Raw genomic sequence first — 72,089 nt, 5'->3', positions numbered from 1 at the left:
CCATTCCACTATTTTTTCCTAGTGAGTTCAGAGCAGCGTTTATACCAGGATATAAGAGTATCGGTTTTTGTTAAGTTACAGCTTTCTTGGAGAGTCTGAATATCTAATGTGGGATGTTGTGATGGTCAATTTTAATCTCTCACTCTCTCTTCCTTCATGTATATGTGTGTATACATATATACATATACACACATACATACATACTATGGATTCTATTTATCTGGGGAATCCTGACTAATATGTGAGGGAAAAAGACAGAGGAAATGGTAGGCTCCACACTAGAACTTTAGTAACTTCATAAGTTTTAATTTTTTAAATACTGTAGTTACATTTCATATTAAAACACATATAGTCACTATTGTCTGATTGTCTTTTCCTAGAACCTATAGCTAGGAAAAATTGTATATTAGGTCTGGAAAGGACTGAGACAATCTATCAACCCATTTTTTCCTGAATGAACGCAGTCAACTGGATAAGGTTCTATAGATCTCCCAACTTTCTAACTATTTGCTCTCATATTCCCTGACACGTAAACCCTGACATTATTGGCAAAACTAAAACATGGCAGAGTTTGACTTTGAAGACTTTAAAAAGTGCTTTGAAGGGTCACTATTTATCAGCTTATTTGCTGACTTATCTTGGCTTTGGTAGAAGAGATATTTAACTGCTGAAGCACATAGCTGAGTCAATTGAAATTTACGATATTCTCACAGGTCACCTTTAATATAATTAAACTGGAGTTAATTATACATATATTTTATTCTACAGGTAATAAAGAAAAATAAAGTAGGTATTCCATTCGCTACACTTGTAAGCTATTTTTCACTTCAAAATACTATATGTACACCACACTTAAAGCTTCCATTGCATTCAGGCATAGATAGGCAACTGTCCAAAAATCTAGAATGAGTGTGACAGAAGCCACTTCATTTCATTATTATTAGTGTCTTCACTTCTTGAACAAAGTTAATCTCTCCACTTAATCTACATGTAACCTAACCTTAAGAGAAAACATATTTCAGGAAGGAAAAATATTATCACGCCTCTTTAGATAACATTAAATTGCCATAGCAATGACTATTCTCCTTTGTACCTACCTATGTTTTCTGAAACTAAATTAAGTCCTTATCTGAGTGTAATATTTTCAGAAAACTGTCACTTCTGGTTCTTTCTTCAAACAACAAAACAAAAGTTGTTATGGTTGCTTTTAATTTTCACTCACTCCTGTCTGGTTTTCTAAAATCACTTCAAAATTCTTCAAATTGCTGCTCCTGTACAACATTTACTTAAGAGATTATAATAAAGGTTCCCTCTTCTGCCTGACTCTTAGTCTTGGACATTATTTCTTTGGTTACTCTTTTCACTCAATAATTCAAAGTATGATCCACAATGATTTTGCTACAATCATTAAAATATTTGTGTCTGTATGTTCATTTTAGCAAAGAAAACTCTTGCCTTTCATTTTGGAGTTTGGCCTCATTTTATTACCATATTTTAAGGTTAAAATAATCATCAATAACATAAATTTGGTGACTGATTAAATTGAAGTACTAACAGCAAGGGTAGATGTAGTGTCCAGGAGACTTTTTTTTTTTTTTTGCTGTATGCGGGCCTCTCACTGTTGTGGCCTCTCCCGTTGCGGAGCACAGGCTCCGGACGCGCAGGCCCAGCGGGCATGGCTCACGGGCCCAGCCGCTCGGCGGCATGTGGGATCTTCCCAAACCGGGCATGAACCCGTGTCCCCTTCATCGGCAGGCAGACTCTCAACCACTGCGCCACCAGGGAAGCCCTATCCTCATTTCTTTAGCATGTGCTCTCAAGTAACTGTCAGATAATCAAGGTCTCTAGTAATATTGTCTTCAAGGGGCTGAGAACTTAAGATTAGTTACATTTAATATTTTAATATTTTAAATATTTTGGTCCCAATTTACCCTGTACACAGGGATAGTTTATAATTCTTGTAAAAGTGGTTAGTTGTGAGACAGAATAGTTTAGCACGTAAGAGTATGAGTTTTGAAGTCAGTTAGAACTGGATTCAAGGAACTATTCCTGTGCCTTAGTTCTTTCCTTTATAAAATTTAAATAATAATTCACTACAAATAGGTATATTTTGAGCATTAAATAAGATAATTCATGTAAAGTGTTCAAAGTGGTGTTCACTATCAGCTATTATTAAGTATACAGTTAAGTAATTATTCTAATCTGATTTATATATTAGGAAGCACTCCAATCTATTTCACTATAGAACTTGAAGAAGAACACATCTGTATTAAAAACATTCTATTTATGATTCTAAAAGATAGAAACAAATCTATCAGACAGGAGTAGACTAATTGATTTGCTCTAACTTTTCTTCTAGATATTTTAGTTTGGAGTAATGTAAGTTCAGTTCAATATCTGTTTGAAAGAGCTCATTCCTTTCTGTAAAAAAAATGATTAGATAAAAAAAAAAGGAAAAAAAAAAAGATGACAGGAGAGAAGAAGTAAGAAAAGAAAGAAGGAAGGAAGAAAGGAAGAAGGGAGAGATGGAGTGAGGGAGGAGGAAAGAAGGAAGGAGGGAAGGAAGCAAGGGAAGAAGGGAGGAAGGAAAGGGGAGAGGAAAAAAAGGGAAAAGAAAGGAAAATTATATGCCTAGATGTCAACTGAAAATCAATAAAAAAACCTCATTTTGGATCACTTCCTTCTTTTATTTTCTTCCATCTGTGTCTCTGGCTGTTCCTTTATAGACTCCTCAAGATTCAAATCTATTCCTTAGGTTCTTCTCTTTATATATTCTCTTGGGCATTTTTTTCACATCAATTGCTTCAATTGCTATCTATATGCAGATGACTCCAATACTTAACAGTTTCAGCCCAACTATCTCCTTTGACTTTGTGATCTGTTGATTCAATTTTCTATTTGAGAATTTCAGTTTGAGTGTCTCAAAGGCAAATCTAACCTGCCCAAACTAAATTCAGAGATATCCTATCTTCTTATCCCCTAAAATGGATCATTTTCCAATATGTAGTGTTTAAATAAACATCAGCTCTACAATCAAAAAAGTGTAAAGTTATCAGTGATGACGTATCTTGCTTATCACCCAGTTTGTTTTTCATTTATAAGATCAGTTATTTTCCATTAAATATGCTTCAATTGTAAATACTTCTTTCCATGTTCAACACCACTGTTCTTAACAAACTATCTTTGTCTCTTGCCTTGACAATTGAAATCAACTTCCAGTTGGCTGGTCACATTACTTTTAGCACTCAAGCCAGAGTGACCTTTAAAAATTCAGATGTGACCATTTCACATCTCAGTGTCAATATTTTTAATGAATAACAATAGAATAAAGTTGTTCTACTTTAAAGTAGTCTGTGCAACCCAGGATAGTCTGGCCTCTTATTTCTAAGAAACAGAAAACACTCTAGCCAAAAGAAAGTATTAAAATATCTTGGATAACTCACAATTTTCTGGAAAGACAGAGAACTACTAAGATGCTATACAACCAGGAATGGTGACCAAAATCACACCACAGAATGGGTTCCGTGAAGATAATTTTGCTGCTGATACTGAGCATAAAGACCTTGCCTCTTGACAAAGGATATCATTGACACTGATCATGAGACACTGGTTCCCAAACTGCCCCTGAAAACTGAATATAGTTGCTGCTGTTCCCACCACTTTTCAATTGGAAAGAAGTCTGTGAGGTTACTAATTTTTCCTGCTCTGGCTTGTTTCTAACTACCAGCGATGAACACGGACTGGTATAGCCTAACCCATAGACTTGTACTCTAGCTTTCAGAGAATAGGAAAAGTGAGTATATGAAAATTTGAACTTTGGGAGAGTGTTGAGATTGTTTGACAAGAAAAATTGAAAAGTCCCCAGTGAATTATCCTCCTCTTCCTCTAATTATACAACAATAATTTCTCCTTTCCACCCTCTGTCAATATCTCCTAGTCCCTTTCACATTCTATGCCCCTTATTGCCACAAACACTTTACAATTTAAAATCTCCATTCTCTGGGTACCTTACCTTCCCATTCTATATTCAGATAACTTAATTGACCCTTCAGAGCCAATCTCAGTCATCACTAACTCAAAGCAAAGATCTCCTGAGTTAGTTAAAGACCCCTCTTTTATACTCTCAGAGATATAGTTTCTCTTAAAGTATTTATCACTGCTGCAGTTTCACATTTGTTTTTGTGATGTTTCATTAATACCATACATTTCATTATATTAGGAAACATGATTGTTTTTGCACAAAATTGGGTATCTCTAGAATGGACTATGTTTTCTGGCACAGAAAGGATGCTTAATAAATATTTTTAATGAATTAGAGATAAATGAAAGATAAAGGAAGTGATCCAAAAGTAATTTATAAGTACTTAATTATAGTGTTGTCATATGTGTTAGTTTTCTAGAGCTGTTATAACAAGTTACTATAAACTGGGTGGCTTAAGACAACAGAAATTTATCCTTTCACAGTTCTTGGGGCCAGAAGTCCAAAATCAAGGTATCAGTAGGAATAGTTTTCTAGAGGTTCTAAGGAAGAACATGTTCCATGCCTCTCTCCTCGTTTCTGGTGGCTGCCAGCAATCATTGGCATTCCTTGGCTTGTACACTCTATCACTCCAATATCTGCCTCCATCTTTATATGACTGTCTTGCATGCCTCTATATCTCAAATTACCCTCTCCTTTCTCTTATATGGTTAGGGAATTGGACTTATGGTGCACCTTAAATCCAAGGTGATCTTATCCCAAGATCCTTAACTTAATTATATATGCAAAGATTTTATGTCTAAATAAGGTCACATTTATAAGTACTAGGGATTAGGAATTGGACATATATATCTTTTCAGGTAACACTAATCATCCAACTACAATCTACCCTCTGTCTCACAATAATTAATGTTCATCCTATATGTAAAATAAATTCACCCAACCCAACATCCCTATGAGTCTTTTCCATTCCAGCATCAACCTGAATTTCAAAATTTTATCTAAATATCTTCAACTCAAGAATTCCCAAATGCCATCATCTAAATCAGGGATTTGAGTTTCCAGGTGTATTTCATCCTGGAGCAAAATTCCTTTCCATTTGTGGACAGGTGAATTTCATACTCAGACCTTACCAAAATCACTCTTAAGATCCTTATTTCCACCAATAGTGTCTTCAAAGCAATCTAAACTTTTTCTATTACATTCCTCAAAATTCCTCTAGCCTCTCTATATTGTCTAATTTCAATAGACAATTGAAATTGTTGGCAGGGTTGGTTCTTTCTGAAGGCTTTAAGGGAAAAATCCATTTTATGCCTCTCCCATCCTTGGTGTGCCTTGGCTTGTACAAGCATCACTCAAATCTCTGTCTCCTTCTTCTGTGTGCCTCTTTGCCTCAAATGTTCTCTTTTCTCTTATAAGAACACTTGTCATTGGATTTAGGGCCCACCTTACATCCAGGTTGATCTCATCTTGAAATCCTTAACTTAATTATATCTACAAAGATCCTATTTCCAAATAAGGTCACATTCACTACATCAGATAATGCTTGCAAATGTATATGATTTTTTGGAAATATATATATAAATAAATATATATGTATATAACTATATGTATGCACACATACTTAGTGTGTGTGTATATATATATATATATATATAACTTTTCCAATAAAAAATTTATTTCACATCTTAGTATTTCTAAATTTAAATATCTCTTCTGATGGATGTGTATAGTTAATTCAATCAGATTTATTTTTTCACTATTTTCTGTTATTAAAATATATTGATCATTTCCTTGAATCAGGAAATATGATACTTTAAATAATCTTGACTTATTGGTTTGGGAACAAAAATCAACAAGAAGAGAATTTCCAGATATGCTATCAATTGTATGTGTGTATGTGGCGTAGGTGTTTGTGTATAGGGGTGTTTGTACAGAAGTGGCTTTTAAAAATCGACTGATCATTTTTAGAATGAGACGCAATTTGTTTAGGGCAGTTTACCTGAAAAATATCCAAAGATATACATTGGTCGCAACTTAGTGGCCAACAGTATAAAAAATTTGTCCAGAAAAAGCCTTGCATTTTTACAACTTTCCACCTAAAGGACCAGATAATTCCATGCTTTTTTCAGTCAGTTCACTTCTGAATCACTGTATTTAACACAGAACATCATGTCTTATGATTGACATTGACAAAACAGGGCATGTGCAGAGAGATTGATTAATGCCTTTGAGGAGGGCAAGAATAGTTCAAAGAATTGACGGTTATAGCTTGGAAAAGAGAAGACTAATAGAAGACATCAAATTACATTTGAAAACTTGAAACAATTCCAGGGAATTGGAGTGATAATAATAGGTTTTCTATGCAGGGCCAGAGAACAGAACTAATGAATATAGCATTATTTTATATTGTTGTTATTATTATTTAAGTTTATTAGCATAAATTTATCACTGTTCTGTATTTCAGAAATCAAGATAGGCATGGTTGTTTTCTTTGCTTTAGGTCTCATGAGGCATACGTGAACTCTTACCTGGAGTCTCTGGAAGACCATCCACTTCCAGCCTCCTTCAGTTTGTTGTCAGAATTCACTCCCATACATTTTAGGACTGAAGTCCTTGTTTCCTTACTAGTTTTCAACTGCATGTTCTTCTCAGCTTCTAGAGGCCTCCTGCACCTGTGGCCCCTATATCTGCAAAGCCAACAGTGTCAGCCTGAGTCCTTCAAGTCTCTCTAACCTTTACTTGTGCCATATATCTCTTGCCTCCAACTGGAGACAATTCTCTGTTTTTAAAACCTCAGGTTAATAGAGTGGATCCACCCTAATAATTCACAGTAACCTACCCATATCAAAATCTTCGCCTTTATTCACATCTGCAAAGTCCGTTTTGGCATGTGACATAGCATATTCAGAGGTTCCAAGATTTAGAATGTAGGTACTTTTGCAGGATCATTTTGCTGCCACAACTACAAATACGAGTTTCAGAAAAACAGCTTTTGGTTCAATAAGAAGAACTGTCAATAAAAAATTCTGCCCAACACTGGGATTCTGTTTACCTTAAGGCACTCTCCTTATTATAAGTGTTCAAGAACAAGTTGAATGTCTCAAATGTTTAGACTTTGAGAAATAAATATTGCCATATGAAGGTCCACTACAAGGCTTTTAGCTCAATTCTGCAATATATATGATTAAGAAATTATTAAAGTCCATTTGGATAATTACTACCTGGACTCATTTTTTTGTTTGAAAATCTGACATTTAGCAAAATGTATGTTTTCTGCATTGTCCCTTGCATTTGTTTCCATGCTTCTGTTATACTTACTAAAGAGATTTAAAAAAATGTTATTAGTCTTCTAATAATAGGCCTGGATGCAAAGGTGGGTGGGAACCCAAGGAGTTCTCCCAACCTGATTTACCTTCACTCTGAACATAACTTTAAAACTTAAATTAGGCTGTTCAAACATTAAAAAAAAAAAAAATGAAGACTTGAAATTTTGCCATGAATTTAGTTTTTATCTCAACTTTCAGACCTTTAAACTATTTTACCTAAGCTTTGTTTTGCATTACATGGTTTCAGAAGAATAAACAGAAGAAAAATTATCCAAATTAAGGCCAGACTCATAATCACATACTGTTTATAACATTGCACATTATTTCTTAAAATTACACAAATAAATCTGTAGATGAACTTCTAACATTTCTATTGTCAATACACAGATTAAAAAATACATTATTGACACTGGCAATAATTATTCTGGGAAAGAAAGTGATAACCTTTAAAATGTCAAGCTGTTAAAACTTTTCAAATTTGGAAAACATACTATTTGTGAGGTCCTGTCAAAAATATTTAACTAATAAGAGCTCTACTTGAATGTGCTGGCAGTAGGTTGACAAGCTCTAAGTCAGAGCAGGATCAAGGCAGCTTAGAACTTTGTAGCAATTATCTATGTAAGTCATATAATGGTCTTCTAAATGTCATGTTTGCAGTAAGAATGGGAAGATATGCCTTAATGAGATACAGGCTGCCTGTCTTTGAGGACTCCAAATTGTGACTGCCATTAATAAGTGGTGGCAGATTACTAGGATATATCACCAAACCAGAATTATGAAAATTTTAGAGATTCTGCAGTGGACTTTCAAAATACCTTTATCTTCAAACAGCAAGGGTTTTTGCCCAGCATGTAAATTGCTTGGTGCTGGATCATATGTAGTTATCCTTTTTATTTATTTATTTTTCTTCATTTTTGGAAAGGATTTTGATGTTGCACAAGTCAATGAACAGCTGAACTGAAATGAACACAAACTGTCACTTCAAGGATCCATCTCCATGGCAAATAATGAAGCTGGAATAAAAAAGGAAACAAAAACATATTTCCTGTCAGTCTACTGTCAGGGTGTTTATCTTTTTCTTTAAGCAAAGTACACAGATAATAGCAGGGGAAACAGATTTTCACTTATAATGTTGTTTAATAAAGGATTTGGGTGAGCTGAAGATATTTTCTGTTTATCTGTCAGGTAATTCCAAAATAAAGTTCTTTCATGATTCTAAAGAAGTCAGAAAACCTTTTCTTCAAATTGTCCTATTCAGAACAAAAGGTAAATAAGCTAAATATATATAGGAAAAAATAAGCTAAATGAATAAAATCAACTTGAAAGAAATAAAAGATCCTAACTTGTGCTTTTCTTCACTTGTGTTTTTAGGCCAGATATGGCTGATGTAAATTGAATGCAAACTTGTGTTTTTTGACGTAAGATATCTTTTTATCGTTTAACTAGCTTCAAAACTGGTAATGACATAAATGAGACCACATGATTTATGTAAATATTCTTGTCATGCTGAATGAAAAATCACGACAGAAGATCACCTAGCCTTAGAGATATTTGCACCAAAATGAATTATTCAAATTATCCCACTTGGAGCCCTCTATTCATTTATAAAATATTTTTCTAGTCTAAGGGTCTAAGGGTACAAATTATAAGCAGGAAAACAAATGAGGTAACACAATTTAGGTAGTAGAGGTGTTTTCCTTGTAATTTACAGCCAGGTTCATTGTAGCAGCCAGAGTACCCTTCTTAGGATGCATTCTTACAGAGAGCAAGGACCCTTTATGCCAGTTTGCAGACACAGATACTGAGTTCTGTTGCAATTCCTCCATCTGCAGACATTTGGCTCTTGCACTGTATGCTTAATATTCTCTTTCTTTATTTCCTCAGTATATATTGAGCTCCAAAATGTGTTACTTTTAATTCCAATTATTGTCATTATTGAATGTGAAAAGTAAACATTTTTGTTACAGTCTCTCAATTTCTTTGTCCATTTCTTTACACAGCCCTACCTTTCCTTTCCCATTACTTCTTCAGTTTCTATCAAGATGTGACATTGCTATCTGATTACCCCTCCTGGTCTTCTACAATTTGCCCTAATTTTAGTTTTAAATCACAAGGGAAATAAGGTTCACTTCTCTGTATTCAAATATTATGTGACTAATGTACATTAATACTTGGTGTAAACTTATTCCTGGAAAACTTTCTTAAGAATGTCCCAGAAATGGTTTGCAAATGATATGAATATCTTTGGAGACTTCAGGAGAAATATAGACTATATAATTTATACCTTTAGTTCTGAGTTGAATTAGTATTGTGTTTACACCCATAAACACTTAGTTTTCTAAGGAGCAGACTCTCATTGAAATGGTAGTTTAGAAATAAACTATAGGAGTCTGTATAATAATCATAATTGTTATTTTTATCAAGTCAGAATCTTCAAATGGTTTTCTTTTAATTAAATTTTTTTGTTATTCTGGAAAAAAAACATTTTTTTCCATCCATTACATTAAAATAAAATTTCATAAGTATGTAATTTGAGATCTTGATCTCTTTAATCAGAATAGTGCCTCTATTGTCTCTTAAAAAAAAAATAGAAACAGCTCTACCAACTCAACTCTCTAGTCTGAAGGACCTTAGGAAATAAGGATTACTCTAATTGGATGCAGAGAATAGATAAATCTAATCAAATACTTGATAGCTGCTTGTAAGACATTTTTAATGGGGAAATGCACACATTTTGAGGGTCATATTGCACACTTAGAAGCTCTGAGAAGTCCTATAGTAAAAACAAAAAGCAAAACCAAAATAAAACATACATTAAGACTTTCTCAAACTTATTTGATCATGAGCCTTCTGCACATTATTTTTCATAAAATTATTGACACCTCACAAAACTCTCATAAAATAAAACAAAGTCCCAAGTTCTTGGGTCAGAGTACATTGATTAAACAAACAAACAAACCAAAAAAACAAAAAACAACTATCTCAAAAGCTATTACTTTGATTCTTGGCCAGTAACTTAAATATCTTTGAACTTCAATGTGGTTATCTTCAAAATTAGTATCATGCAAATGATACCTACTTAACATGGTAACTGTAAAGATTAAACAAATATACAAAAATTAATTGTAAACCATAAGGCACTAAGCAATTGGTTACAATAGGGAAATGTTGTAACTTTTAAAATTTAGTTTTGGGTCTGACAGACTTATCTTCAAATCCTCACTCTGCCTATGTGGCATTCTGCCAATGTCTTTCCATTTATGAACCTAAATTTCTCATCTGTAAACTGAAGTTAATAATACTTAACTTGCATTGAAAAAATTGGAAATAAAAGATTAGAAATCCTGCAATACAGTTATTTTCCAATATATGATAATAACTTAATTTGGAATTTTATTTTTAAAATTTGTGTTATTTGTTTGAATATGGTATAAAGGGTGTAGAAAAGTGAGAAATACATGTGTTATCAGGAACCTGCTAAAAGAGAATATTTAATTTTTTTCACAATAGGAAAAAATAAATTACTATTGGTTTCTGTGTTTTTAAAGAAAAATGATAAAGAGGACAGTTCTAAAAATGGCAAGCCATTCTTTTTTCTTACCAGATCATTAAAAATAAAAATTATTATTGTAAAATATTGCTAAGTTTAGTAGTTTACATTGTGTATCCTATTGTGATAAGAATTTGACATTCAATATCTAATTAACTACTTGAAGTAGCTCTATGGTCTGGGGATTATTATTATCTTTCCTTTAAGGTGCTAGGATATATAAACATAGTAGTCAATAGAATTTTTCTTCAAATATTTGAAACACTTCCGTCTGAGCACAAGTTAGGGGGACTTCCTGGCTCCATCATTCTTATTGGAACCATGTGACTAAGTGTGGTCAATGAGTTCTCATTGAAAGTCAAGAAGTTAATTGCCAGTTTATAATCTTCCAAAGCTCTCTTTGGTTTCTGCAAAAGTTACAGAGAGTATTCAGTTCTGGCTGATACCCTGCTTTTTATATGAGTGAGTGACTGGAATGAGCAGAGTTTCAATTAACATTTGATTTCCCTAGATAGATCTCAATGGAAATGTAGCATGAGTAAAAAAATAAACTTTTCTTATTTTACGACCGGGGGTGTTTCCTGACCCAACATAAATTAGCCTATCCTGATTAATATATCAAAGATATGTTTTTAGTAGTATAGCTATTAAAGAAAGATCTAGTATTTGAACTGTTCTCTAATACCAAAGCCTTTGCTCATAATTCTACACCTGATTGTAACTCCCAAACGTGATAAGTACTTATGAGATAAATGTAAGAATTATGAGAGAATATTTTCTAATGGCACATGGACTGAATTAATAGCACTTATTCTCTTGTTCCTGTTTCCTGTATGTGTTCATTTGGGTTTAACAAACATTTTGGCATTCTATTTTATTTTCTCTACCTGCTTTATTATTGTAACATTTTTGTATTTTTTTAGTGATTGCATTGGAAATGGATATATATATATATATATATATATCCTTAAATGACTACAATTTACCTAATCTTATTGTACCACTCAATGTAAAATATAAGAAACTTATAAAAGTATACTTACATTTACCCCACACCATCTATTGCATAATTCTCAAATATTTCACTTCTACATGTTATAGACTCTGTAGTACAGTGTTTTTGCCTTAAAAATAGTTGTCTTTTAAAGAAATCAAGAGAAAAATATCAATATATACACACATATTTACAATTCCTGGGGACTCTTTATTCCTTCCTATAGATCTAAATTTACATTTCATATTATTTCCCTTCACTCTAATTACCTTGTTTCACTATTTTGTAACGTAGCTCTTCTGACTGTAATTTTTTTTAGTATTTATCTAATAATATCTTTACTTCACAATCATTATTAAATGCTATTTTCTTTCTGGGTACAAAATTCTACCTGATAGTTTCTTATTTTCAGCATTTAAAAATGTTTATTAATGTCCTTGGTATCACTGTTGCCCTGTATATAATTTGTCCTATTTATTTTATTTGTACTTTATTTTTTAGATTTTTTCTTTATCATTGCTTTTCATAGCTTGACAATGATATGTCTTGGTTTGATTTTCCTTTTATTTATCCTGTTGGAGTTTGCCAAAATTTTGGTTCTATACAACGTTTGCAAAAAACATTGGAAAAATTTCACCTGTTATTCCTTCCAACATATTATTATTATTATTATTATTATTATTATTATTTTGCCTCATCCTCTCTCTTCTGTACTTCTGGGACTTGTAGCTTATTATATGTAAATAACTTGTAGATTATTATATGTAAGTTAATGTGATATATATTGTCCTATAAGTTACTATGACTTTGTATTTTTCCCCCTAACTTTGTATTATATTCATCAGATTGGACATTTTTACTGATGCATGTTGAAGTTTATAATTTTTCTGTACTGTCCAATATACTTATATTTGGAATTTTAAAAATTTCATACATTATATTTTTTCAGTTACAGAATTTTCATTTAGTTTTGTTTGTGGTTTATATTTCTGTGCTGAAATTCCCCAACTTATCACTCATGTCCATTTTGACAAGTCTAATAAAATATTTATAGTAGATGTTTTGAAGTTCTAAACTGATTTTACCAATATCTTTGTCATCTTGGACTCTATATCTACTACAATTTTATTAACTATATATAGCTCTTTCTGGCTTCTCAAATCTAGTAACTTTGATTGAATGATAGACGATGAAGATGATATATTTTATAGAGTTTTATCTTTTTATTTTATTTTGTCTTGACAAACAATTATATCACTTATAAAACCTTCTGATTCTCTCATTCTTAGTATTATGTTTTTGTTAGGAAGTATATTGTTCAGTTTTGATTTTTAGTCCTAATGTGTGCTCCATTCTTAGGACAGTTAATTTCATTTCTGGAGTATCGACTGAATGCTATGGATACTCAATGAGTTCTCTCCCTTCTGGCTACACTAGAACTTTAAAATCTCCTAGTACTACACAACCTTTATCTTCTTTTACCTCTCATCCCACAAAAACTGCTCTCTGCTGAGGCATGAAGTTTTTCTTGCACTTATGCAACTTACTCTTACCCAGGAATTTGCAGGAAACCCTTCTGAAGCCACATTTCTGCTGAGCTTTTTCCCCTGCTGCACCCTACTTCACAAATTACGTCTACATTTTTAGTCTTAATCTCTGATCTTGATCTTTATTTCAGCAAGGTCATATGCTCTGCTTGGATTTCATATCTCTGTACTGTGGAACTAAATCCATAAAAGAGGGGGTATATGTATATGTATAGCTGATTCATCTTTCCGTACAGTAGAAACTAACACAACATTGTAAAGCAATTATACTCCAATAAAAATTAATTTAAAAAAGGCAACTGAATAATAAAAAATAAAAAACAGTAAATGCAGTTGAGAAAGTGCATCACAGATGCACACACTGATTACATGTTTTCTTACAGACAGAAAAAAATAGTTTAGTACATTAAAATTGTACTTTAAATCAGTTGTTTTGGCACTGTGGGGATACATACATATAAACAATGCATTGGGCCTCCCCTTTGGAATGAGTCCTCTGAAGGTGGTTAAGAGAAGGAAATGGGAAGGTAGCATCATTTCAGGCTGCTATTTATTAATCTCTGATTTGATTTGTGGTTATTTGTTGGGAGAGGTAATTCATGACAATCAACAACCAAGCTTCAGAGGAACTTATGAGCTCTGTTTTGAAGGTGTGTGCTGAGAAAATGCTATTCATACAATGATGAGGAAAAAAATGGTTCTCTTTACCTAAAAGAGCGATTTTAATGTGAACTGTTCATTTTGTGCAGTCACAGGTGTCTGAGGAACACAGAAACTAAAACTAAAATTACATTATACGTATAGAAAATGAGAGCATTAAATTAATTTAAGTTAAGCCATTTTCATTTTTTCTTTATTCTGTAAACTATCAAATCCGTTTTCACATAAGTTTAGAAATTATAACAACTACAATAATTAATCTGTGCTTTACATAATAAAACTTTACTTAAAATTTCATGATATTCAAAGTGGCATTTCTATCATAGTAATTTTATTTCAAAGAGAAGAAAAATTATTGTCAGCAACATTTTATTTTGTAGAAAATGAGAAAATTAAAAGTGCAATTATTTTTTCTTACATCTAAATCAAACAACCATAAGTATAAAATTGTCAATTGTACTAATAACTATATTTAAGGAATTACATTTTGGAGCCCATGAAATACCTACTGAAATTGGGTTCTATTTGCTGTCCCAAAGGAAAAAAAAAGAAGAATATTTTTTTCTCAACAGATAAGACTGTTTTATTTACCTAAAATTATTTAAGGCAAAACATAATTTCTGACTCTCAAAGCTTATCTTTTATACGGTAATTGAATTATGTTTGTGACTAACATAAATGTATTAATCAGGGTTGTCCAGAGAAACAGACCAATGATATATATATATATATATATATATATATATATATATATATATATTATAACAATTGGCTCACAGGAGCATGGAGGATGAAAAGTCTTGTAATCTGTTGTCTTTAATCTGGAGACCCTGGAAATCCCATGGTGTAATTCAGTTTGAGTCCAAATGTCCAAGAACCAGGAGCACCCATGTCCCAGGGTAGAAGATGAATGTCTCATCTCAAGCACACAGAGCAAGTTTGCGCTTCCTCCACTTTTTTGTTATAATCAGGCCCTCAAGGGATTGGATGATATGCCCACCCATGTCAGTGACGGAGATCTTCTTTACTGAGTCTACAGATTCAAATGATAATCTCTTCTAGAAACAACTTCACAGATACACTGAGAAATAATGTTCTACCAGCTATCTGGACATCTTTTAGCCCAGCCAAGTTGACCATAAAATTAACCAGCCCAAGGTGGTACCAGGAAAATAAAATATGTGAGGTAGGAAATGTTTGTTGACATCCTCCCTAAATTCTCCATTCTGTCATCAGATCCTTTCATGGGTATGTAGGCCTCAATTTCAATTTAATTGAAATTCATTAACAATTCATTCAATTCTCACATGGTTTCTTCTTTTCCTCACACCTACTCTACTTGAAGAATTTTCTATAAATCATTTACTCTTTAATATTTGTTCCCTTCTATTTTCTCTTTCTCCTTCTTGCTGTTCTAGAAGGTGATTTACATGCAGTGTCTTAAAATAGCCCAACTGAATTCTGTTTGTTGAATATAAAACTGGTTAGCCAATAGTTCCACTCTAAAATAAGCTTCTCCATGAGCAACTTACACTAGGATAGAGATTTTTAAAATTATCTCTGAGCCTGCTGTACTCTGAAACTTCTGGATTTGCCCAGATGTAGAGATATACTTTTCTGGAGTCTTAGCACCAAGTTTTACTGTGTGGTCTTTGTGTGCAAATCTCTGTAGAGGCCTGTTAATTAAAAATAGCATATTCTTTATTTCACACTCAAACAGTCATCTCTTAGCTCATGCTCTTCCTTTCTTATTTTTTTTTTACTACTCTTTATTATTTTTAACTTAAAACAATAATCATTTATTCTCATGGATCTGTGGTTGGATGATGGTTTGCTGATCTAGGCTGGCTTTGACTTGGGTGATTTTTTTCTGCTCCAAGTAGCTCTCACTCTTCTTCTAGAACTAGTGGGCAAGCTTAGACATTTTTTGTTTTTTTCCATGACAATGTCAGAAGCACAAGAAGGAAAGGAAAAATATATAAGGCCTTTTGAGGTCTAGGGTCAGAGCTGGCACAGTATTACTTCCACCTTATTCTACTGGTCAAAGCATAGACTTAGTTCCCATAAACCCCCTTCCCCAACACATGCAAATAGCTCCTACCTATCACACAAAAGTAACCCATTTGTTACAATTGATGAACCAACACTGACACATCATTATTGCCTAAAGTTCATAATTTACATTAGGGTTTACTCTTGGTCTTGTACATTCTATGATTTTAGACAAATGTGTAATGAAGTATATCCATCATTACAATATCATACAGAGTATTTTAACTGTCCTTAAATTCCTCCCTGCTTTGCCCATTCATTCTCTCTCTATCCAGCTGGCTGGCAGCCACTGATCTTTTTACTGTCTCCATAGTGTCGCCTTTTCCAGTATGTCATATTGTTGGAATCATACAATTCCAACTCCATTCCTTTTTGACATATATAAGATTTCACATTTTCCTTCACACTGTGCACTTTAATAAGAAGAAAAATGCACTTAAATCAAATCACACTTGAGAAAATATACAATAAATCTTTGTTACATTTTTCTCTTTCCAAGAAGTAATAGATTGATAAATTGCTAATTGAGATGGAATTTATCACATGCATTAGGTATTCTATGCTTTTTTTATTGAAGTATAGTTGATTTACAATATTATATTAGTTTCAGGTGTACAATATATTGATTCACTATTTTTATAATTATACTCAGTTTAAAGTTTTTATAAAATAGTGACTTTATTTCCTTGTACTGTACAATATAACATTGTTGCTCATGTATTTTATACATAGTAGTTTATATCTCTTAATCCCATACTCCTATCTTGCCCCATCCCCTTCCCTCTATCTACTGGTAACCACTAGTTTGTTTTCTATATCTGTGAGTCTGTATCTGTTTTGAAGTATACAATCATTTGCATTATTTTTAAGGCTCCACTTACAGGTAATATCATACAGTATTTGTCTTTATCTGATTTATTTCACTAAGCATAATACTCTCTAGGTCCATCTACATTGTTGCAAATGGCAAAATTTAATTATTGTTTATGGCTGAGTAATATTCCATTGTAATATATATATGACACATCTTCTTTATCCATTTATCTGTTAATGGGCACTTAGTTTTCTTCCATATCTTGGCAATCATAAATAATGCTACTGTGAATATTGGGGTGCATGTATCTTCTCAAATTAGTGCTTTCATTTTCTTCAGATATACAACTAGCAGTGGAATTGCTGAATCAAATTGTAGTTTTATTTTTAGTTTTTTGAGGGAATTCCATACTCTTTTTCATAGTGATTTCACCAATTTACACTCCCAACAACAGTGTACAAGTGTTCCCTTTTCTCCACATCCTTGCTAATATTTGTTATTTATGGTCTTTTCGATGACAAACATACTGACATGTGTGAGGCAATATGTATTGTTTTAATTTGTGTTCCTCTGATGATTAGCAATGTTGAGCATCTTTTCATGTTCCTGTTGGCTATCTGTATTTCTTCTTTGGAAAACAGTCTATTCAGTTCTTCTGCCCATTTTTTCATTGGGTTTTTGGTTTTTTTGCATGTTGAGTTGCATGAGATATTACTTAGTTACTTAGTTAACTAAGTAATAGCGTAATTACTTAGTTAATTACAAACTTAATTTCAATACTTGTAATTGGTCTGTTTAGATAGTCTATTTCATTGTGTTAAGTATTCTAAATACTCTCATATGTTTTATTCAAATTAAATTTGTGAAGTATATAGGCAAATGTGGTCAAAACGTCAGTCCAGGTTGTTTTTAATAGTAGTTCCTGGAACATTAATTGTAAGATTTTTAGTGGTAACTGGATCATTTAAACACATCTAGGTTGGACTATAGAACTTATATCTTTGCCAGTTTTTAAATATCCACTGTGCTCAATAATTGAAGCTTGAAGCAGAGAAGTACTTGTAATCAAAGCTGATTTCTACCTTGAATGGACTGGCTACTGGACACTGGGAAATCTCAGCAATAGTTTTAAAGCAGCATTGTATTATTCCCCCCTTCCAAGGCATGAAGCCTCAGGGCAGAAACAAACAATGGAGAGAAACTCCTGGACTTATACAATTACTCTACCATTCATTTAAAAGTTATTTTAAAGACCCTCATAAGTAAGCTGTTTGGACAGATGCTAATAAAACTACAAGAAAACAACTACTGTTGCTATTGCTATAGCTAAAGAGAATTAGTTTAGAAATATTTCCTTTTTTCAAACAGTCATTTATGTCTAAATAATGATTTGTTACCTAAATTTTAAGAATCACTCATATTGTCATGACCTTTCCAACAATCTTGATCATTGTGATGTTTTTAAAGACACTATGGCTTTCATTGAATTTAGGCTTATTACTCCCCATAAGTTTATATTTTAAAATTAATCAAAAACTCCAATTATCAATAGTTGCTATATATAAGTTGTTAAATGATGAATAACATTAATCTGAAATGAATATTCCTCATTAGAATCGAGCAGAAAGTATACAATCAATGGAACAGAACTTCAGATCTTGTTCTGCCATTAATAACCGTGAATCACTTTGGAGTAATCATATATATCTTTTTTGTGCCTTATTTATTATTATTATTATTATTATTATTATTAGCATAAAAGGCTGATTCAGTTACTCTGGCCAAAACTCAGGACTTATTTTTGAGACTTTTCTTTCCCTCACCCCCTACATTCAATATCTTGGTAATTCTGTTTGCTATGCCTCTGTTACAGGTCTAGAATCCAAACACTTCTTAATAGCTTCAGTGTTAAAATCAAAGTCCAAGTAACCAACACAGCTCACCTAGGCTACTGAAATCTTCCTCCATGTGGTCTGTCTGCACCTCTTTTTCCATTTTGTCCAAAATGCCAACATTAATTTTAATTAATCTCACACAGTTCTTCTGTCCTTGGACATGCCATGCTTATTCCCATATCAGGCCTTTTCACTTGATCTTACTTCTACTTGTAACATTTTTTCCAACCCCTCCATCACCTAGAAGTCACTCTATCACATTATTTTATTTTACTTTTATCAGATTAAGAAACCAAGATTAGATGAGTGGGAAGTTCCATGTTAGTATTCTGTCTCTTCACACAAGAATGTAAGCTCCTTGAGGGCCCTGTTGTTTGGAGTGCATAGCTTATTGATTAAATACAGTCTGCCTTGCCTTTCACTCTACATTTATTGCCTAGAAAAGCTCCAAGCACATAATTTATTTCTTAATAAGTGTTTACTATTTAGATAATGGCTAATTCATGTGAGAAATCAGAAAATGCTCCTCAAAAAAAGAATACTAAACTAGGTCTTCAAAAGTAATTAGCAGTTAATAACTAATAACTGCTTCTCAATAATGAGAAGGGATCTGAAGCAAAGGGATCACTATTTGCAAAAGTAGTTTTTTAAAAAAAGCACTTTTATCAAAAATAATTTAAAATGATGTAATTGGGTTTTTTCCAAAATATAAATATAAGTTGTGGAAAATTTTAAACATCAAATTAGAGTAAAGCTGATAGATAGGCTTGCCAAATGCAATTTTAGATGGCCAGCTCATTTGTGAAGTATATAAATCTAAAATTATCATGTTTTAAAAACAAAACAGAAACAGACATATAGACACACAGTGCAACCTAGTAGGTGACATATGAGAGGCGGGTGGGAGATTGGGTGGAATAGGTGAAGGAGATGAAGAGATAAAAACTTTTAGTTATAAGGTAAATAAGTCATGGGGATGTCCTATATAGCATAGGAAATATAGTTAATAATATTGTAATAATTTTGTATGGTAACAGATGATTACTAGACTTATCATGGTGATCATCTCATAATATATTTGATTGTCAAATTACTGTGTTGTTCACTTGAAACTAACATAATAATTGTGCATCAACTATACTTCAATAAAAATTTAAAACTAATTAATTAATTAAAATATTCGTGTTTTAATTAAAATAATTTGGAAGTCCTTGAGTATATTCTTTTAAATGTGTAAAAATTCTGTGTAGAATTTTTTTACTAACACATTTAAATTAATCTTAAACATTATACCTGATTATACTAAGATACTGTTCTTATTGGCTTGAATTCAAACTTGTACATTTAGTCAATAACCTAGTCACTGTCAACCCTAGTATTCATTAACTTAACCTCATTTTGACAATGAAAAGCACCTGCTACTGGGAAACTGACAATTACATTTATATCATGTTTTTTCTTTTAATTAGCCTTCTCTTTCTAGGTAAATGCTTATAACAGGCAGATAATTATCTGAAGCCTACTCTTTAGTAGGCTTGATAACTTATTTCTTTAGCTCAATGTAACCCAGCACAACAATGTATTGCCTAAACAGATACCTTATATACGCGTATTCATTTGGCCTTATCTGTGGAATCAGATTTCATGACTTTTTCTAACCAAAACCAATCAATGACTTCTTGTTACACTTAGAACAACATCTATATTCTGTCCCTGGCTCATAGAGACCAACATGGTCTGGGCAGTAAGTACATCTGATCCTTTGTCCCTGGCTTTCTTGAAGTTTTGCAAATAAATTGCAAAAAAATGGCTTTTCACTTTCTACTTTCTCTGCCCTGAGTGCTCTTTTCGCAGATATCCATAGTGCTCATTCCTTCATTTCATTCAAACCTCTACTACAGTGTCATCTGTTCAGAGACACCTTCACTCACCACTCTATCAGAAATAAATCTCATTCCTAGTCTCTTTCCAGCCTCATTTACTTAGTTTTTATTTTTTGAAATTATCACAATCTGACATTATATTTGATTCTTTAATCATTTATTGCCACTCTCACTCACTGAAATGTAAACTCCGTGAAGAAAGACACTCTACAATACTTTACTCTCAGTTCTTAAAATGATGCTTTGCACATAAGTTGATTTAAATAAATATTTGTGAATGAATAGATGAATCCAGTGACTATCAAAAAAATAATATTCTGATCCAGATAGCATAGTAATAGAGGAAGTTTTGCTAAAGAGAGCTGAACCAGGTTAGGATTCCTAGAAAAGGTAGTAGCTACTGCAATACATGGTATCATTTCTTTGATCTTCATTATTTCTGAAAACAGGACCTCTTAAAGTTCAGGAGGATTATCAATCAGGCTGACTAAAAATATTAGTTCACCATCATAATGAAGCTCATCTGCTCTGTTTATTTCCTTCATATGTCCAATGATCTTACACTTTTATCTTGTTTTTTTTTATTTTATCTCATTTCTGAGTTATATTTGGACTCCAAGTTTTGTTCATAAACAATATCCATTTCTCTGTATATGTGCCAAGATTAATAATATGTGCTTTCATTTTCAAATTCCTAGAGGGCAAGACATATCTGAAAAATACTTTTTAGGAAAAATAAATAACTGTGTATATTTTATTTTTTGTTTTGTTTTGTTTTTGGTACACAGGCCTCTCACTGTTGTGGCCTCTCCCGTTGCGGAGCACAGGCTCCGGATGCGCAGGCCCAGTGGCCATGGCTCACGGGCCTAGCTGCTCTGTGGCATGTGGGATCTTCCCGGATTGGGGCACGAACCCGTGTCCCCTGTATTGGCAGGCGGACTCTCAACCACTGCACCACCAGGGAAGCCCACTGTGTATATTTTATATCCACACATGATATAGATTTTAGATATTTAATTTTTATTTTAATGGCATGATGTAATGTCCCTGATATTTCTGTTTAAAAACCAACAATTATTTTTTAATTAGATTATAATATGTGCATAAATTTTTAAATTTACTAAAAATTATTGAATTGCTAGAGATTAGCCAAGATGGCTGAGTAGAAAGACCCTGAGTTCACCTCCTCTCACAGGCACACCAAAATTACAACTATTTGCAGAACAACCATTGATGAAACAGACTAGAACCTACCAGAAAAAATCTTCTACAACATAGATGTAAAGAAGAAATCAAAACAAGATAGGTAGGAAGGGAAGAGTCATGGTATAGTCAAGTCCAATAACCCTGGATGGGTGACCTGCAAGTGAGAGAATAATTATAATTGCAGAAATTATTCCAAAGGAGTGTGAGGGGGTCTAAGTCTCATATCAGGCTTCCCAATCCAGGGTCCTGTACTGGGAAGATAACCCCCCCCAACATTTGGCTTTGAAGACAAGTGGGGCTTAGGTTCATAAGTCTCAGAGGGCTTGGGGAAAAAGGGACTTCACTCTCAAAGGGACACACAAAGTCTCACACACTCTGGGACCCCAGGCAGGAGCAGCAACTTGAAAAGAGCCTGGGTCAGATCTACCTGCTGTTGTTGGAGAGTCTCCAGAAGAGCCACTAGGCAACTTCAGCTCAGCCTAGGGACACTGACACTGGTGGAAGCAATTTTGGGAAGCTTATTCTATTACTTCAACCTTAATTCTGGCATGCACTGTTTTGGAATCCTCCCTGCAGCTTATTAATCTCAAGACCAAGCCCTGCTCTGGCCCAACAGCCTGTAGATGCCAGTGCTGTGATGCTCTGTCAGGCAAATGAGGAGACAGAGGAACATGTTTCAAATGAAGGAACAAGATAAAACCCCAGAAGAAGAAATAACTGAAGTGAGAATAGCCAATCTACCTGAGAAAGAGTCCAGGGTATTATTTGTAAAGATGATCAAAGAACTCAGGAGAAGAAAGGATACACAGAGTGAGAAGTAAGAAGTTTTTAATAAAGAGTTAGAAAGTATAAAGAACAACCAAACAGACATGAAGAATACAACAACTAAAATGAATAATACACTGGAAAAAATCAACAGTAGACTAAGTAACACAGAATAGTCAAGTGATCTGGAAGACAGAGTAGTGGAAATCACTGATGCTGAAGAGAAAATAAATGAAAAGAAATGAGAACAGTTTAAGAGACTTCTGGAACAACATCAAGCACATAGATATTCCCATTATAGGTCTCCCAGAAGGAGGAGAGAGAGAAAGGGACTGAGGACATAATTGAAGACATAATAGCTGAAAACTTCCCTGGGAAGGAAAGAAACAGATATTCTAAACTGGGAAAGGAAACAGATATTCAAGTGCAGGAAATGCAGAGAGCCCTGTACAGGATTAACCCAAAGAAGAATACAACAAGACACGTTGTCATTAAAATAGCAAAAATTAAATATAAAGAGAGATTATTAAAGCAGCAAAGGGAAAGCAGCAAGTTACATACAAGGGGACTCCCATAAGGCTATCAACTGACTTTTCAGCAGAAACCCTGCATACCTGAAGAGAATGACACAATATTTTTAAAGTGATAAAAGGGAAAAAAACCTACAACCAAGAATACTCTACCCAGCAAGATCTCATTCAGATTTGATGGAGAGAACAAAAGTTTTACAGACAAGCAAAAGCTAAAAGAGTTCAGCAGCACCAAACCAGCTTGACAAGAAATATTAAAGGAAATCCTCTAAGTGAAAAAGAAAATGTCACAACTAGCAAAATGAAAATTATGAAAGGAAAAATGTCATTAGTAAACCAAATATACTGTAAAGGTAGGAAATTATCCATGCACAAACCTACTATGGAATTTAAAAGACAAAAGTAGTAATATCATCTATATCCACAGTAAGCAGTTAAGGGATACACAAAGCAATTAGATGTAATATATGATGTCAAAAACAGTGATCATGTGGGGAGGAAAGTTCAAATGCAAGGTGGTTAAAATGCACTTGAAAATAAGAAATCAGCTTAATCACATTTATCTATTTATTTGTATATAGATAGATAGATAGATAGATAGATAGATGGTATATAGACAGACATAGATGGGTATATAAATACTTCATGGTAACCACAAACCAGAAAATTATATAGATACACATGCAAAAAGTAAAATGAATCCAAATCTAACACTAAAGATACTTATTAAACTACAAGACGGCAAAATAAGAAGAGAGGAATAAAAATAACATACAAAAATAATTAACAAAATGTCAATAGCTACACACATAATAATTACCTTAAATGTAAATGAACTAAATACTGCAATCAAAAGACAGAGTGGATGAATGGGTACAAAAACAAGATCCATATATATGCTGCCTACCAGAGACTCACTTCAGACCTAAAGACACAAACAGACTGAAAGTGAGTGGATTGAAAAAGCTATTCCATCCAAATGAAAATCATAAGAAAGCCATGGTAAAAATACTTATATCATACAAAATAGACTTTAAAATAAATATTATTAAAAGATACAAATAAGGACATTACATATTGATCAAGGGATCAATTCAAGAAGAAGATATAACAATTGTAAATATATATGCACATATATATCTATAGGAGCCGAGAAATACATAAAGCAAATACTAACGGATGTAAAGGGAGAAATCAACAGTAATTGTAGGGGACATAAATGCCCTACTTACATCAATGGACAGATCATTCAGGAGGCAGAAAATCAGTAAGAAAACATTAGCCTTAAAGGACACATTAAATCATATGGACTTAAAGATATATATAGAACATTCCATCCAAATGCAATAGAGTATACATTTTCTTCAAGTGCACATGGAGCATTCTCCATCTGTCTTCTTCTTTGGACAAGTCACTATTTCTCTATTTCAAGACTTTTTTTTTTTTTTAACATCTTTATTGGAGTATAATCGCCTTACAATGGTGTGTTAGTTTCTGCTTTATAACAAAGTGAATCAGTTATACATATACATATGTTCCCATATCTCTTCCCTCTTGTGTCTCCCTCCCTCCCACCCTCCCTATCCCACCCCTCCAGGTGGTCACAAAGCACTGAGCTGATCTCCATGTGCTATGTGGCTGCTTTCCACTAGTTATCTATTTTATGTTTGGTAGTGTATATATGCCCATGCCACACTCTCACTTTGTCACAGCTTACCCTTCACCCTCCCCATATCCTCAAGTACATTCTCTAGTAAGTCTGTGTCTTTATTCCCATCTTGCCCCTAGGTTCTTCATGACCATTTTTTTTCTTAGATTTCATATATATGTGTTAGCATACAGTATTTGTTTTCCTCTTTCTGACTTACTTCACTCTGTATGACAGACTCTAGGTCCATCCACCTCATTACAAATAACTCAATTTCATTTCTTTTTATGGCTGAGTAATATTCCATTGTATATATGTGCCACATCTTCTTTATCCATTCATCTGTTGATGGACACTTAGGTTGCTTCCATGTCTTGTCTATCGTAAATAGAGCTGCAATGAACATTTTGGTACATGTCTCTTTTTGAATTATGAATTTCTCAGGGTATATGCCCAGTAGTAGGATTGTTGGGTCATATGTTAGCTCTATTTTTAGTTTTTTAAGGAACCTCCATACTGTTCTCTATAGTGGCTGTATCAATTTACATTCCCACCGACAGTGCAAGAGGCTTCTCTTTCCTCAACACCCTCTCCAGCATTTATTGTTTGTAGATTTTTTGATGATCACCATTCTGACCGGTGTAAGATGATATCTCATTGTAGTTTTGATTTACATTTCTCTAATGATTAATGATGTTGAGCATTCTTTCATGTGTTTGTTGACAATCTGTATATCTTCTTTGGAGAAATGTCTATTTAGGTCTTCTGTCCATTTTTGGATTGGGTTGCTTGTTTTTGTGATATTGAGGTGCATGAGCTGCTTGTAAATTTTGGAGATTAATCCTTTGTCAGTTGCTTCATTTGCAAATATTTTCTCCCATTCTGATAGTTGTCTTTTCATCTTGTTTATGGTTTCCTTTGCTCTGCAAAAGCTTTTAAGTTTCATTAGGTCCCATTTGTCTAGTTTTGTTTTTATTTCCATTTCTCTAGGAGGTGGGTCAAAAAGGATCTTGCTGTGATTTATGTCATAGAGTGTTCATTAAAACAAATGTCTGTGAAGAGATCATCTAAAATAAAAAAGAGCAAATGTCTTCCTCCCGAAACCTGCAGGTGGGGGCAGTGATGTGGGACACAAAAACAGGGCAAACCAATCAATATTTGTCTTCTAACACTATATTAAATGATAAGAATTGAAGGAAGCTTGGATCAGTTGTTTGAGCCCTTACTCAATGTTGGATAAGGTGTAAAGCTTTAGGTGTTTTAATTTAGAATTTCAACACATTTAATTTTATAAAAGTTGACATTTATAGTTTTTTCATTCCAATTTTGCAGTTTGTCACAATCTGTTCTCATTTATCATGAAACCATGGACAAAACCATTTAGTATGGTTCACAAGTGGCAATGCAAATGGCCAGTCCAAATCACAGCACATCCATTCAACTGTAGCACATATTGATGGGTTTTTTGTATGGTCTTCTATTATTTGTACCAACTGAGTCACCTTATTAATTAAGATTGTAGATCTCATGTTTTATATGTGATCTTGGGATTGACAAGCTTATTCTTTATTTTCTTATAATACTTTCCCCTATTTTTCCTCAAAAAGGAGAATTCTAAAGGCAAAAAATTTGATTTGTTATATTCATTAAATTCGGTTTGTGCTTTTATTATACTGACCCCAAATTTCACCTAAGCTACTAGTGACAAGAGAGATCTTGTGTGTAAAATACAATATTTTATTCCATGGAAGGATATATTTCTAAATTTTTTAAATGGTACTACCCACAAAAGCATCCAAGCTATACATTGTGTGCAGACAGACCTTGGTACAAGTGAAATTTTTTGGTCAATTGTGATCTAAAAAAAAAAAAAAAAGTAAGAAACTCTGGGTGGTAAGAGAAAGGGAAAGAATTGACAATGAATTATATCCTGTTAGCCTGTAGTCTCGCTGGGGGTTCTATGACTAATCTTTGCAGAGATACATTTTAGTGAGTTTTCTTCTGAAGTACAATGAAGCATTCAGTACTTCAAGAGACATAGGGATTAAAGAAAAGTGGAAAATGACAACTCAGAGTGAAGGGAAAGAAAAATCACCACGGCAGCTCTTTTCATTATTTAATGTATTTTTGGACTGTTTTAAGTCAAAAGGTCTTTTGGAACATAATGCAAATCAGTAGCAGTGGGAGAATATGAAGTTTCAAAAAACAAACCTACAATTATTATTATTTCAAGTGAGGTGATTTTCAAAAGTACAAAGAATCATCTTAAGAATGCAACCTAATAACACTGAGTCATTTAATGAATTATGTGTGGCCCAATCAGCAACTCAGTAGTATCATAAAATATTTAACATGTAGAGCACTAAGATTATTCCCAGTTAATGATGGAGAGTTATGAATATATACATGCAAAACATAATATTCTATGATACAATGATGTAATTAATTTTTTCAGTTAAAAGGAAATAAAGAATGAGAGCAAATAATGCATTCAGGAGGGAAAGAAATGGATGAAACAATTACAGCACTGATGAAAACAGAAAATATTTTAAAAAATAAGAAAGAAAAAGAGAGAGCATACTTGCTAATCCCTAATATGGAGGATAATTTACTGCACAAACAAGAAGAAAAGGGGAGGCAGCAAATATTTCCTCCAAATATAATAATTCAACCCTAATATGAGTTTACTTCTTTCCATTCCCATTCCACTCACCAATAACGTCTAGGAGAAGAGAGAAAGTCCTTTACAGGTACAGAGGTCTCCTTTCAATATATTTATCATTTTTATTCTGAAGAAGATATAAAATGACCTACTCCCTTTAATAGAGCATATCCTGATATGATAATATTCATTTTAGGTAGAGTATGAGATATATTTGAAAGACCCATGAGTTATAAAGAATGAATCTTACAAAGAATAGGGGTCAGGTTCACAGTCTGTCTGTACCAGTCATTAACTGCATGAGACTTTGTACAGGTTACTAAATCCTTCTGGACTCAGTTGCCCTCAATGTAAAATGTATAGTTTCTACCTCATAAACTGGTGAATATTAAATTAAATAGTAGATGAAAAGTACTTAGAAAAGTGCCTGCAAGCTACCAAACATTAAAAATTAGCTTTGATTATAACTGTCATTATTCTTCTATAGAGACTTTTGGGGGCTTAAATTGCTTGGGGACATGAGGTGTATTTTATCTTTTGCTTAAATAAAAATTTTATTTTACTGAAGTATAATATAGAAAAGATGTTTAGTAAATTTTCAAAAAAATAAATATTCCTTTGAAGCCACATCCTAAACACAAATAAAATGCCAATTGCATTCAGAAGCCTCTATTGCTTTCTTCCGAATTGTCACCATCCTAAGTTTAACTATTATTATGAATCCCATCGCCATATATTAATTTAACTGGTTTTCATTCTTTATATAAATGAAACTATAGAGTATATGTTTTCTTGTGTCTGACAATATTCACTTGAAAATGTTTATGAGATTTATTCAAGTCATGTATGAAGTAGTATGTCAATTTTCTTTGCTGTGTAATATTCTGCTTTATAAATATACAACAAATTATTTATCCCATCTGTGGTTGAAAAATTCTATATTATTTCCATTTCATGGATATTATATTGTGCCTGTAACTATCTGTATATATCACATATATACATGTATAAGTAAAGTATGCACGCCATATGTAATCGTGTGTATAATTACATATTTTACCACATATATGAAAAAATCATATTAAATGTATGTTATACATAGTCAAATATATATTAAAAGGGTGTTCCCATGGAAGTGGAATTCCTAAGTAATAGGCATGTTCATTTCCAGTCGATAATGCACAATAGCTTTCTGCAGAGCTTTTAACATGTTATATTACCACAAAGTTTTATTTGCTTCTGTTTCAAAAACCATCTGCTATTTTTTGGCTAATTGAAAAAAAAATAGTCTTCTAGTGGATGTGGAGTGGTATCTCATTATGGTTCTAATTTGCATTTCCCTGATGACTATTAGACTATATTGGATATCTTTTCATATCGGCATTTTCCACTTGAGATCTTCTGTGAAGTAACTATGAGTTTTACTGTTTTTCTTGTGCTGATTTTTAATTTAAAGTTTTCTATACATTCTGTATATGAAATTTGACTATTTGATAAATATATTTTTCTGCTCTTTGGCTGGCTTTTTCACTTTCTGAAATTTTTACTTTGATAAACACAAACCTTTAATTTTAATGTAGTCCCAATTTAATGTACATTTTCTTATGAGTGTTTTTGTTTTCTGCCACAAGGCCATGCAGGCTCCTATGTTATCCATTATAATTTTATTGTTGTATCTTTCAAAACTGGTTCACAATTCAATTGATATGAAATAGGAGTCAAAATTATAAACCTTATGTAGATATACAATGACTTATGACAAGTTATTGAAAACAGTGCCATTCCTCCTGTCACTACATTTTCAACTTTGTCAGATAGCAAGTGTACATACATAGATGATTTTGTTTCTAGACTCTATTTTCTTCCATTTGCCTCTTTCTTAATATTTGTGTTAATAATCCATCACCCTAATTACTGTATTTTATAATTAATTTTGATCTATTATAAAAGTTCTCCAATTTTATTCTCCTTCAAGATTGTCTTGATTTTTTTGGATGTTATATTTTCATATATACTGTAAGATTATTATGATAGTTTCTACAAAACTCCTTGCTGTGTTGCTAAATGGAAATTTACTGAATCTAGATAGGGCATGACTGTATAACCAAGCTCGCCTGGAACACTCAAAATTTACTCTCTTGTCCTAGCATAATTATTAACACACCACATTTCATATTTAAAAGGTAACATAATAATAAATTATAAATTGATGTAATATCAATTATTTGACACTATTTCAAATCTTTACATTTGTGTTCTAATATGTAGCATATATTACTCAGTTAATTCAAATATTTTTTTATTTCTTTCTCAGTAATGGTTTAGAGACCTTCATGTGGGATCTTGCACATTTTCTGTCTCATCTCTTCCAACATATATGCTAGATGCAGTACTGAATAACATATAAAATATATGCAATGTTGAATAAAAATAGTGATAATATATTACATCATTCTCTAACTCAGGGAAAATGATTTTGATATTTCACCATTATGCATGATGTTTTTTGTAAATTTTTTCATGTAACAAACACTTAAGAAATTAAGGAATTTATTTGCCTCCTAGAAATGACAGTTATTACTATCATTTTTTATTACTATGAATTTTGAATTTTATCACACAATACTTCTATATAATGGAAAATCATATGGATTCTGATGACATGTTAAATTTTAGAGGTTGAATTTTGAAAAATAACCCAAACTTGCATTAATGGAATAAAACCAGTTAGGTGATGGCATATTATATATTTTTTAACTTATACTGGAATAAGTTGTGTTAATTTATTTAGCATTTCTGCATTTATGTTCATGAGTGAAATTGACTTGAAAAGTCTTGTTTTCAAGTTTAGAAATGTTTCCTTTTTTTCTCGTTGCTGAGAAATTTGTATAACGTTGCTGTTATTTCCTCCTTATATGTTTGGAGTAACTTAGTTGTAGAGTTGTCAGTGCCTGGAGATTTATTTGAGGATGGGGAGCTAATTAAAGAAATCCATTTCTTAATAGATTTAGAAATATTCACATTTTCTACTTACTATTGTTTGGGCAAATTTATTTTTTCTGTAAATTTGTCCATTTTACTTAAATTTCCAAATGTATTAGCATAAATTTCTTCACTATATTTTCTCATGTTCTTTATATCACCAAAATCTTTAGCAATGTCTCCCCTTTAACTCCTAGTGTATAATTTTCTCCACCTCTTTCCTCGATACTAACCAGAATTTTATTCCTTTTGTCCATTGTTTTAAAGATCAAGATTCTTTTTTCATGTTCAATTGCTATTTCAATAATTTCTGTCTCTATGTTATTTGGTTTTTTATACTTTGCATTTAATTTGTCACTCCTCCCTTTTTGACATATGGAGCTTAAATATTTGATTTTTCAGCTTTTCCCTTTTTATCGTGTGCATTTAAGGTTATAAATTATTTTCTAAGAAAAATAATGCCGCAATCAATAAAATTGAAAAATTTAAATTTTCATTACCATTCTTTTTAATATATAATGTACTTTTCAATACATTCATTTGATCCTTGGGGTATTTAGATGTATACTGACTCATTTTAAATAAGGGATTTTTATAGCTATCTTATTGTAGAAGAATTATAGCCTACCCCTTTTGTCTGAGAAGATAATCAGTATGATTTTTGTTGTTGAGGTTTGCTTTGCAATATATTTCATGGTCAAGTGATGTAAATGTTCCAGGTATACTTGAAAATTATCTGTATTGTTCAGTTACTATTGTGGTCACTATATATCAAATAAAAGAATACTCTTTAATATTTTCCAATATTTATATCCTTATTTTCTCCCTGCTCTTTCTACCAGCTGTTATTAGAGGTTTTTATTTTAATTCTAGTATATATATATTAATTCTAGTATTGTTTCTTTTACCTTTTAGTTCTCTCAATTTGGCTTGATATATTTTGAGGTCATATTATTAGCTGTATACAAACATTCTTGTTTGATTTAATCCTTTATTTTTATATAAATTCCTTCTTTATTCATATCTCTGGTCTCAAATTCCTATGTCTGATAATATTAATTTAGCTGCACCTATATTCTGGGGGTTCTTTTCATCTGTTTTGTTGGATTTTTAGATATTTATTTTTAGGCTTTAGATTCCCATATTTTGAATTTCAACCACTACGAATGATTTTTACATCTGGAATGAGGTATAATTTATACATAAAAACTAAACATATTTAATGTATACCATTTGATAAGTTTAGACATATACATACACCTGTGATGCCATCACCATAGTCAAGCTAATAAACATACCAATCACCTCCAAGAGTTTCCTTGTGTCACTTTGTGTTTGTTTGTTTATATTTTGTGGTAAGGATAATTAACATGAAGCCTAATCTTTAACAAATTATTATTTTTTTAATTTATTGAAATATAGTTGACTTACGATATTGCATTCATTTCAGGTATACAACATAGTGATTTGATATTTTTATAGATTACATACCATACTAAGTTATGAAACATTGACTATATTACCTCTGCTATACATTACATCTCTGTGACTTATTTATTTTATAACTGCAAGTCTGCACCTCTTAACCCATTTCACTTATTTCACTCCTCCCTCCACCTCATCCCCTATGGTAACCACTAGTTTGTTCTCTGTAACTGTGAGTCTGTTTCTGTCTTGTTAATTCGATCGTTTGTTTTATTGTTAGATTCCACAGGAAAGTGAAAACATGCAGTACTTGTCTTTCTCTGTCTGACTTATTTTACTCTGTATTATTTCACTAGCATAATACTCTACAGGCCCATTCATATTGTAGTAAATGGAAAATTTCATTCTTTTTGATGGCTGAATAATATTACATTTTATATATACATAACATTATGTATATAACACTATCTATATATATACACCACACTATATATATATATATATATATATATATATATATATATATATATATACACACATTTCACATCTTCTTTATCCATTCATTTGTTGGTGTATACTGAGGTTGTTTCCAAATCTTGGCTATTGTAAATAATGCTGCTATGAACATTGGTACGCATATATCTTTTCAAATTAGTGTTTGTTTTCTTTGGATAAATACCCAGGAGTGGAATTACTGGATTGTATTGTAGTTCTACTTTCCAGTTTTTGAGGAAACTCCATACAAGTGTACAATACAATACTATTCACTACAAGCTCTATGTTGTACAACAGATCTGTAGAGCTTATTCATCTTGTATACCTGTAACTTTGTACCCATTAAAAAACAACTACCCATTTCCACCTTTTCCCATCCTCTGTCAATCACTATTCTATTGTCTGCTTATATAAGTTTGACTACTTTAGGTACCTTATGTAAGTGGAATTATGCAGTACTTGTTCTTCTGTGAGTGAATTATTTCACTTAGTGCAATGTAATCCAGGTCTATCCATCCTTTATGAGTAATTACCTAAAAAATTTGTCTCATAAATAGTTTTTAAATAAAGTAAAATTCCTATGAACACTGCATTTTAATTGGATTATTTCTCTTTTTTTGTTAATAAAAATTGTATGTGTTTAAGTATACACATGGCGATTTAATATACATATACATAGTGAAATAATTATTGGGTTGGCCAAAATGCTCATTCAGGTTTTTCTGTAAGATGGTACAGAAAAACCTGAATGAAATTTTGGGCAACCAAATACTATAATCAAGCTAATTAACACATCATTTCCTCACATAGTTACCATTTTTTTGTGTGTGATGAGAGCACTGAATCTCTTACACTATTTCTAGTATTCAGTACAGTATTATTAACTGTAGTCATTATGCCTATACATTAGATTTCTAGACTTATTCATCCTGCACAACTGCAACTTTGTACCCTTGACAAATATTTCCCCATCTTCCCCATTACTCACCCAGCCCCTGGTAACCACCATTCTAAATTCTGCTTCTATGTCTTTGACTTTTTTTTTTAGTTTTCACATATAAATGAGATGATACAATATTTGTCCTTCTCTGTCCTATTTCACTTAGCATAGTGCCCTCAAATTTCATCCATGTTGTGACAAATGGCAGGATTCCCTTCTTTTCATAGCTGAATAATATGACAGTGCCTATACATCTCACATTTCCTTATTTATTCATCCATCCATGAACACTTGAATTGTTTCCATATCTTGGCTATTGTGAATAATGCTACAATGAATATGGAAGTGCAGATATCTCTTAAAGAGTGTGATTTTAACAACAACAAAAAAAAAGAGTGTGATTTAATCTCCTTTGGGTATATACCCAGAAGTGGGATTGCTGGAACATATGGTAACTCTATTTTTACTTTCTTGATTTCATAAGGAATTTTCATACTGTTTTTCATAGTAAATATTTTTCCATTCCCACCAACACTGTATGAGGGTTAACTTGTCAGGAGCCCACACTAGCATTTGTTATCTCCTATCTCCTGTTTTTTTGAGAATAGCCATCTTAACAGATGTGAAATGATAACACATTGTGGTTTTGATTTGAATTTCCCTACTAATTAGTGATGTTAAGCACATTTTCATGTACCTGTTGGCTATTTGTATGTCTTTGGAAACTGTCTATTCAGGTCCTTTACCTATTATTTAGTTGGTTATTCTTTTTTTTTTCTTGATATTAAGTTGTATGAGTTCCTTGTGTGTTTTGGATATTAACCTATTTTTGGATATATGGTTTGCAAATATTTTCTCCAATTTGCCTTTATGTTTTGTTTATGGCTTCCTTTCTTCTTTGCTGTGCATAAGATTTTTAGTTTGCTGTAGTCCCAATTGCTTATCTTTGCTTTTGATGCCTTTGCTTTTAGAGTCAAATGAAAACAATATTTGCCAAGACAAATGTCAAAGAGTTTAACTTCTATGTTTTCTGCTAGGAGTTATCCAGTCCTTATGTTCAAGTCTTTAATGCATTTTGAGTTGATTTTTGTGTATGATGTTAGGGGCCCAATTTCATTCTTTTGCATGGGGCAATTCCATTTTCCCAACACAATTTATTGATGAGATGATCACTTCCACAGTGTATATTCTTGGCTCCTTTGTGAAACTTTAACTGACCATACACGCATGGATTTACTTCTTGGCTCTCTATTCTGTTGCATTGATCTATGAGTCTTTGTGCTAATACCATACTGTTTTGAGTACTAGAGCTTAGAAATATAGTTTGAAATCAGGAAGTGTGATGCCTTCAGATCTGTTCTTCCTTCTCAAAATTGCTTTGGATATATTCAAGGTCTTTTGTGTTTCTATATGAATTTTGGGAACTCAAGAAATTGTATTAAAATGCATAGCATACTTTTGAAAAAAGAAAAAAAGTAGGGATTTTTATCAAAAATCTCATGCACAAGAGTTGCATTTTCTTGAGGAAGTGATAGTGAGATTTTACCATTTGGTCATATATCCAATCCATATTCTATGTATCCTCAAATTTTTGATCCTTCTCTGGAAAGATAAAATTGATTGTACCAAGAAGAAAATGACACTTCCTCTAACTTTTTCTGAGATTTAATGTTTTATTTAGCCCTTTTGTATTTCTTATTTAGTATTGCTGTAAAACTGTATTTCACTCATGGTGGAAGATTTTTTTGTTTGTTTCTTCACCTCTTCTCAATTGAGGAAACTGTTTTTGAATTAGATATGCTGTTAAAACATGGGTTAACATTATTTATCACTCTTTACTACAAAATAACATTGGCAACATTTAAAATCCTGGTGGTTTATCTTACTTAGCTGATGCTCCTGTACTTGTTATTGATTATTTCTTAAGACCAGTTTTCCTCTTGTGTAAATCTTTTCTCAGTCATTAAGAATAACTTACTTGATTGTTTTGGAATGAATTTAATTCTGTTTTTCAAATTTACCAAGTCTCTCAACCTCACCCATTAAAATGAAAATCGGTTATCTCCTCCTTAGTGAAATATTTTATGATTTAACTTTATGTGTTGGGAGGAGGAGTTAATAGTGCTTTATATCTATCAGCAATGAATTTAAGACCTACAATAAACCTAATTATTTTCTGTCAGTCATTTAACAAATAGATATTTAGCACTTGCTTTCATCATGTACTGTTCTAAGAACTATGGATAAAACAAAGCCCCTACCCTTGTATATAAAATTATGTATCTGCTCTGTAAATATTTATATGTCATTTTTTGTCCAGCAAATTATTTCTAAAACCTACCATATTCAGGGTACTGTTCTAGTACCACTGATATAAACAAGAATAAGATATGGTTCATGTTCAAATAGGGAGAAGTGTTAAGAAGTCTACTTGGGAAGCTATAATGAAGTATTTCCCAAATGCAACATGAGATTTTAGAGAGGATCAATTTGTGTGTGTTTGTGGGCTGGGGGTGTGTGTGCGTGTGTGTGTGTAATGGGTTGAGTAGGCAGGGATAAGGAAAATTTGGTAGAAGCAGTTGAAGATTAGTGAAATTTCTTCCAGCAAGGTTTATAAGCAGAGGTACCAGTGTGGTTTTGCAATAACAGAAAAAAAAAATCAGTGTGTTTTCCAAAAGTAAGTATCTCTCCTTCTTTCTCCATGGTTTTCTCTTTTGCAATGTAGAAATATTAAGTTGTACCAGCAGAGAGAAAAACTCACCTTGTTTCCCAAATTTCATATTATCTTCTATTCCACAGCACCATCATTGCTCTGAACTTTCTCAGTTCTCTGTTATCTTGCACCTGCAGACAAATCTGTATTCACTTTTACTCATTACCTCTGGCCAAGGTTAGCACCTCTACCATCCTCTTGATTCTTTGTGATTTGCTCCCTTTACATCTTCAGGGGCTTTGGTTTGTTAGTTATGACAACTGTTTTCAGGATTCCAACTTATTTTCTCCCTGGCTTATTCCTTTACCTTATGTACATTCAATTCATTTCTATCTACAAAAATGAACTATACTCCCAACTTGAATTCTTCTCTGGTGAGTGCACTCTTTCTTGTTTGCACAGATAAGCTTCATGAAAGAATAGTAATTGTTTCCATTTTACTACCTCTCATTAATAATTAATTTAGTTTACAAAAGATATACTGAGTGCATATGCTGCACTAGTCACTGTTCTAAATGTCAAGGGCACAATATAAAAGACATTGTCTGTGAGAGAGAGAGAGAAAAATAGATCAATAGCTAAAAAAATGTCTGCTTATGATCTTAAGGTCCAGAGAAGTGACACTTAAACCAGAATAGATTATTTAGATTGAATAGCCAGTGAAGGTAGCATTTGAGTTGAGTCTTGAGAATGAGGAGTGAAGAGGAAGCAAGAGTATTTAGAACAAGTGAAAATGTGCAGGAAGCTTAAACACTGAGGAGTATTGTATTTTCAATAATTAAAAATAATTGTGTAATATGAAGGACAAAATAAATAGTCATAGTACTGAATTACTACCAGAACAGTAAGTATCCATTAATCCAGCATGATTTAAATAAATGATTGAATGAATAAATAAATTACAGAATTCTTCCCTACAGAAGAATTGCAAATAATAAATATAGAAGGGATTAGGGAAATAGAAAACTATTATTAGAACACCACAGTAATGATGGCTCAGGCAAGGACCACTGCTGGATACTAAAGTTAGTGGGCAGAACTTTAAAGAGAAACAGGATATTTGCATAGTCCCAAAGGCTCTCCTCTGAAGTACTTATAGCTTACTGTGGTGTTGTAACAGATGTCCACAAATTTTTTTGATACTCTTTCCTCCATAAGGTAGAGCTTATATCTCCTCTAAGTGTTGCTTCTAAAAATAAAGTATGGAAATGGGTAAATAGTAATTTTACAATAGAGAAAACTGGCAAGCACTATTATAAGCAAATGATCAAAGTTAAAATTGTTACCGAACTCAGGTTTGGCTGCTTGCTGCTCGAAAGCCAATGATCGAGAGGCAAGTGTCAGTAGAAAGGAAAGATGTTTTAATAGGAAAAGCTGGCAATCTGGGGAGAAGGTGGACTCACGTCCTGACACCAATTCCAAAGATTCTGCTCAGCCATGATAATTTTTAAAGGAGAAAGAGGGGAAAGAATCTCAGTGAATCATTGAGACAAGAGGTATCATCCTCCATTGTGTACAGACTGGCTGACTCTCTCTTCAGATGTTATCTTGCCTGGGTGATCTGCCTGCAGGATTGCAAGGAGGTTGGTGGGAGTAGAGAGCCTAGTCATTCTTTAACTACTTAATTCTTCATTCTTACTTATTTTTACCTAGTAAAAAAATTAACAGGTTAAGCAAGATGTGGTGTGCATTCAGGAAAGCATAAGTTAGGAGTTAGGTTAAATTGCCTAGTGAGTGATCTCATTTCTATAATTAAGTTCTTTTAAGGTTAGAGGGGAACAGAAATGGGCAAACAGTAAAGGGGTAAAAGAGTTGCTTTCAATTCCCCACTGTCAAACAACCTTCCATTTCTATGGGATTAGGGGTGAAGATCTGTCTTCTGTAAATTCTTCATGCTGACATACGGTTCCATATTCTCAGGATAGAAGATGTCTACATGGGTCTGTAGCATCTCTTTGCTGACAATTATTGTTGTCTGCTTACAAATACAGGCAGAGCAACTACAATTATTTTTATGCCCACAACAATATAGATTATTATGAACAATAATGTTAATCCCATTCTCTTAAGGCCAGTTCTTGGAATTGTGCTAGTCACAGATTCAGTACTGCTCAAGATGGAGCAGCTTATGTCATGGCTACAGTCTGGTCATCATTCAGTTAGCTTTTTTCCTCTGGTGGCATTTACAGTATCTGTAAAACAACCCAGGGATGTGCATCAGACACTGAGTCTGTGCTCTATTGTCCTAATCATTAACTGCTTAGTTTTGTACTTGGGGGGACCTGCAGGGTTCTTTGATTCCAAAATAACCAGTAATAAATTATTTTTATATTAAATATCCCCTGATGTGGTGTAATGAGAAGGACATTTTACCTCTTTTATATTCCCCCCAAATTTATAACCCAGCTATGAGAAAACAACAGAAAAAAAAAAAACAAGTTGAGAGATATTCTATGAAACACCAGACCAATATTCTTCAAAGGTATCAAATGTATGAAACACAGGAAAGGACTAAGAAATGGTCAAAGATCTGAGGAAACTAAGCAGCCATGATAACTAAATGCAATATGGTATCCTGAATTGGCTCCTGGAACAGAAAAAGACATTATTGTAAAAACTAGTGAAATCTGAATCAAATTTGTAGGTTAGTTGATTGCATGTTCCAATGTTGGTTTCTTTTTTTTTTTTTTTTCTGCGGTACGCGGGCCTCTCACTGTTGTGGCCTCTCCCGTTCTGGAGCACAGGCTCTGGACGCGCAGGCTCAGCGTCCATGGCTCACAGACCCAGACGCTCCACGGCATGTGGGATCTTCCCAGACCGGGACACAAACCCATGTCCCCTGCATCGGCAGGCGGACTCTCAACCACTGCGCAACCAGGGAAGCCCCAATGTTGGTTTCTTGATCTTGATAAATCTATCATGGTTATGTAAGATGTTATTATTGAGGGAAGCTGGATGAAAGATATATAGAAACTCTGTATCATATTTGCAACTTTTCTGAAAGTACAAAATCGTTTCAATATAAAAAGGTATAAAAATTGGCTATGTGTAGCATAATGAGCATATGTTAAAGGTAAATACAAAAACAGTAACCTTAACAATCAAAAATATGATCCATGAGAGAAAAATAAGTTAGACTTCATTACAGTTAAAAAAAAATAAAAAATAAAAAAAGCTAAACTAAAATCTGCTCTGTAAAAAAAAAAAAGTGTTAAGAGAATGAAAATACAAGCCACAAAATAGGAGAAAAGAATCACAAAACACATATCTGATAAAGCATTGGTATCCAAAATATACAGCCCTTTTAAATATTAACCATAAGAAAACAACTCAATTAAAAAATACACCAAAGTTCTCAACAGACATCTCACCAAAGAAGATATATAGATCACAAAAAGGCATATAAAATGTGTTCAACATCATATGTATTAGGGGATTGAAAATTAGAACACACCTATGAGAATGGCCAAAATTCAAAACACTAATGACATTAAATTATGTTGAACACTTGGAAAAATAGAAACTCTCATTCCCAGATGTTAGGAATGCAAACTGGTACAGCCACTTCAGAAGACAGTTTAACAGTTTCGTATAAAGTTAAAAATAGATGTTAGAGAGGAAAAAATTTTCCTCTACCCTTCTAGGTTCTTCTAGCTGGTCTAATTAAATTGACATGAGACAGGTTAACAGGAGGAAATCAAACAAAAGTTTAATAACATGTATACAGGAGAAAGACTCAGGAGAATTGAGTAACTTGCCAAAATGGCCAAAGCCCTCACCTTAAATACCGTCTTCAGCTAAAGACAAAAAAAGGATATTGGGGGTGGTGGTTTAGAAACTCAAAGGGTAGGAAGGCAATTGACATGAAGATGGAAAAGCAAATGTTTGGTAAATAAAAGGTTGGTGGGCCATGCAGAGATAATGGGACACAGAGAGGAATTTTATAGAACAGACTTTGCTGGGTTCCTCCCTGTCTACAAACCTAGTTCATACTATAGTTATCTATGGTGATAACTCCCTTCCTGGAACAGGTTCTCTATCTAAATTATTTTTAGACAATTAGGAGGTAGGTCAATGCTTCTTTCTGAGTCTTTTGGGCCTTGATTGTTTCCAGCTCAAAATAATCAGCATACTAAAGAGACATTTTGGCATTTTGAAATTTTGTTCCCCTACAGTTAATAATAATGAAGTTAAATTTCAGCAGTTTTAACCAATGTACCATACTAATGAAAGATGTTAATGATAGAAGAAACAGAGTATGGGGTGAGGGAATTCAAGGGAACTATCTATATTTTCTGGTCAATTTTTATGTAAATCTAAAGCTTTTCTAAGCTTTTGCACAGCAAAGGAAACCATGAACAAGATGAAAAGACAACCCTCAGAATAGGAGAAAATCTTTGCAAATGAAGAAACTGACAAAGGATTAATCTCCAAAATATACAAGCAGCTCATACAGCTCAATATCAAAAAAACAAACAACCCAATCCAAAAATGGGGAGAAGACCTAAATAGATATTTCTCCAAAGAAGACATACAGATTGCCAACAACACATGAAAAGATGCTTAACATCACTAATTATTAGAGAAATACAAATCAAAACCACAGTGAGGTATCACCTCACACCGGTCAGAATGGCCATCATCAAAACATCTACAAACAATAAATGCTGTAGAGGGTGTGGAGAAAATGGAACCCTTCTGCACTGTTGGTGGGAATGTAAATTGATACAGCCACTAAAAAGAACAGTATGAAGGTTCCTTAAAAAACTAAAAATAGAACTACCATATGATCCAGCAATCCCACTACTGGGCATATACCCTGAGAAAACCATAAGTCTAAAAGATACATGTACCACAATATTCATTGCAGCACTATTTACAATTGCCAGCCCAAGGAAGGAACCTAAATGTCCATCAACAGATGGATGGATAAAGAAGATGTGGCACATATATACAATGGAATATTACTCAGCCTTAAAAATAAATGAAATTGAGTTATTTGTAGTGAGGTGGATGGACCTAGAGTCTGTCATACAGAGTGAAGTAAGTCAGAAAGCAAAAAAACAAATACTCTATGCTAACACACATATATGAAATCTAAAAAATGGTATTGATGAACCTAGTGGCAGGACAGGAATAAAGATGCAGATGCAGAGAACAGTCTTGAAGACACAATGGGGGAAGGGGAAGATGGGACAAAGTGAGAGAGTAGCATTGACATATATACACTACCAACTGTAAAGTGGAATGGCTAGTGGGAAGCTGCTGCATAGCACAGGGACATCAGCTCGATGCCTTGTGACAACCTAGAGGGAGGGGATAGGGAGGATAGGAGGGATGCTCAAGAAGGTGGGGATATGGAGATATATGTATACTTATAGCTGATTCACTTTGTTGTACAACAGAAACTAACACAACATTGTAAAGCAATTATACTCCAACAAAGATATGAAACAAGAAAAAAAAGAAATACATTGAAGTATTGTAGACTTACAGTATTACATTAGTTTCAGGTGTACATCATAGTGATTCAATATTTTTACATATGATCACTATTATAAGTACCCTCTGTCACCATAAGAAGTTATGATGAGAACTGTATTCAATATCTTGTAATAACCTGTAATGGAAAATAATCTGAAAAAGAATATATATAACTAAATCACTTCGCTGTACACCTGAAACATTGTAAATCAACTATATTTCAATAAAAACTTTACAAATTAAAAAAATAAAGGTTTTCTAAAAAATAAAGCCTCAAAAATAATAATCTTTAAACAAGAAGTAGAGTAATTACAATGGTTATTATTTCCCCTTGATTTTCTCAGGGATGGAGAGTGAGAGATTAAATAAGGTAGAGATAACATTCCTGGTAACACTGAGAACAAGATGTGGGATTAGTGTAGTTCATTGTGGAGAGGAGTTTACAGGAGGGCTTAAATGACTAATAAGGGCATAGTTTTATTGGGAACAAAATGTCATGAGTAGTGTTGCCTTTGGTGATGCTATTTTCCTGTGTCTTAAACAGCACTTGTCAAAGGTTATGAACAAAACCAGGTATAATATCTTGATTTAACTTTTATTTGAAAATTCAATGATCATTAAAGTATGGGACAGGACAAGTCCACCCAATAAATAATTAGCAATAGCCTACTCAATATACATGTAATTGAAAAAATACTTTTTAGATTGCTCTCACCCCAAAATCAACTCCATCATTTATTTTATGTCAGTTTTGCATAGGTTTATGGTAAAGCTTTTGCTCTCTACAAAAGAACACACTTCTACTGAGCTATTGTTTACCACCTAGAATTACAAGAGTACACTTTCCCTCATCAGAGAAAAGGCCAAATTAAGTGCCATTGTGTGCTGTATTCCATTTCCAGTGACCCCCTAGAATCATGGTCAGTGATACTGAGTTGGTAGCTTGAAATCTGGCATGGTGTAAATGTTGCAATTCCTTTAGCAATGAAAAGTGAGCATCAAGCAAAGAAGTAAAGCTAAAAGGGTAATAGAAGATCATTACATACTCCTCTAATAAATTATGATCCCACTAGTAGCCCAGTTGCATTACCTCCTTGGATTTAATGCATCCACACCAGCCTCCTCCTTCCAGCAGATGAAGTAAGCAGAGAGGAAAACGGAGAAAAATGATGAGCTCCAGCTGGAAGCCAAATGCCTCTGTTTTTGACACCTGGTGTGACTGCCCAATGACTCATCAATATAATGTTACTGTGTTTTAAGGAGATTTCATCTGTGTTTTATGCAGGTATCCCCAGAGTTACAGATTAGAAAAGATATACCAATGCATACATAGAAATTTATTTACTTGTCAACTGTACTATCTCTTTTTGACTAAAAGTATGCTTGGTTCATTCCTTACATTTTCCAAAGAGACATATATCACCTAAACAGTAGTTTTCTCTCATTATCATAGCAATTACTGCAAAGCAGTATATGAATTTTAATAATGCCACATTAATAGGAATATTTCCTTTCCTTCCAAATTAGTCATAAATATATACCTTAAATGGATTGAAGTATTTTTAAAGCTTAATTTTGAGGGGTTCTTAGGTTGTATCTGAATATGTCATTTGTGATCAATGATTTCTCTAAGCTGCTCTAGTGGCTGTACATCTCAGGAATGCAGCGAGCTTCCTGGTGAATCAATTTGTGTTAGCTGTGCAGTACAGATTTGCAACAGCATAATTCAGACTGACTTCTCCAAATAATAATTCCTCTGACAACACTTTTAAAGTGGCAAGATAGCTTGGAAAAGTACAGAAGTGTCTTGAGATATCACATCCCACAGCAAAATTCAAAATACTATTGAAAGACTGACAAAATAGAACCTAAATTGTAATGTGATATAGTAAAGCAGCTGATAGATTGCACTCTGCATCAAAAATTGCTAACGCAATGCCCAATAGGGAAATCTCAGGAGTGTAGCAACTGTAAAAGTCCTGATGCTACAGGGTAAAAAATGCCAAATGAATATAAGATTAGTAAGTAGTATTTTCCAACTTTGTTAGACACATAATGAATTCTCTTTTTAAAATTACAAAGGTGACACAGAACATTGGAGAAAGTGTATGGATTACCAGTTGAAAATTTGAAAATGCTTTTCAAATTGTTTACCATTTGCTAAATATTTTGTGCAGTGCTAGGTTAAGCTTAAGGGAAAAGTGGTTTTAGCATGTGAATATTTAAATGTTGTATTTACTGTTAGTTGAAGCCTATTCAGAATTTACACTAGATTAAAAAACCTCCTGCTTACTTTTGTAAATAACATTTTTTTCCATAGTTAAGAATGCTCATGATAAGAGGTGTTAAGCGATCACAGAGACTTTTAAAAATATTTGAGTTTTTCCATATATGTGATGGGAGAATGATTGCATTTTTGAATAATTTGGGAAGCAAATAAATAGTCCCATGAGATGGCACATCATAAATAAATGTTTTTGCCCTTCAGCTAATTTTAGATTTACTGCAATCTAACACTCTACATATAAAGGCTTAATTTGAGTTTTACTCAATATGCTATTTATTTAGTTATGATTGACAAATATTTTATTGCTGTACAACTGAAAACGCTTTGGTTGCTGATGTAGACATGCTTTAAGATGGATGTTCCCGTAGTTGCTAAAAATAATGCTAGACACATAGTAGATCTTTAATATTGTTGATTGAGTCATTGATTGGCTTCTTAAATCAGGACATGGAAAAGAAAGTGAATTATGAATCTCTAGAGGCTTGGCTTGTTTTGTAGAAGAGGCTAATGACCTTTACATCTCTCATTCTCATCTGTATTTCTTGAAGTTTTGAAAGTGGGTATTGACCACTGTTTCTAAATTCCATCATATATAGACAGAATCAGAGGGATGAGAATGCTTGTGTTATGAAATGTGATTGACAATTACTCTGCTGTTTCCATCTAAAACAAAGATTTTATTCTCTCTTCTCTTGCTGCCCTCAAACCAGACCGTCATAAAAATCAGGCTATTAAAACATAGCTGAATTATTTTTTTCCGTTTTATTTAAAACTCACTATCTCCTACTTTGAACAATGAGTGGTGAGACTTTATTCCTTATCATAAGGGATCTTAAAATTGAGAGGAAAAATCTCAGTGTCAGGAAGAGGAAAATCATGTTTTTGCTGACAGAAAAAGAGCTAAGTATTCTTATTTCTGCATTTTTAGTTTTCAGTATAGAGAACTTATTATATTTTTCAGTAATATGCACAGAGTTGTGTTACACAAGGAAAACAAAGTTAAGAGGGATACACTCAAAAACGTAAATGAGTTGCAGAAAATAAGAGAAACAGTCAGAGGCAAAAAATATCCGGATTGTCAAGGTAAAATAATTCCTGGGATGTGACTTGTTGTAATTATCAATAAAGTATGTTTTTTTTTTCTTCAACTGGGCACTGTCCACACTGAGCTGGATGAAACTAAATTCAGTGCCATCCTACAAACTGGAAATTACCTTCTCTTGACTTAGACTTAAATCCATAATAATAATGGACAGTCTAGGTATGTAATATTTTTAATGTGCTACCAATTTAAACAATAAACAACAAATAGAAAGTATATTCATTTTAACATTCTTATCGAGCCTTCTCAGAAAACTCCCTGTGGCCTTTTGCAAAGTTCGGCTATACATATCTGCAGATTCATTATTGTTGAAGTTGATAAGTTTCCTTTCTGTTTTAACCCATATTTTTCATTTTTAAGTCCATTATTCCCTCCAAAGTTTATTCGTATAGAGACTCTGCAACATTATGAACACTTGCTGAAATCTATAATCAAGCATTTGTAATATTGTGGTTTTGTTAAATCATACAAATACCAATGTCTTCCTAAAGTAGTCAGATTTTCTAAGGTATCTCACTGAAAACTGGAAAGGTAAAAGTTATCTGACTTTTTTTCCAGATGACCACTTTATTACAAACTGTATAAAACTTTATAGACTTACTTGCTGCAAGGACACATAAGTCAATACCTATTGAACTGTACCTGGGCACATCAGTTAAAAGAAGATGAATAGCATGGGTTAATTTCAGTTGGTCTGGACTGAACACGTACTGATCTCCAGATCTGCCTGAAGCATGGTGGTGACCCTTGGCCAAGGCTAGAGAATCCACAAGCTAAAGTGAAATGTTCTGTAATCATGAACCTGTGAGTTGTTTTGATGGCAGGATGCATTCTCATGTCAGCATTGTTTGGTAATAACAACAGGATCTGTACCCGGTTTTGGTAAACTACTTTTAAGCCCGTGTGACAAGTTTACGCCAAATAACCTCCCCAGCAGGAGATGACTTTGCTGTTAGTGAGGTGTTTCAAAATCTGGAGGCAAAGTGTTCCCTGTGCAACCCAGTGGTAGGAGGAAAAATTTACATTTGACACCTCCAGACTATTTTCAATGCACGTCATTTTCTCGCTGTTGCTGTTTTCTTTTTTTTTTTTTCTTTTGCCTGTAATAAAGCTCTTCTGTGAGTAAAAACTGAGTCCTGTGAGCCCTTTCAATAATCTAACACTTAAGACAATTACTGCATAATTAATGCAGATGTAAACAAAAAAGCTTAATAAACAGCAAAAAGAAAAGGCAGCAGAGTATTAAAGTGGACCAATAATATGATTAAAGAAACTAGTGTGGATTGGCTTCAGGGCACTTAAAAGCATATGAATATTAACTGAGGTATATAAATTGAGGAAAGAAAATTAATTATTATAAGAAAAAGAGGTGTTACTTGAAACATTATGCTAGAAACCTTGAAGGAATAACTTGGTTGTATATCTCGGCAATGTGGTATAAATGCAACTAACAGAATAGTTTCATTTCTGGAATGAAACTAAGAGGTTCTACAGGTTAACAGTGGGTTTTCTAGAACAATTGAACTAAAACAAATTTGACTATGTCAGAGGGGGTGAATAAGAACTAATTGGCCTTTTAGAACTCCTTCCAGCTAGTCTTCTGTAGCTCCTTTATTTTATTAGTGTCTTTTCATGTTTACCACTTTATGTACTCTTAATACCAGAATTACATATATTCAAGGAAACCAAAGTGTTATTTAGTAACTGATAGTGCCATATGAAATTCAGTTTGGAGGACTCATTCTTTATTTATCATAGAATAATTAGAGTGTAACTCCTTCAACTAGGACATTTCCATGTTCAACCCTCACTGAGAAAACCAGTTCCTTTGAATGAAGAGGATAGAGAGACTGCCTGGCTTACTGTGTCCAACTATGAATTTGGTCCTTGTTGGAAACTAACTGTGTCACCCTACAATTTTATATGTTAAAGGCTTAACACCAATGTGGTGATATTTAGAGATGGGGCTTTGTGGGCACTATTTGTTCAGCTTCATCCTGACAACATATTTAAGGAGTGGACAAGGCAGTAGTGTATAATAATAATACCAATGAGAGAGGTTTTGGAAAACTAGTTTTCTAATCCACACTTACTGATACCTAAGAATCAGATTTTCTGGGAATGCAAAACATGAAACTTTTAATCAGGGACAGAGACATCTGAAATTAACATTGTAAAGTTGCATGAAAAGTGAACAAGTTACTTAGCATCTTTTTGGCTCAGTTTGTTCAACAAGGCACTGAATAAAGGTTCACTATAATTATGTCCCCTCATAATACCTATTTATTTCACCTGCACAATTATGCTTTTTGTGTGTGCTAGAATTTGTACCACATAAGGTCAATTTTCTAAACCTATTTGTATGACATTGTATTTTAAATGAAATAGAAGAAATCAATTTATTTTTCCTTCAATATTTTTGCTTGATTTTTATTGGAGTATAGTTGATTTACAATGTTGTGTTAGTTTCAGGTGTACAGCAAAATGAATCAGTTATACATATACATATTTTCACTGTTTTTTTTTTTTTTTTTTTTATATTCTTTTCCCATATAGGCCATTACAGGGTGCTGAGTAGAGTTCCCGGTGCTACACAGCAGGTTCTTATTAGTTATCTATTTTCTGCATTGTAGTGTGTATATGTCAAACCCAGTCTCCTAATTTATCCTTCCTCCTGCCCTTATCCCCTAGTAACCGTAAGTTTGTTTTCTACATCTGAAAGGACAACAAGTACTCTTGCAGCTGGGATGGGTCTGACTTTATTTTTCCTTCAGTATTCTTAATGGTTCCTTTCTACATTTGTATTATATGGCATGAACACTCTACTCACTTATGTTCTAATACTACCTATTTTACATTGTTATGCTACTCCCATTGCCTCTGAGAAAGCAGGCAAACAGGGGTTCCCCTCTGATTCTCCATGATATAAATTTTACCTGGGCAAACTCCCCATATGGGAAATGCTCACCTCATTCTAGAACTGTGCAGCTGGGTAGATATCTCTGGTTAATCCTGGAATTTGTATGAGATAGCTCATTTAATTCTCAGACTAAATTGCCTAGAACTTTGACTTTTTCAAAAATAAAAGTGGTTTGCATTTGACGTTCCTATCACTTCCCCCTTAATTTTGGATAGAGAAAAATGGGGGCTCTTTATTTTACTCACTTAGAGATCCAACTTTCTAATTTTGCCAATTTGATGATTGCAAGATGCATTCAATATTATATTAGCTCGCATTTCACTAATGTCTGGAGGGATCAAGACACTCTTCATTGTTTAATTTTTTAGTACTTTTGAGTTGTCCTTCTGTAAATTAACTATCCTAACATTTGCACATTTATGTATCATTTTCTCTTCATGATTTGCACAAAATTCTTGTGTATGGTAGTTATTTTGTTCAGTCCCTGTTAGGCGTTAAAACTATAAACTTCTACTCTTTTTTTATGTGCTAACTTTAAATTTTCCTTCTCTCTTTCCTGAAAAAAGAATCTTAATTTTCACTTAGTCAAGATCATCAAATTTTTGACTAATATTTTGTTTTGTTTATTATAATACACCCTTTGCTACTTCCAAACCACTAAGATATATTCCTATATTTTCTTCTATTATTTTTATTCTACTAAATTTTTTTAATTGACTTCATTTTACACTTTTTTCTATAGGAATCTAATACACATAACTCACTTTTCTATGTAATGTTTATAAAGGAAGTTATGATACAGTTTTATTATTTAATATATAATAAGCTGTTATTTGCAACACCATCCATTAAATATTTTATTTCCCTGTTGATTTATGATGTCATCTATATCATATCTTATATTCCTATATAGATGAATCATATCTTAACTCTTTTATATCACTGTATTCTACCTATGTTTTCCTCCACAGTAGTACACTTTTTGCTTTGCTTTAATTTTTGTAACAAGTTATCGTTCCTGACATAACAAATTTCCCAAATTTGATCTTTTCCTTCAAAACTCACTTAGCAATTAATTAAAATGTATTATTTTATATAATCCTAGGATATGGTTTTATATATTACTTTAAAAATCCAGGAGGCATTTTGATTTGGATTGATTTTCATGAATGAGTTAATTGGTAATGTTACATAATCATGTTCATGAACATAGTTGATCATGTCCATTTTATTCAGTGTGTTTGTCCCACGTGTGAAAGAGTGCTTGACATGTAGTAGGCACTAAATATATGTTGCTTAAATGCATTTATTTTTTACATTTACTCACCCCGTTGCTATTAACGTTCTTTTTTTATAAAGTTCTTGGACGATTAAATCCAGGAAAATTTAAAATTTTGGTTGCAAATATAAACATTATTTTCTATGCTGTTGAGGTAGAAAAAGTGTTGATATTTACTGGTTGACCTTATATTTGGCAGCCTCAGTTCTTTTATTTATTCTGAGAGTTTATTGACTCCATGGGTTAGCTACTTTTTGCAACATTTTCCCTTCCAGTCTTGATTCCTTTTATTTCTTTACTTTGACTACAAATTTTGGTACTTTTGATAATTGGTGACCTTGTCTTTTATACAATGTTTAGGAGACTATACCTAAAATTAAACATAAATGTCAGCTGTAGGCCCTCTTTTATTTTTCTCTTTCTCTTCTTTTCTTTCTTCATTTTTGACTTTATTAAAAGTAATTCCATTATAATCCAACGTGTTGTTTTAGTCATAAAAGGAATTACATTTATCAAGTGTTTACTTTGACTCTATTGAGATGACTATTTTGCTTTTAATTCATTAATATAAATTAATTGTCCATTTCCATACTACATTTATCCTTGCATTTCTTTAATAAGGTCTTCCTGAATTTATCTAATGTATAATTATATAAATGTTTTATAATTATATAATGGATTGCTAGTTACTGTTGACATATTTTAGCTAAGTGTACATTTTTTTTATTTTAATTTGTGAATTGAGTCTTTAACTTATTTTATCTACTCTCAATGTGTGGATTCAAAACCAAGATTTTAGTAGATTCTAAACATGAAATAGGACAATTTTTTTTTCTACTTTTATTATAAAGTATATAAAATAGAGATTTTATGGGTTTTGAAATTTTGAACAAAGTGATTCCTAAATCTGCCTAGTGTGGGGATTTTTAAGAAAATTTAATGTATTTAAATATCGCTAATTATTATTGTTTTAATCAAAATTTTGTCATATTATTATGACAGCTAATATTTTTCCCAGAAATGTGTGTATTTTACCAGGTTTTATAATTTATCAATGTAGAGTGACATAAAATAATTACCTTTCAGATGCATATTTTCCTTGGTATTTTCCCTTTGTCATTCTATATTTTGTTTGTTTCCATAACCTCTTAATTTTTTTCTGTCTTGCCATAAAACATCCTTACTAAAACATTCAAAAATCATCTTTTATTTAATCCTGATCCATCTTTTGTTTGCTTGCTTTAGACTTCTTTGATTTCTGGTCTTATTTTTTTATTGTCTATTGGGTTTTGTGCCATTTAATTAAAATCTCTTCTCTTTGTCTAAAGTTTTGAGTAAAATATTTGTCTTATTTCTCCTTTTGTATTTTCTGGGATATGGTACAAATAGTAGCTTCTCATCTGGGAGAGAGATATTCTATCTTTTCTGCCATATTATTAGCAACTTTTAAAAAAATATGTCTTTACTTATGATAACATAACTTACTTGTTGTTAGCTCTGAAGTAAACACATTTACTGAAATATAAATAGTTGATTAAGTGAAAAAATAAGCAGAGAGATGGGCCCTGGGTAAATGATTAAATATCATATATCACCACCCCCGCCATTGTTTGGTAATGGAATTTAAAATAAACTTATTTTTGTGTGTGTGGTGGTTTTTAAAATAGTGCTTGCATATTTTTAATAATTCTGCCATTCAGACATGACATCTAATTCCCAACCTGTGAATCTGGGTTGTATGTTTGACTTGCAACTAATAGAATGCAGAATTAGTACAATGAGTGACTGTAAAGTTCTATGAGAAAAATACAGGAAATTTTCATTTGGTACTCTTCAGATTCTCACTCTGGTGAAATCCAGTCCTCTAGTAAAAACTTTGATTACCCTAAAACCATTAATTTGTAGAGTCCACATAATAAAACTTCAATTAACATTGTCAGATGATCTCAGCCTTCCAGCCATACTTTCCAAACACTAAACACGTGAGTGATGATGTTAAATTCGACCAGTGCATCTGTCAGTTAAGTACCAGTCAAGTCCATGAAGAGAAAAAGAAGCAACTAGCTTAGCACTGTCCATATGCCTGACATACAGAATCCATGAGTTAAAATTAAATGGTTGTTTTTTAAAGCATTGAGTTTTGGAATAGTTTATTATTCAGCAATAGATACACTGAAACATAACTTGTTACTGGGAATGGCACAATAAAAACTTAAAATATGTGACATTGGCTTTGGGCCTGAGCAATAAGCAGAAACTTGAAGGGCTTTCAGGAGAATTTTAGAAGAAGCCTCACTGTTCTCAAGGTATCTTTTGGTAAAAGTTTAAGAGAAAGTTAAAAAAAAAACAATTAATTGGAATCTGAAGGAAAAGAAACAGTGTTACACAGTGTCAGAAAATTTAACATTTTCACCTTTGATAACATGAAAAATAGAAAATGTGCCTAATGAACAGATGGATCTGACTGAGGATATTTCCAAGCAGTATGTAGAAAGTTTCATTGGTTTCTTTTAGATGAGCTTCATAAACTACAGATAGAGATCTGTAGTTATCTGTAGTTATCCAGCAGAATGCAAAGTATTTAGTTCTATAACTATCACTCTAGCATAGATTTCAAAAATTTGATGTTTTATTTTTAAAAATTTTCATTGAATGAAAATATTTTCTAATATCCTTTGTGATTTTTTTAACCTATTATATAAATTCTTGTTTTAAAAATGTACAATATTTGATCATTTTGCCAAATATCTATACATTATTAATTCCAAATTTAATTAATTTTGTCTGAGGGTGTGTTCTGCATGATTTCAATTATTTTACATTTATTGAGAATCATTTTAAGGTACTGAAGATGTTCTATCTTGTAGAATATTCCTTCTACACTTAAAAATAAATGTGTATTTTAATGGTTTAAGGTGGAGTTATCTATAATTATCAGTTGGGTCAGGTTGCTTGACAGTTTTTTTTTTTTCATGAATTGTATATCCTGACTGAATTTCTCAGTGAGAGATATTAATATATTGAGAGAGAAGTGTTGAAATCTCCAATTATAATTGGAATAGGTTTATTTCTCCTTTAAGTCTCTCATTTTTTCTTTAGATTATATGAAGCTCTATTATTATTAGGTACATACAAATTTAGGTTTGTTTATTGGAACTGAACTAGTTCCAATAACATTAAATGTTTGAATCCACCTGCACCTTTATTTTGCTAAAAATAAACTTAGTTATTTTAAACTGCAGAAAAAAGAGATATAAATTGACCCCCTTTATCACTATGAAAACTACTGCTGTATACCTGGAATATTCCTTGTTTTCAAATCTAATTTGCCTAATATTAATATTGTCATTCCAATTTGTGTATTGTGTATTGTATGTCTTTTCCATTCTTTTGCATTTAACACACAAATGTCTTTATATTTAAATTGGTTTCTTGTAAACAACACATAGCTGACATCTGTCTTTTAATTGAATTGATTTGAAAATTTTACATTTATGCACTATATTTACCAATGGGGTAAGTTTTACATTGCATTTTTGCTAGTTGTTTTCTCTGTGTCCTATATGTTCTCAGCACTTTTTTTTTTCTCTTACTCTTCCTCCTTTTTTTGTCTTTAATGTTTATTTTTATTTCTACTGCTGTCTTATTAGCTAGATTGCATTGTTTTATATTTTTAGTGTTTTTGTTTTGCTTTGTTTGTTTGTTTTTGAGCTGGGAGTTTTAAAAATTTTAACAGTTCGGGGACCATGAGAGTTGGTTCTCAAACTTCAGAATGCTTAAGAATCACCTAGCTACTTGTTAGAAGTGCAGATTCCTAGTGTTAAATCCTGAAGATTATTTAATCTACCCTCTATTTTATGCAGAAATGGGGCAGGGAGAATTAGAATCTGGGTGTGAGTCACCATAGAATCTCGGTGTCCTTCACACTGCCTCTCAGTTCACTTATGGCAGACATGAACAGCCAGTTGAAGTCAAGAAGTCAAGAAGGGTCCCCAGCAAAGCAAACTCTGTTTCTGTGGAGTTGGGGTATTCCACTCTCCCCAGATATGGCTGTGCTCACCAACTTGGAAGCTCCCTGAACTTTGTTGTTTAGGTGTTTTTATTGAGGTTTCATTATTAGATTTAATATATAAATATTTTTTACTGATCATTTATTTTTAAATTGTACAATTTCAATTACAACTAAAAAGCTTGTAAGAATATCCTTCCTTTATTCCCCTCCTATCCTTCATGCTATTGTTGTCACATATTTCACTTTTTAAAATGTGGAAAACACATTATACTTGATTATTGTTTCTACTTTAAACATTCAGTTTTATTTTACAGAGATTACAAAAGATTAAATACATCTTTCACATTTTCCCTCAAATTTAGCATTGCTAATGTTCATCATTCTTTTCTGCAGGTTCAATTGTTTTTTGGTAACATTTTCTTATTTCCTAAAAAAGCTTCTTTAACATTTTTTCATAATGTAGGTTCATATACCTCAGGACTTAACATAGATGAAAAGATTCTGGACTTTGAGCTGATGCTGAAGTTGAATGAGACTTTGAGGACCTGTGGAGGAAATGAGGGTATTTTACATCTGGAATCAAAGTAAATCATTGATTGTCAGAAGGTGACTTATAAGTAGGCTCTAAAATGGCTCCCAAACTTTTCTACCTTCTGATATTTATGTCCTAATGTAACACCTCCCCCTTTAAGGGTTTGACTTAAAGAATCACATGTTTTAAATAGAATATAGCAAATGAAATGAGATGTGACTTCTGAGAATGAGTTAACAAAAAACTGTGATTTTGGTATTTCCTTCTCTCTCTGTCTCAGAGCTCTTGCTCTGGTGGAAACAAGATGCCATGCTGTGAGTAGCTTTGATGAACATCCAGTGAGTACCTGAAGGGCTTCCAGGAGCTCTGTGAATGAACCTGGAAGTGATCTCCTAAAGCCTACAAACAGCCATGTGAAGAAACTTGGAAATGGATTTTTGAGGCCTTCTAAGAGCCATGCATGAGCTGGTCAGTATATTGAGCCTCACAGAGCCTTGAGACAACTGCAGATTCAGACTTGGTTGCAGTCTTGTGATAGCCTCTTGGTCAGTGGTATCCTGCTAAGATATGCCCAGATGACTGATCCACAGAATCTGTGAGATTAAAAACAAAATGTTATTTTAAGCCACTATGTTATAGATAATTTGTTACATGACAATAAATTAAAAAAAACACAGATTATCTCCCTTATATTTTATGATAGCATTTATTCAAGATGATGTAGAAATTGACTGAATACTCAAGACTAAAGACAAAAATAATGGTAGACATTTATTTTATTCTAGTTGGTAATTTGTTTTTCACAAAGGTATGAATTAAAAATTCAAAAACCACTGTTGGAGAAAGAAGAAGAATAAGGAAGAGGAGAATAAGGAAGGTGTATAGGCTATAATGCCACCTAGAATGACAGTGGTGCTGGAATGGAAGAGGTATCAATATGCACTCATGGTTTTAAAATATAAACATAAAAAATTAGAATCATAAATAAGTATAGATATGTGTGCAAGCATGAGATACATGTGTGTATTCTCTAGGCAGAAGCAGTGACACCACAGTAGCAATGAGCACACTTACCACCAATAATATATTTCCTAAATACAATTCTCTAAAAAAAGAACTAAGTTTCCTTGGAGAACTGATCAATTCTAATCCTGGACAGGGAAAATACAAAGTGAAATTGAAGAATTTGTGGTACCAGAAGATAAGTGGGCATATGAAAAAATATATGCACCCCAGAGTTATCAAGGTTCAAAACTGGAATAACTTGAGCAAAAAATAGCTATAATGTTGGATTTTAACCTTTCAAATAAAATAAACATTGTGAGCCTACACTGAAATCAATCAATCAATCAATCAATCAGTAAATAAGAAGTAACAAGTCTTCCTTATGGAAGAATTACAATTAATAAATATAAATGGAGTGAGGGAAATAGAAAATAACTCATTCTACCACAGTCAAAATTCCTGCAGGCAATATCTTCCATTGGATGCTAAAATGAATAGGTGAAATTCTAAACTGAAACAGAATATTTGCATAGTCTCAAATAATTTTCTCAAAATATTTAGTAATTATAATGATAAGAATAGTAAGATCATTCTTAACTAAGATAGGTAGTTCTGACAAACACCATTAAAAGCCAAATGATCAAGGTTAACATCATCAGTACCACAAATAGACATCATGCATTCCCTAATACAATGTTCTGAGAATAGTATATAACCTCTTTACCATCCTTTCCAACAATGCATTACCTCAATATAATTTTGATAAAAACATTAGGTTAACCAAAATGGAAGAGAATTATGAAAAATTATAAAAAATAACTGACCAGTACCCTTCACAATTGTAAAGACTAAAGAAGTGTTTCTGATTAGAGGAGTCTAGGGACACATGACAACTAAGAACAATCTGGAACACTGGGTTGGAGCATAGAACAGGAGAAAAAAATATAATGAGAAAAAATCACTGAAATTTGATTGTTTGTGTGTTAGTAAATAGCATTGTGTCAATGGTAATTTCTTGCATTTTATAAATGTTTTATTGTTATATAGGATGTTAATCTAAGCAGAAGATAGGAGACAAGCCTATAGAAACTCTCTGCAATGTTTTACACCTTCTCTATAAATTCAAAATTATCCCAAACTTAAAAAGGAATAGTTAAAATGCAGCAATAATTAAGCGTAAATAACCCCCCCAGAAACTTTAACAACTACAAAACGTTCTTCATAACTGCCCTTTATTTATCCAAAGTTTTCTAACAAAAATTGAAAGTTTTTTAAAAAAAACAATAAACTGATTTTTTGAGGAATATAAATTAAAATGAAGAGATTTGCAAACTTTTTTTGGCTGCTATAAAAACCTGTTGCAGTATAATTAACTAGAATAGTGCAGATTATTAATAAGGAAGGTGGCAAACAGACTAAAGGACTTTCAGGTGTAAGTATGATAGATACACAGAAGAGTCATTGTGTCAATTGAAATTACTTTAGCATGGATATGCAGAACAGATTCTAGTAATTCTTTTATAAGGATATTTGGCAGATGGTTCATAGTGCATGTGTGTTAGTGCACAAGATTCTGTTAATAGAACAATAGTGCTGACGGCCGACACGTTCCGGAGACATCATGGTCCATCATATCAATGATCAGTGATCTTAAAGGCCATAAATACACTGTAGCTGTCTTTTGTGTCAAGGATCTGCAAGCTAAAGGTGCCCAAGCACCATAACTTGCAGTGGTACAGTCTCTAACTATGATTCTATGTGATGGACTGTGACTGATGAGAATGAGCTGTCATCGTCTACTGGATCAGTAATCGGCATTGTTAAAATTCATAAGAGCTGCACAGCAAAATCCTCCATACCTGTCAATAAAGGAAAAATGCACATTTTTGTCCTTCATTTATCCAGGTTAATTTCAAGAAATGTCAACCACCAGGTCTTGAAACACTGTTATGAAACTTTATCAGTAACGTCTGCATTAAAGGAGGAAAAAAATAGAAACTCTTTATGTTGAGAAAAATCTTTCTTGCTTACTTGGATCATTCTCATAATATTTTATCATGCTAAGCTCGGCAGTTTCCAGAATAACACTTTTCATTTCCTGTCGAAATATGCACATTATGCTTTTATTTGCACATTTAGTTATAAAAATGGAAGAATAACTGTTAATCTTATTGAACAACAAACATTCACTTTTGTCTCAATTATTTGCTTATCTTTTTCTTTAATACCTAGAAAATCACCTCAGACTTGTCTTTCTATTTTCATACCAAAATATAGGTTTTTCTCATGAGTACATTAACATTATTTCAGAATGCTATTTCATTTGTTATACTCATTATTTAATTTTTTCCCAGAGTTAGCTGGAAGGACCTAAAAGCATGTGAGTTTGGTAAAATAAAATTAGTGTAGGCCATTGTATTGAACTCCAAATATTTTATACATATACACACACCCACGCATACACACACCTGTGGTGAGTAGTCATGGAAACAAAGGAATAATACTTTCAGGAACTCTGAGATTAGTTGTGAAAGTGATCCTAAAAAAGAGGCATTGTGAAATACCTGAATCTTGACTGAATGTATTAAAAGAAATACTCTTTTTCTTCTCTAATGGGCTCTTTAACTTGAATTATCCAAAAATCACTGTACCTTACTGATACCATAAAAATATATGAAGTGGTAGCACCTGCAAATACATATATGAAAACAAATAGATAAAATAATAGAATAGGCAATAACATAAAAACTAGGCAGGGAACAAAGTAGCTAGGATGTATGAAAATGATTTCAGGGTAAAAATGAGAGAAAAAATGATTTATTTTTTAATGCAGTATTGCATTAAATAATTAATTTTTATAGAAGGAAAAATTACTTTCATTAGCTTACCCTTCTAAATGATTTAATATAACATCATCATGTCACAAGTCTGCTTTTAGTAATATGGTAAAAGCCATTTGACCACCACACCCTGATAAATAATTTAATGATACGTACCTAAAAATATGTGCTGTGCATGCTAAATTAGATGTTAAAAGTTAAAGACATTTTTGAAGTCAATAGTACACAAAATGCTTCTTCTATTCAGAAGAGTATGTAGGAAAATATCAAACATTAGTCAATATAACAAATACAAATGGCTTTTAAGTCATGCGAAAATACAAAAGAGAATTAAAAAATAAGAATTATACCATACAATATATTATCTTTAAGAATATAAATTATTTTAACTTGGTGTAATAAAAAGAACACTGGATTCAGAATCAAGAACTGGATTTGAATGCCAATTCTAATAATTATTAACTAGATGTAGAGAGTATTAATTTGTTCTTTTAATATCTGTGTCTTCTCCTAGAGTAGAATTAAATTGTGTTTGTGAACACACATCCAATACACAAGACCTTACTAATACAATATACTATTATTCTCAATGAATTATTTTTTATTTACATAAAGTATAATTTAAACTCTGACATGTACAGTTCTGTTGGTTTAGGCAAAAACGTAGAGTCACATATCTACCACCACCATCTGGATACAGAACAGTCTCATCAACTCAAATATTCCCTTGTTTTGTCCCTTTGTAGTCAATCATTATCCCTACTTCTAGTCCCTGCTAACAGATAACCTGTTTCCATTTTATTGTTTGCCTTTCCAAGATGTCATGTAGATGCAATTAAACAATGCTAATTCTATATAGATGGAATCAAATATTTTGTGTCTGTCTTCTTTCACTTAGGAAAATGTGTTCATGATCCACCTGTTTTTTCATGAATCAATAGTTTGTTCTTGTTTATTGCTCTTGTGTAATGCTTGTTCCTGTGCATTCCAAGTCTTGAATAGCATGCATATACCATTTTGTTTATGAGTTTGTGTATCTATTCATTAGTTCAACAATGCCTGGGTTGGTTTTCAGTATTGGTTGATTATAATTAAATATGCCATAAACATTAACATATAGATTTTGCGTAAATGTAAGTTTTTATTTCTTTGGGATAAATATCTAGGCATGTGATAGTTTTATCATGTACATGTTTAATTTATAAAAAAATGTTAACCAACTATATGCCAATAAAATGGACAACCTGGAAGAAATGGACAAATTCTTAGAAAAGCACAAGCTTCTGAGACTGAACCAGGAAGAAATAGAAAATATAAACAGACAAATCACAAGCACTGAAATTAAGATTGTGATTAAAAATCTTCCAACAAAAAAAAGCTCAGGACCAGATGCCTTCACAGGTGAATTCTATCAAACATTTAGAGAAGAGTTAACACCTATCCTTCTCAAACTCTTCCAAAATATAGCAGAGGGAGGAACACTCCCAAACTCATTCTATGAGGCCAACATCACCTTGATACCCAAACCAGACAAAGATAACACAAAGAAAGAAAACTACAGGTCAATATCACTGATGAACATAGATGCAAAAATCCTCAAAAAATACTAGCAAACAGAATGCAAAAGCACATTAAAAGGATCATACACCATGATCAAGTGGGGTTTATCTCAGGAATGAAAGGATTCTTCAATGTACGTAAATTAATCAATGTGATACACCATATTAACAAATTGAAGGAGAAAAACCATATGATCATCTCAATAGATGTAGAAAAAGCTTTCAACAAAATTCAACATCCATTTATTATAAAAAAAACCTGCAGAAAGTAGGCATAGAGGGAACTTTCCTCAACATAATAGAGGCCATATATGACAAACCCATAGTCAACATTGTTCTCAATGGTGAAAAACTTAAACTATTTCCCCTAAGATCAGGTAAAAGACAAAGTTGTCCACTGTCACCACTATTATTCAACATAGTTTTGGAAGTTTTAGACACAGCAATCAGTGAAGAAAAAGAATTAAAAGGAATCCAAATCGGGAAAGAAGAAGTAAAGCTGTCACTGTTTGCAGATGACATGATACTATACATAGAAAATCCTAAAGATGCTCCCAGAAAACTACTAGAGCTTCTCAGTGAATTTGGTAAAGTAGCAGGATACAAAATTAATGCACAGAAATCTCTTGCATTCCTATACACTAATGATGAAAAATCCGAAAGTCAAATTAAAGAAACACTCCCATTTACCCACTCCCACTGCAACAAAAGGAATTAAATACCTAGGAAAAAAACTACCTAAGGAGACAAAAGACCTATATGCAGAAAACTATAAGACACTGATGAAAGAAATTAAAGATGATACAAACAAATGGAGAGATATACCTTGTTCTCAGATTGGAGGAATCAACACTGTGAAAATGACTCTACCACCCAAAGCAATCTACAGATTCAATGCAATCCCTATCAAACTACCACTGGCATTTTTCACAGAACTAGAAGAAAAAAAATCACAATTTGTATGGAAACAAAAAAGACCCCAAATAGCCAAATCAATCTTGAGAAAAAAAACCAGAGCTGGAGGAATCAGGCTTCCAGACTTCAGACTATAGTACAAAGCCACAGTAATCAAGACAATATGGTACTGGCACACAAAGAGAAATATAGATCAATGGAACAGGAAAGAAAGCCCAGAAATAAACCCACACATCTTATGGTCAACTTCTTTTAGATAAAGGAGGGAAGAATATGCAATGGAAAAAAAGATAGCCATTTCAATAAGTGGTGCTGGGAAAACTGGATAGCTACATCTAAAAGAATGAAATTAGAACATTCTGTTACACCATACAAATAAACTCAAAATGGATTAAAGACCTAAATGTAAGACCAGACACTATAAATCTCCTAGAGGAAAACATAGAACACTCCATGACATAAATCACAGCAAGACCCTTTTTGACCCACCTCCTAGAGAAATGGAAATAAAAAAAAAAATGGGACCTAATGAAACTTAAAAGCTTTTGCACAGCAAAGGAAACCATAAACAATACCAAAAGACAACCCTCAGAGAAAATATTTGCAAATGAAGCAACTTATAAAGGATTATTCTCCAAAATTTACAATCAGCTCATGCAGCTCAATATCATAAAAACAAGCCAATCCCAAAATGGGCAGAAGACCTAAACAGATATTTCTCCAAACAAGACATACAGATTTCCAACAAACACGTGAAAGGATGCTCAACATCACTAATCATTAGAGAAATGAAAATCAAAACTACAATGAAGTATCACCTCACACTAGTCAAAATGGCCATCATCAAAAAATCTACAAACAATAAATGCTGGAGAGGGTATGGGGAAAAGGGGACCCTCTTGCATTGTTGGTAGCTAGGACATGGAAGCAACCTAAGTGTCCATTGACAGATGAATTGATAAAGAAGTTGTGGCACATACACAATGGAATATTACTCAGCCATAAAAGAAAAAAAAAATTGAGTTATTTGTAGTTAAGTGGATAGACCTAGAGTCTGTCATACAGAGTGAAGTCAGAAAGAGAAAAACATATACCGTATGTTAACACATATATATGGAATCTAAAAAATAAAATTGGTTCTTAAGGCAAGGCAGGAATAAAGATGTAGACTTAGAGAATGGACTTGAGGACACGCAGAGGGGGAATGGTAAGCTGGGATGAAGTGGGAGAGTGGTATGGACATATTTACACTACCAAATGTAAAATAGATAGTTAGCAGGAAGCAGCCGCATAACACAGGGAGATCAGTTGGGTGCTTTTTGACCACATAGAATGGTGGGGTACGGATGGTGGGAGGGAGATGCAAGAGGGAGGAGATATGGTGATATATGTATATGTATAGCTAATTCACTTTATTATAAAGCAGAAACTAACACACCATTGTAAAGCAATTATACTCCAATAAAGATGTTAAAAAAAAGGAAAAAAAAAAAGAAATTGTTAAACTGTTTTCCAAAATGGCTTCACCAGTTTGCACTCCCAATAACAATGTATGAGAGTTGCTCTGTATCCTCACCAGCACTCCGAATTGTCAGTGTTTTTTGAGGGTTTGGGGGCAGGGGTTGTGGGAGGAATTAAATTTAATAGGTGTTCAGTGTATTTCATTGTGATTTTGATTTGCATTTCCCTAAAGATTAATGATGCTGAATATTTTTCCATATGCTCTTTTGCCATCGAGATGTGAAGTTTATATGTAAATCTTTTGCCCATATATTTATTCCATTTTTTTTTATTGTTGAATTTTGAGAGTTCCTTATATATCCTGGACACAAGTACTTTTCCAAGAATATGACTTGCCAGTACATTCATTCTCTCAACTGTGTTTTTGTTGTTTTTCATAGCAAAATTTTAAAATTTTGTTAAAATGTAATTTTCTTTGCTTTTATGGATACTAGTTTTGATATTGTATCTAAAAATTCTTTATTTATCCTGAGTTTGTGAAATTTTTTCTATGTTGTTTATTTCCAGAATTTAAAATTTTGTAATTAGGGCTATGATTAATTTTTAAATAATTTTAAGTGTGAGCTCTAGGTCAAGCATATACATTTTTGCTTATGAATTTTGAATTGTTCCAGTAATATTCATTGAAAGACTATCATTTTGCTACTGGATTTTTTTTAATGACTCTCTTGTAAATCTGTTGACTCTATTCTTGTGGTAATATTTATGGAAGATTCCATAAATAGAGTGATGTATATGTTTATCCTTCCATCAATATCACACTGCCCTGATTACTTTAATGGTAAGTCTTGATTTGGAAAATGGTAAGTTCTCTAACTTTGATCATCTATACTAAAATTGGTTATTCTCAAACCTTTGCCAATTCTAATTCTTCTGCCTTTCTGTATAAAGTTTTGAAAACGTTTAGTGATAAAAATATTTACTGTAAACACTATAAAACTTTCACTGGGATTTTAATAAACATAAAATCAAATTTAGAATTGGCATCTTAAGATTGAATTTTCCAATTTATCAATATTTTATATATATATATATCCCTATGAATTAGGATTTTTGTAGATTGCTTTCATTAATGTTTTATAGTTTTTCAACAGATTGATCATATATTTATATTAGATTTATATCTATATATTTCATATGTTTGGTGCTATTGTATATGGTATAGCTTTTTTAAAAAAAATTCAGATTCCAACTGTTTACTGCTGGTATATAGAAATATAATTGATTTTTTATATTGACACATTATGTGATCTTGCTAAATTACTAACTATAAAATACTGTTTGTGCATTCCTTAAGAGTTTCTATACAATCATGTCACTTGCAAATATAAGAGGTTTAATTTCTTCCTTTTCAATTATTTTGAGTTTATATAAATGGTGTTAAATTTTTTTCAAATGATTTTCTGCATCTATTAAGATACTATTTGGATTTTTTCTTTTAGTTTCTTAACATGGTAAATTACACAGATTCACTTTTGAATATTGAACTAGCTGTGCATTCTTGGAATGAACTTCTCTTTGTCGGGGTGTGTTACCCTCTTTATACTGTACTGGATTTGAGTTGCTAAAGCTTTGCTGAGAATGTTTGCATATGTGTTAAGCGTTGTTGGTCTGTAGTTTTATTTTCTCATATTTTCTGGTGTTAAGTTAATGTTGGCCCCACACCATAAGTTGGGAAGCATTCTCTCCACTTACAGTTTTTAGAAAGAGATTGTGTAGAATTGGTATTTTTTTTCTTTCTTAAATATTTGTAAGAATTCACCAGTGAAACTTTCTGGACCTAGAGTTTTTTTTTTTTTTTTTTTTTTTTTTTTTGTGGGATGGTTTTAAACTATGAATTATATTACTTTAATAAATTTTGCACTGGTAAGATTATTTTGTGTGTGTGTGTTGGTCCTGATAGTTTAAGAAAATATTTCATTTTATTAAATTTTTAAAACTATTAGAATAGAGTTCCTTGTATCATTCCCTTATTATCCATTTAATATTTATGGTATCTATAGTGATATCCAGTTTTTCATTATGATATAAGTAATGTGTGCTTTTCCTCTTTCTACTAATTAGTCTGTCTAGAGATTTATCAGTTTTATTTATCTTTTGCAAAAACCAGCTTTTGGTTTGTTAATTTACTCTATTTTTTCAGTTGTATTGATTTCTACTACTCTTTATCATTTCTTTCCTCTTGCTTATTTTAAGTTTAGTCATTTTCTCTCATTTTTCTAGTTTTTAAAATTGAATCTTTGAATACTGATTTGAGACCTTTCTGTTTACTAAATTTTTTTCCTGCTATAAATTTCTGTTTAAGCATTGTTTTACTTACATCTTTCATATTTTGATATATTTTTGTTTTCTTACATTTCAAATAATAATTTTCCATGTGACTTCCTGAGTTATTGAGATTATGTATTTTACTTTAAAAATATTTGAGATTTTCAAGTTATCTTTCTGATATTGATATCTGGTTTTAATTCTAGACATCACTCAAGAACATACTTTGCATGAATTCTTTTAAATTTGTTAAGTTTAAATTTGCTTTATGTCTCAGAATGTTATATATCTTCGTGACTGTATCTTGTTCAGTTTTAGAAAATACTTTTTTTTTTTTTTCTTGACTGCAGGTTCTATGATGTCAATTAGGTTGATAGTGTTGTTAAGATCATCTATTTCCTTACTGATTTTCTGTCTACTTGTTTTATAAATAATTGAGAGAATAGTGTGGAAGACTCCAATTTTATGTGGATTTGCTTATTTATCTTTTTACTTCTATTAATTTTTACTTCCTATATTTTGAGGCCCTGTTTTTAGGTAATGGATCTTTAGAATTATATCTTTCTTGAGAATTGACTGCTTTATTGTTATATAATGTCTTTCCTCATTCCTGATATTTCTTGTTCTGAAGTCTACTTTAATTAATATTAATATAAATGATCCAGATTATTTTTACTAGCCTTTACATGGTATGTGTATATATATTCCTTTTTCTATTATTTTACTAAGTGATCTATATCCTTAACATCCTCTGCCTTAATTTCCTTCCCATTTTGAAAATTGAAGTGTATATGATCTACAATATTATATTAGTTTCAGTGTATAGCATAATGATTCAGCATTTTTATAGATTATACTCCATTTAAAGTTATTACAAAAAATGATTTAATTCCATGTGTTGTACAATGTACCTTGTTGCTTACCTATTTTATACACAGTAATTTCTATCTCTTAAACCCATACCCCTATCTTGCCTCTCCCCTCTCTGCCTTAATTTCTTGATGGTGTTAAACCATCAAGATGGGGTTAAACCCAACCAGCATTATTACTCACTTCATGGTTTTTGTGAAAGTCAAATAATGTAATCTATGTAAAGTTATTACGTTGGTGCCTGGCATATAGATTAATATTGCTAATACAACAATGTTATCACTCTTCAATATTTGAAAGTGTAACTCATATATCAGTTAATGTTAATTACTTTAAAATTATTTATTCTGAAAGATCCTAGAGAGGCGGTTCTCTTAAAGTCATCTCTAGCTTCGGTCTTAAATTTTCTAAACATTTTCTTATGTCTGTCCTTTATTTCTCTCTAGTACTATTCCAAATCTCAGACTCAGTCTCTCTTAACTACTACTTAATTGCCTATTTATTCATGCCCTAGCTAATCTTCATAGGAGAAATGGCTTACATGTAATAGAATTTTACTACATATTTGTGTGCAGTGGAAGAGAAGTTTCATATCTGTGCTGATTAGGGTGGCTTTATTTTCTCATTAAATATTTGCCCCCTTGAAAATCTTTCTGACCATTCTATCTTCAGAATTTCTCACAGACCAAGCTATTTCAAAGTACATATTCAGGATTTTCCTGGTGGTCCAGTGGTTAAGACTCCATGCTCCAACGCAGGCGTCCCGGGTTCCATCCCTGGTCAGGGACCAGGATCCCGCATGCTGTAATTAAAATTCCTGCACACTGCAAAGAAGATCCCCGCATACCACAATGAAGACCCAGCACAGCCAAATAAATAAATAAATATTTTTTAAACCCCCAGAGTACCATATTCATCTCCTAACAATTTGCTCTTTCTCTTTGACTTCTCACCTATAATGAATTTTTCATTGTTTTCTTTTTAGATTTCTTATAAACTCCAAGCCCTGTATCCATCCATTTTGTAGAGTTAATTTTCTGACACCTACCCTCAGGTAAGCACCACTTATTCCATATGTATAATCATTCCTGTTACATTAAAAAAATATCACTCTCTTAGTAGCACAAACTGCTTACAGGCATGCTAAATTTATAGGAAGAAGCTGTGGTTTGACTATACTGCTTTAACATCGTTTCAATATGTTGGTTTTTCATTGATAATTACATATATATCAATTTTAGAATTTGGGTTCGGAGGTCACATGGAGGCAGACCCTTATGTGAAATTTGTCTTCTTTACTCATTCAGGTTAAACATATTTAGATAATTCTTCAGTTGGAGAATTTTCTCTCCTGATTACTTTTCTTGTTTTCAATGTTTCATATTTTTTGTTTGTTTTTATTTTATTTTCTTTTATTTATTTTTTAACACCTTTATTGGAGTATAATTGCTTTACATTGTTGTGTTAGTTTCTTCTGTATAACAAACTGAATCAGCTATATGTATACACATATCCCCATATACCCTCCCTCTTGCATCTTCCTCCCACCCTCCGTATCCCACCCCTCTAGGTGGTCACAAAGCACCAAGCTGATCTACCTGTGCTATGCAGCTGCTTCCCACTAGCTATCCACCTTACATTTGGTAGTGTATATATGTCCATGCCACTCCTGATTGCTTTTAAACTACTAATAATTAACTCCTGTGGAGAGTGAAAAAAAAATCGTTTCGTTATTTCTATGAGTTGAATCGAATACTAACTTATTTTTAGTCTCCTCCATAAGTGTAATACACAGTCTTTTTGAAATCTAACCAGTTGCCTTTTTGCTATATTGTAATTGAGTGTTGGGTTTTTGCAAGTTGAATTCCCTCACACTCACGTATATTCACAATGGACTTTCCATGTTGGTAGCACTCAATTTAATTACCCATTTGTAAATTAGAAAATTATCTGGAAAATTAAAGAATACCTCTCAAGCTAAAATTTGAAATGTAAGTTAATTGTAAATTAACATTAATTTCTAACATCATACATATGCGTTTCCACATAATGCTTCATTAGGGCAGTAGTTGAGATGTCCATCACCTACTATTTTATCTTTACTTTTAGGTTTAGTTTTTCTCCTCATCTCTGAGATCATTAAAGCCAAATAAGAACAAATATGCCAGCCTGTTTGGTCTTGGGTTTATAAGGGTTTTTGTCTTCAGTGAACTGTAGGTGTAGAAATGAGTAATTGAATCTTCAGGGGAAGTATGAGAACATTATGCCAAAAGATGCAATTTCCAAGTAATTGCTATGTTACAGTGTGAAAACATTTACAGTAACTAGGGACTTATTCCTTTCCAAAGTAAGTTTATATTCTTGCTCTTATGAGCTTTTCTTATTTATTTCTCTTGAATCAAAGGGATTTCAGTTGGGTTACTCTGTGAAGGAAACATAATACAGCAATTCATTTTCATTAAACTCAACTTCGAGAGTGACTTATGGAGCCTAACAACAAGAACTAAAGAAAGAATTAACCAGAAGCTTTTCTATCACTGAATTTTGCAAGCCAAGTATCATGGTGGTTCACTCTGGAAAAAACCAATAATATATTTTATTCCTTTCCATCAGAACCACTTAGTGCTTAAAATAAACCTGAGAGGCATGGTATGAGTAAAGGAAAAATATCTAAGACAATATATGTTCTTGAAGTAATATCATTTTAAATAATAATAAATAATTCAGTGTGCAGCTATAACTCCCAAAAATGTCTAAGAGAAACACATTTTTAATGTACAAGAAATGTGGATGGCTGTCATTTTGTGTTGATTTTGCACTCTTGGTAACCATGCAGTCACTTGCTTCTCTGAAATATTCAGGTCAAAAATTTTGTTAAAATAAAAAAATAAAACATTTTTTTCTGGAAATCAAAATTTTTTTTTTTTGATGTTTTGTTCTCATTTCCTAACTGGTCTCTCTGTTTCTCTCTGATCTGTTGTAGTTTATTATCAAAAGACACCCAGAGTGATCTTTGAAAACAAAATCAGATCATATGGCTCTTCAGCTTAAAGAAACCTCAAAGATTTCCCTTTACCTGCAGAATAAAACTCCAAACTTGTCCTCAACCATACGCCATGCCAAAACTCCCAGACATTACCTTAGCTTACCTCTCTGATCTCTAGCCTAATGATTTTCTGCTCGGCTCACTTCACTTAATTACCATTCCTTTTGTTATTCATACATGCATATCACAGAATTATGACTTTCTGCTTGCTTTCCCTCTTCTTAGAAATTTCTTCTCTCCTATCTTGGTCTATTTATTTTTTACCAAACGTGTTCTAGCATATAAATCAACTCAGAAGTACCTTCTTGCTACTCAGTTACTATATATCATGTCACTGTTTAAATTTCTTGACAGTACTTTTCACAATACAAATATATATATTTTTTACTTATTTATTTTCTTCTTCCCATCACTGGAATATAAAGTCTAGAGAGTGAATGTACCAGGATGAGAAATATTTTGTAAAGATGAGGGGGAGTCCTGTTGGTGTGGGACTTATGGAAACTGATTGGCCAGAACCACAAGTGAACTTGGACTTAAAAAAGTGGCTTACTCAGTTAAATGTCTTTATCAGCATGTATGAAAAGAGTTACATAACTATGGATGATAGAGACAAAGCACAGTAATCGAACTGGTTAGAACAATATCCAAAGGCCTTGAAAGTGGTTGGAAATAATGTGTGGCCACAATTAATATCTCTGCAGAGTGAGTGTCTTTAGATATTCAAAGCTCAGTAGTCATCAGAATATACTCTTTTATATATTCTTTTGTGTAAGATATTGCAGAAAATGTTTTAAGGCAAATGAAAATATACTTGAGAAATATGTGACAAATATATATTGATCAAGGTCAGAGTATAGAGGAAGGCATTCAAGAGGTGGGCCTGTAATCATTTCTCTCTAGATCATAGATCATAGGAGTGGGAGATGTTCATGAGAAGGAAAGACCACATCTAGTCTTCTTGTAACTATATTTTTAACTGACTTCTTGATAAGTTTTAGACTAATGATATTTGCTAGAAGGCAAGTTCTTATTTATGGGATATTCTTAGCAAGAAGTCCCTGGATTAAAATTCCTTATGGATCATGAAGATAAGTTCCATAGATTTATAGGACATGTCTCCCAGGAAAAAGTCTGGTAATCTAGGTGATTATCTGTAGTATAAAATGAAGATATTTCATAAGCTACATGATTCTAACATTGTGAGGTGAGAAGATTCACATAGGATGTTTTAGATTTCTCTTCCTCTGCCTGGCTTTCTTTATGCTTATATCCTGGGATTTATTAGTAAAGCTCAATACACGGTTAGATTTCTGTGAGTCTGATTTAATCATTTTCTCATCTGTGTTCAACCTTCTACTGTATATATATATATATATATATATATATATATATATATATATATATATATATATATATATATATTATAAAGAGATCACTCTAACTAGAGTGCTCTTGTCTAGGTAAAACCTCATCACAGAAGGCTTTTTAAGTTTCTGTGGCCCCATATAACATATGTTGGTGACATTTCAAGTTCATACTTTATACATTATTAAGAACATGCAATTACAAATGAAGGAACTAAAACATATTGAATTTCAACTACATGTTTGAGGTTTTAAATATATATGTTATTAGAAACTTATTTGATTAGGAATTATTAGTTCCAGTATTAGGTGAATCAAATGAAGTTCAGCTTGCTCACTGACTTACTCAAACCAGAGGAAATAAAAGCTAGATGTGTAAATTAGGCACACTTTATTTATAAATCTATACTCAAATGCAATTTTATATAGATGATTCAGTCCATGGGTAAATAAATAAAGGTGAAGTCATTTTATTCTTAGAGTCAAGGTTCAAGGCTGTTACATCTTCAAATTGGAAAGTTTCATATGATTATATTTTTAAGGTCTGGGTAGCTAAAACCTGGCAAAAGAAACCCAACCAGCTCAATCTACATTATTTCTTACTGTTATCAAATGTAACTAGAGAAAGTGATTTTAAAAGTGGTAGTAAAGGTCATTGAGACAGCAATAATCAGACCTGCAAATACGTTCAGTTTGGTATAAATACACATGGCCATTATCTCATTCAAGAATGTATCCTGGGCATAGAGGAGAAGGAGGAGAATTCAAGTGTGAAAGAAAGCTTGAATTTTAGCTAAATTAAAAAAAAATACTCAGAGCATTTGGAATAATATTTTAAAGAGCTAAATTCAAAACTCTGAAACATTTTATATATTAGTTACAGTAAATCTCATATTGTTCCTCACAAATATCACAAAAAACTAAAAATGGAAAGAAAATTTGTATAAATTCAGACATACTAGGACACTTTTTTAAAATAAAAAGAGAGACTTCCCTGGTGGTGCAGTGGTTAAGAATCCACCTGCCAATGCAGGGAACACGGGTTTAAGCTCTAATCTGGGAAGATCCCATATGCTGCAGTGCAACTGAGCCTGCAAGCCACAACTACTGAACCCAGGTGCCGCAACTACTGAAGCCCATGCACCTAGAGCCCGTGCTCTGCAACAAGAGAAGCCACCACAATGAGAAACACGTGCACCACAAAGAAGAGTAGACCCCACTCACCACAACTAGAGAAAGCCCACGTGCAACAACGAAGACCCAACGCAGCCAAAAACAAAATAAAACAAATAAGTAAATAATTAATTAAAAATAAATTAATTAAATAAGAAGAACGTTTTCATCTAAGTGTAAATTTACATTTTGATTAACATATAATGTTCTTCAGTCAATGTATACTGTTCTGTTACAGGTGAAAAATAGCTAAAATACTTACCAAGAAATTAAATGGAAACAAATAGCAGGAAACCCTCTTAAAAGATTAAGAAAAAGGTTAATGCTTTGTTTCTCGTAGGACTCATCAGCAACAAGAATAATAACATGAAAAAATGATTTATATTCATAGGGAAAATCTCCCCAGAAGAACCTATTTAAAAATTTTTATTTTTGCTGAAATTATACAGTTAAACTCTTAATTCTTCATTTCCTCTGCATACATATATACTTTGGACTATTCTATCAATACTTCCCTTGAGGATTATCATCACTTTGTGTGCTGCTTTGTACTCAATTCTGTGAAAATTCTCAATTCTGGGGCTTATAAGATGGTGCTTATCTATGTGGAGCCAAAAGTAATATGAATATAGTCTAGAGAAAGTGTAAAATGGAGTTAAGTCTTCATGAAAGTCACAGTAATATCACATGAAATAAATAGTTGCTGACCTCATTCCTCTTTGGTCTAAGGTTTCAAGAGTAAATTCTCAGCTGGCAGAAATGTATATATATATATATATATACATGTTTATTCTTTCCAAGCATGATATAGTTGAGAAGAATGAAAGCTGAACTGGAACTTGGTTTCAAAGTTTGTTTATTTGCTGTTTAAATTTGTTTTAATTGGATAAATTTAAATGGCAACACTGGAGGGAGAATATGTAATGCAAAATTGTAGGAGATGAAATGATCTTACTATTAAACCTAAAGTTAATTTAAAAAATAAATTAATGCTGTTTGGGAGGATGGAAAAGAAAAATGTTTTAGGCTATTACATTCACAAATAGTTTCTTCTCTACATGAGAAATACTGAGTACACAGGGTAAGTCTTATATTTTAAGCTTTTTAAAAATGCAGAATTACAAAGAACTTTAAACCACACCACAATGATAATTTTGTCATTAAAATGCTTACCTCTAATAATCACTTTAAGTAAAATGTTACTTAAAAGTCTTTAGATTTCACTTGTAATGAGGAGTGGTTAAAGCATTATTTTAGCAAAGTTCATTATATTGTTTAAATAGATGGCTTTATATATCATTAATTATAGTTTATTGCAAATCTTATGCATCGGTAATCATTATTTTGTGTAAACCAAATATGTCTAAATGACAAAGTCAATAAGTATGCATTTTTATTCCAGGAAAACCATCTGTTCCCAAAGTGTAGACCAATCTACCTCAGAACAGAAGTAGATGTTTGGAGTTGTGTTTTCATCTTGCCTAGAGCACTTTCCATAAATTATGTCTTCTGTTTCATTGTTTGCCTTTTGGTATACAGACTTTGCTTAAAGCAAAGGTTGAGTTCCAGAGCTGTTACTATTTCTGATCTCTATATTTTCCAGTTATCAGAAAATAAAAATAAATAGGTGTACAAATACTTTATCAGTTATTTTTCTGGAATTATTGGAAATATAAACCAACAATGATAGTTGGATCTTTAGTATTTTTTTTCCATTGAAGAAAAAAACCTTATCCTCCAAAGAAAAGAATATAACTGCATATACTGATGGAAAAAAATGCCTACTTAGTTATTTCTCTGCATGTACCTAAATCTCTGTTATGTCATTAAGTCAGATTAA

The sequence above is a fragment of the Grampus griseus genome, assembly GCF_964374135.1.
Source record: "Grampus griseus genome assembly, chromosome: 17".
In the NCBI taxonomy this organism is placed as follows: Eukaryota; Metazoa; Chordata; class Mammalia; order Artiodactyla; family Delphinidae; genus Grampus; species Grampus griseus.
This window is presented reverse-complemented; position numbering follows the sequence as displayed.